The sequence below is a fragment of the Camellia sinensis genome, chromosome 4 (genome assembly GCF_055761805.1).
Source record: "Camellia sinensis isolate YWXY chromosome 4, ASM5576180v1, whole genome shotgun sequence".
In the NCBI taxonomy this organism is placed as follows: Eukaryota; Viridiplantae; Streptophyta; class Magnoliopsida; order Ericales; family Theaceae; genus Camellia; species Camellia sinensis.
Window position 1 is genome coordinate 140,533,121 of NC_138964.1, and position 55,679 is coordinate 140,588,799.

The 55,679-nt window shown below is 38.1% G+C and overlaps 3 protein-coding genes and 1 pseudogene across 3 annotated transcripts; 1 reads left to right on the forward strand and 3 right to left on the reverse strand.

Annotated features, from left to right (window-relative positions):
• Positions 1 to 16,539: 16,539 nt before the first annotated feature.
• LOC114312186 (E3 ubiquitin-protein ligase RGLG2) lies at positions 16,540 to 18,163 on the reverse strand. The gene is made up of 5 exons (XM_082923673.1): positions 18,008 to 18,163; positions 17,311 to 17,395; positions 17,093 to 17,233; positions 16,893 to 17,006; positions 16,540 to 16,803 (listed from the first exon to the last, which is right to left on the reverse strand). The coding sequence occupies exons 1-5, from the start codon at positions 18,161 to 18,163 to the stop codon at positions 16,673 to 16,675; spliced, it is 627 nt and encodes a 208-aa protein (XP_082779799.1). The 3' UTR covers positions 16,540 to 16,672.
• A 2,226-nt stretch (positions 18,164 to 20,389) lies between these two features.
• On the forward strand, positions 20,390 to 20,902 carry LOC145824082 (putative mitochondrial protein AtMg00300 pseudogene; annotated as a pseudogene).
• Positions 20,903 to 36,896: 15,994 nt separating this feature from the next.
• Positions 36,897 to 39,352, reverse strand: LOC145824083 (uncharacterized). Its single transcript, XM_082923674.1, has 4 exons — positions 38,758 to 39,352; positions 38,305 to 38,523; positions 38,047 to 38,241; positions 36,897 to 37,417 (listed from the first exon to the last, which is right to left on the reverse strand). Exons 1-4 carry the CDS (start codon positions 39,350 to 39,352, stop codon positions 36,897 to 36,899), a joined length of 1,530 nt encoding a protein of 509 aa, XP_082779800.1.
• On the reverse strand, positions 39,349 to 40,779 carry LOC145824084 (uncharacterized). The gene has a single exon (XM_082923675.1). The coding sequence runs from the start codon at positions 40,777 to 40,779 to the stop codon at positions 39,349 to 39,351; it is 1,431 nt and encodes a 476-aa protein (XP_082779801.1).
• Positions 40,780 to 55,679: the final 14,900 nt, after the last annotated feature.

The following is a 55,679-nucleotide window of genomic DNA, read 5'->3' on the forward strand; positions in this document are numbered from 1 at the left end:
AGGTTGTTTTCATGAAATCCATACATGCATGTTCATATTTTAGTTGTGGTCCATGAATTCACCATAATTTTGAGCTCAATCTTGCATTTGATCATGTTTTGGAGCATTGGAATTCATAAGAACTCATGCATGTTATGTTCTTGCATTGTTCTTCAAGTTTCTTTGAAATTGGTGTTCAATTGGCTTACCTCTGGGCTTGATTTTATAAAATAATCTTTGAAACATGTTGTATTATGGGTTTCTAAGTGTTTTTCAAAAAATTAGCCTAGAAAAATCAAATTTGAAGCTTTAGAGGTTGAGTTTTGTGTTTGAGGATCAATCTGAAAATTCTAGATTTTTGGTCCACGCTCGAGCGTACACTCTGAGTACATGCACTTCCACTCGAGTGTCGAGGATCACGCTCGAGCATGAAATGCATATGCCCAGAAGTTCATGTTTTTGGAGTCCGCTCAAGCAAGGTAATTTGTACTTGAGCGAGGGTCTGAGTCTCACGCTCAATCGTGGGTTGAGCGTCCATCGAGCGTGAAAAACGTGCAACCAGTACTTTTTCATGAGTTTGCAGTCCGCTCAAGCGGGGGAAGTCACGCTCGAGCGGAGCTTCTTTGTCTGCATGTCCGCTCGAGCGTAGAAATCCACGCTCGAGCGAGACCCCTGTTTTCAGCAAATTTTGAAAAGTGTTTTAAAGTGCATTTTTGCATCCTCATTCCATCATAGGCATTTCTAGGCCAAGTTTAAGGCATCTTAATGAGGTTAATGTTATAGAACCACACCAAGTCAAGATAGGGGCTAAGTTATTAATCCCAGTGTGTAACTTAGTGTGTGTTCATTCTGCAACTGTGTAGGGTTGGCACCCGAGGACGCTGACTAGCCCGTCTATAGCCCAGTAATCTGTGAGTAATGATGTCCTAAAGATACGTTCAATTATAATTATTTATGAACGATTGATTGTACTGCTTTTTGAAATGACATTGTTTATTGAATGAATGTTTGTCCTATTTGTAAACTGTACTCGTGGCACCCATAGCAACTTACTGTTACTGTACTACTACTGCTACTGTTACAGAGATCTCTATTAGTTCCAATGTTTGGAACTACAATTGTTTACTGTTTTGATGGCCATCAACTGACTGTTCGGTCCATTAAGACCTACTGTACTATTTTGCTATTGGACGTACCACGTATGACTGTTATGATTTCTAAATGACTGATATGGCATGAAATATAAGCTACTAATTGAATAACTGATCCACTGATGCAAACGACTGTTTAAATTAATGAAAGGACATTCATTCTTAACCCCTTTACGCATTTGTTATTCATTGGGCTTTAGCTCATTGTTTATATTTATATGTAGGTGTCCAGGCACCAGACCGAAGCTAGCAGCGTCAAGTTAAGCTCTTGTTTTGTCGAGCCAACCATTGTACCTCACCTTGAGGTTCTGAGTTCGTTCAAGTTAAGGCTGTTTTGGGGTGTTTCAAATTCCCCTTTTTGTCTCTGCTTTGTATTGACTGACTAAGACTTGACTGTACAGTTGTGGTGAAGGGATTATGTCCCTAACCCGGATGTTTTGTGTATCTGACGTATGTATATATATGTTTTGGTTATGAATGTAGCTTGTTCATAAAAGTCTTTTTGCATTCAGATTTTCACAACTCATTGGACATCTTTTTATTACTGTTTGGCTTCCGCCAGCCCCTTACTCTATATTACTGTCATTACTGTTAAGCAGGCCTGTGGTTATCACGGATTACTGGTCAGTTACGATGCTAAACCCATAGGGGCTGGTTTGGGTTGTGACAATAATAATGTCATAACTAATGTTGATACACTAGTTAATACACTAATTGGTGCATGTAACACCACTCGTTCTTTTTTTCTTATTTTTTTTCTTTTCTTTTCTTTTCTTCTCTTAATTTTTTTTTCTTTTTCTTCATTTTATTTTAGGAGAAGTTACCCATAAATCTTATATGTTGAACTTGTGTTCTATTTAGTCCCAAAAATTTTCTTGTGATCTATTTGGTCCTTTATATTGGAAAAAAACAAAAGTGCCACTGGTTTGTGTTGATTAGTGTGACAACTGTATGGATGTTTGTGGTTGGGTGTATTGGCGCATTTGGGGTCTGTGTCAAACACACGCTATGTTGTACATGATATTTAGCCTGCGTTTGATGAGAATGTGCAATGGTGTGTGCGTGTTTTTGTGACACACAGTGCAAAAGTACACTAAGGGTTTCTATTCTTTTATTATTGTTTTTGCTTTAGTGGGCTGATGAGTTGCGCGTGATACACAGAGCATTGGACCTCATATTATCTGAATCTGACTTGGAAACATGCGCAGAAAACGGGTTCGCGTATATGAGTCGTTCCCATTTTGAATGTGTGTTTGTTTTGTTTGTAACCCTATTTTGTTGGGATTTACATTATCGATTCCCCCGAAATTTGCAAATACCAAATTGAGCTTGGCTATCGTCATTGATTCAAGATTTGGATGTGAGTCAGTGACGGGAGGATTGTGTGAATGTGTTGATACGATGCCACATTTTGATTACGGCTTTCGGAGAAGGTGTTGCAAGGGGCAACACTGTATGAGGGATTTGTTACGTGTCGTTGTTAGTGGTCGTTGTTGGAACAATGAAGGCAGCAGGTACTATATCACCCATTGTTGTATATTGTTCATATGTTTTCGTATGTTAGGGTTAAGAATTTGGGGGTTTTTAAAGTTATGATGTGTGTGTATGTACGTCGTGACACATTTATTTGTTTTTCTATGTTTGGTTTGTCATTTGCGGTTTGTGTATTAGCTGTTATGCGTCATGTATGTTCGTCATGATTGGGGTTTGGCTGTTGCTTTCGTATGTGTGGTTGTGTGACAATCCTTTGTTGTCTTGCGTGGTAATCGTGGTTGTAAGCTATAATGTTGTAATTTGCTTTTGTTTTCTTGCGTTGGCATGCAGTAGTTGTCATTGTACTGTACATTGGGCAAAATGGAATTGTGGTCCTTGGTTTGGTGTGTGTATGTCGGTATGTGGTTTAGTGTGTGTCTATTGACCATATTGCTTTGTAATGAGTGTGAAGAACTATTGTGTGACACAGTAATTTTTTGTCTGTGTCTTTTTCTGGTTACGCGATTGTGACGGGTCGTGTAGTTGTTTGGGGTGGATGGTATGCGTAGGAACGTGGTTTGTTTTTGGTTGTGACACACGATGAGACGGGTGTTATGGTAAGGCATGAATGGGTAACGTTGTGGGATAATGTGTGTGTTTTGCGGTTTGGTGGCATGTGCTGTGTTATGTTGACTGGTTTTTTTTTTTTTTTTTTTTTTTGTATTGCAGGTAGTGGCATTCAGCGAAACCCGTGGACACGTTCATGTGAGCGAAAGCGAATTGATGGGGCAGGAGAAGCGAAGATGAACAACATGGGGGTCAACAAGATGCAGGGTTGCATATTGTTTAAGCACACGAAGGTCATTAATAATGCAGTCAGCGAAGGAAATTACAAAGCTGTAGTTGTTGTGTCACGCACTGCGCCAACATGGATTAATTTTCGTTCGAATATCGCGGGGATTGTGAAGATTGTCACAACGTCCCCGTTGAGGGCAGGTTATTTCGAATAATTGAGAAGAACCCCTTTTTGGATAATGATCGAGGCAATTCGTGTTAACAAGCTCAATCATAACGGTTTTAGAAAGTACGATGAGCTTATTTCGAAGATTATTCGGACATATGATGAACAGTGTAACACATTCAAGGTTGGTGGGAAGCATGTGAAAATCGGTAGAAGCGACATACGGATGTTATTCGGAATACAATGTGGGATTAGGCGCCTTGATCTGTCTCCTTGCCAAATGCTGGTATCAGATTTTGTATTTAAAACAGTCAATTGCATCAGTAGATCATTTGTTCGATCAATATCTCATATTTCATATCATATCTGTCATATAGTAATCATAACAGTCATATGTGGTACATCCAATAGCAGAACAATACAGTAGGTCTATCATATAGTAATCATATCATATCTGTCATATAGTAATCTTAGAAGACCGAACAGTCAATTGATGGCCATCAAACAGTAAACAGTAGTTCCAAAAATTGGAACTGACAGAGATCTTTGTAACAATAGCAGTAACAATAACAGTAACAGTAGCAGCAATAGTAACAGTCAATTGTTATGGATGCCATGAGTACAGCTCATAAATTTGGACAAACATTCATTTAGTAAACAATATCATTGCAGAAAGCAATATAGTTAATCATTCAGAAAATAATTATAATTGAACGTAGCTTTACAACATTGTTACTCATAGTGGGCTCTTTGAAACACGTGCTAAAATGCACAAAAGATGCAGCATCCGACCTAAACAAACAAATTCAAGCACAACAACTCAATACACAGTTCATTCAATCAATCGATTCTATTTGTTGTCCACTTGTTCGGTTCTAAGATTTTGTTCTTTATTTCATTCATGTTTATGAGATGTGAATTCAATGAAAAACATTTTAAAACCATGCAAACGGAGGCCCGGAAGGTAGAAAAATAGAGCAAAAACAAAACCGAGACCATCCTGAAAACCACACGTGCAGGGACACTGGCCGCACGTGTGGAACCACCACAGCACGTGCACCTCGCACGTGTAATTAAAGCAGAATGCACACTCAAATCTGTCCTATTTTTTGCACGTGCAGGACTCCAAGCCGCACGTGCAGTTCTGGGTTTGTTCAATCGGAAAATTTGCTTTGAATTGGAACTCAATCTTTTTCAAAAACCAACTCCATCCCCATGTATTTCAAGGCCCAAAATCCATAAAAACAACTTGATTTAAACATTTATGACTTTAAACAAAAACCATAACTTTAAATTGAAACTCAATTTCCATGCAAAAGGTCCAATCTTGAATTTAACACGTAAAATCATAAACCATACAATCTAGAGTTCCATAATCAAAATCCATGAGATTTTCTCCTCAAATTTGAGGAACCAAATAAGATTTCAATTGTATGAGCAAGAATGAAGCCATGCATGTAAAAACATTATGAACTCAATTTTGTCAATTAAAGGATCAAAACTTCAATTAAAATGGAAAATTATAAAACATGTATACTATGAATTCAAACTTTAATATCATGGAAGTTTTCTCTCCAATTTTCATGAATCATGTAAGAACTCTAATATATGAAGGAAATTTCCATGAAATATGCCATGTATGTTATGTTCTTAAACTAATTATTACACTTTCTTGCTTATCTTGTTTATACATATATTTTGCTTCAACTTACTCCATAAAGCCACCAATTAAACTTGAATTCTTCTTAATTAAACCTGGATTCCATGGGTTCATGAGTATAACAAGTCAAATTCATGAATTTAGAAGAGAATTCCTACCTTAAGTTGATCAATTTGTGGAGATCAAAGCTTTTTTTCTTCCATGTTCTTCTTCATGCTCTTCTTTTCTTTCTTTCTTGAGCTCTCTAGTTGTATATTCTCCAACAAAAACCACTAACTTCTTCTTTTCTACTTAAATTGATGAATAGGTTTAGGAAGCTTAATTAATCTCTAATTTCCTCTAAGCTCAAGCAATAAATTCCATTGAATTAAATTATAACAAATTCACTTTAATTAAATTAATTCTCAACATATTATGATCTCAATTACACTACATTTAATTCTACTAATGTGAATTAGGCTTTAACTATCCATCTCTAAACTCAATACAAGTAATGAGAGCCAAACATGACTTTACGAATCAGACAAACTCAATTTTAATTAAACTTCCCAGATGATTCTAAAAATTTCAATTAACATATCCATGTATGCCATTCTGTTTTCTGAACCCATTTTGGCCGTCAATTTCAGTTTCAAAGTCGTATTCTCAACAGATAATTCCCCAATTTGGATAGATATACGCAAATTAAATCATATAATCCGCAATTAACACATGGATAATCCTGATAATTATGATTTGCATTTTGGGGGTGTTATAGACATGAGTGTTTTTTCTTGATGAATTCATATTTTATTGGCAACAAGGTTAGTTGCTCCAGCTATTGTTGCAGGTTTAGGAGCCTTAGCACATACATTGAGCAACCTCGTCCCTGTGATAGGAGTAAGCGAGTTTGTTACAGCTGCAGCTGCAACTGCTGTAAGAACTGTTGTTAGTAGTTTTGCATAATCTTTAAATAGTTTTGGATATGTTTAGAAACCCATATATGCATAGTTTTTGGATGGTTTAAACTTTTTGGATAATTTAGAATTTAAGGATATAGTTTTTTAATGTTTGGAATGTATAGACAATTGTTGAACGTTCATAATTTATGAATGTAATTACTTTTTTATGCTTGAAACAATATTTTAGTGGTTGATTAATGTTTTGTGAAACTTGTTTGTAATGTTTGTTAGATTGTACAGAACAAGTCAATAGAACCTGCTGAATTTAAATATAAAAAAATACTGCATATTCTATAGCAGACATAATAGGTTATTGTATTATATATTTTACGATGAGCAATGAGAGTTCTGATTTGTCCCAAGAATTAACGGCGTGCAAAAGTAGTTGTAGAAAAATCAAACACGACGTACAAGATCCGTTATTACAAGGTTTTTATCGGTGTACTATGGCACGCCGTTGAAATGAATGACTTTCTATGACTGGTCATAACACGACTTTACATTGCACATCGTAGAATCATATCCACGGCATGTATTTGGTGTTGTAAAAACCTAAATTTGTTATAGTGATTGGAAAGATGTATCATTGGCTTACTATGCTTGAGGCAGGTAGAGCAGTGTTGGGTTTCTTATTATTATCTGGGTTCTATTTATGTGTATCATGCATAGTGATGATTATTTGTGGAGGATGTCAGTTGGCTTATATGGTTATGTAAAGAGCATTTTATATGTATTGCCATTGTGTTCATGTTGGGATGTTACTATTTGGAAATTGTAATTTGGAATTGGGTGTAAGTTTGGTAATTGGGGAAAAAGTAAATTGGATTTTATGGATTTGTTTTCAAATACCTGTTATTGTCGGGCAAGTTAAAACAAAAAGGTAATAAGAAAAAAGAAAAGCAAATGGTTTTGGTTGTTGGATAAATTGAATGATTTTGAGAAAAGTATCCACGTAAGTATATCTTCATGTATGGCACATATGTATATAATATGACTTAAAGCATTCATGATCATAATTATCTGTATGTTGTTATTGTTCAGGATCATGTTGGGATCCCTACTGGACTTTATGTTCATTCCATGTTACTAATCATTTTTTAGGTGAATGCTAAGAAGTAGTTCAAGATTGAAGATCTTCTTTATATGTTAGTCATAGGGCCTCTTATCTATTGGCAGAATACCGTTGTTATAAAAGGATTGAATCTTTCTCTTTTATGTAATGATGTAAGCTTGCGGACAACTTATTTAATTATTGCATGTTGCATTCATTACGTATGCGAATGTACTGGAACTTCATTTAATTATCTTTATTAATGTACTGGAACTTCTGTTCGTTACCTCTGAAATTGTAATATAATGTTGGGTTTAGAAATGTTATCCAAGTAACTAAAAGTAAGGCGTTACAATTTAATCTAACATCTCTCTTCAACTTTTGATAATAGGAGTCTACAATATATTTTGTTGTGGCATAAGGTCTCTCTCCTACTCATTTTCTCCATCATCAGCCTTCAATAAAACAATACAAATACAGATACAGATACAGATATATATATATATATATATATATATAGAAAGAGAGAGAGAGTGGGGGACCATGGAAGCGTTGTGATAGTGTCAGTAGAAGATCTGATTGCAGCATGGGGCGTGAAGTTTGCATCGTCTCCGATAATGCTCGCATCCATCAAACAAAAAGACCAAAATCAAATAATGAATCAAAAGTAGAAAGAAGATTTTATGTTTCAGTTTGAAGATTCTCCCGTTGAATTGATTCAAACCCTTGCAGAGATGTGGAGCAGAGACCATTCTTGATGAGGAATTGGGTTTTGAAGAGCTTGAAGGAACTGTGGCTTACATGTATGGATGTGACAAAAAGGGACACCCAGTTTGTTACAATGATTATGAAGTGTTCAGAGACATAGACATGTGTTGAGGTGTTTGGGGATGATGAGTGAAGCTTCAGAAGTTTCTTAGGTAGAGAGTTTAAGTGCTTGAATGGCTTGCATGGAGCTCGAGATGTCTTTGTTTTTTGTTTTTTTTTTTTTGTTTCTGTGTAGCTCAATTTTCTCTAGTTTGTTCAAAATACAGAAAAAAAAATTGTGGGCAAATAAAAAAAAAATTAGTCAAAATACAAAGAAAATTGTCAATAAATCAAAAAAATTTCAAACCAAAGAAATTTAAAAACACAAAGAAAATTAGAGAAATTGAACAAACCAGAAAATTTTAATTTCTCTGGATCGAAATTTCTTTGGATCAAAATTTCTTTGAAAAAATGTTGAGTGACCATGACTATTATGAAAATATTGCATATCCTTTATCCTATAAAATCTTAATACCAAGAACCTTAAAAAAAAATTTCCCTTTTCAAAACCTTGGTATCGCCACTAAAAAAACTAAATTACATTCATCTCTATTGAAATTTAAAAAAATACGACTTCCTTAATTTTACTATAATTACACTGACATTTTTTTTAAGAAAATTAAAGGCAAACTAATAATTAATACAAATAGTGTAAAGATACAAGAATAAATAATAAAAATATATAATTCAATATAAAATAAATAACAACATCAAATTTTCATTCATATAAATTATTGATGAAAAGGAATAAGTGTAGAGAAAATAGACGACATTTAAAAATAAAGGAAAGTTTTCCCAACCATGCTAATAAAAATAAAGCATAGCATACAAACTCTGTGCTCTTATGCCAAAAGGAATCACAAAAGTCGAGAAACCAAAAGGAATCACAAAAGTCGAATCATTCCAGAGATAATGAAAAGCTGCTATCAAAACTATAGTGCAGATAAAAAACATCGTTCAAACAGAATCAAAACAACACAAAGAAGTCGATGCAGCAATTTCAGCCAGTACAGAACTTAAGATCCTACAAACAAATTTATATAGCTCATAATAGAAAAGAGATATATAGTGCACAAACAAATGTCTCACATGACTGCACTCGAAAGTTGATTACAAATTTACACAGCTCATCAATACCAAAGATATAGTGCACAAACAAATATCTCACATGAATCTAAAAGTGAAAATATGTACATAGCACAAGATGTGATGAGCAATGGTTCCGCAGCATTAAATGACATTTCAATAAAGTTTTATCCGGGTTTGGATGGTGCTTTGACAGAAGGGGCATAACTGAAGATCTTTCCCACAATTGCCGCAAGTCTACAAATAAACAATAAGTCAAATCATCAATGTAGCTTCAACTGGGTCATTCTATTTACACACCATTTTCCCTCTCAAGGCAAACCAATTAATTTAGAGTGCTGCTATTAGCATCTACCAAAATTCTTTAGATCCCCCATTTTATAATTTTTTTTTATTACAATTATACCCTAAAGTAAAATTACATTAAAAAACATTATGAAATGGAACACCCATCTATCAATAATAACTAATACTCTATAATATTGGACACCCACCCACACCCCCACCCCTACCTCCAACTCCAACTATACGTATTCCATGTTTGTAAACCCTAAACCTATTACTTTTCATAACCAATTAACATAAACCCTAAATCGATTAATTTTCATAATCATCTTAAATCTTAAATGTGTCATCTTCATCACCATTATCAATGCTATTGAACTTGAAAGTTTTGCTTCAAGTATAACGTATACTTCATCACTTATTTCACTGTGTAGAGCAATGGAGGACGAAGACAACATTCTCGGTCGTTTATCTGTCTTGTATTAACATTGTCAGTCGTTTTCGATCGTTCTTGTTTCGTTCGAGTTGTTCGGTACTAGTTTGTTGACTGTTACAATTATGTTCGGTAACACAGTACTGAACATAATCCTTTCGTTCAATACATAAGTTCCGAACATTAATGCAGATAGTCAGTTATGTAATTTTCATTGTTAAACTAACTTAGAATGGAAAAGAGTGAATTGGAATGGATTTAAGTTATGTATTTTGAATGGATTTAATTCATGTTATTTTAAGTTGTGAATTAGAATGGATTCAAGTTACACAGTGATGAACAAATTTTGTTCGGACATACAGTGCTGACATGATCATTATTGTTCGACAAAACAGTTCTGAACAAAATACATTTTTTCGGCTACACAGTGGTGAACAAATTGGGTGGGTGTGCTTTTCATTGTGAAAATATGGAGATTAATTTTCTATTTTGAAAATATTATGGAAATATTATGGAGATTAGTTTTCCATATATATACATTGTTTTCTATTCCTACAATTCGCTTCAATCTTCACTTTCTCATCTGAATTTCCCAATCAATGGCAAATTCCAAAGAGACCCACGTCGTCGAAATCCTAATTGACGAAGAACACCAACCCCACAAGTAAATGCATTGTGTTTTCAGGAACCACTTTTAAGATGTGGTTAATGTTGGAGAGAGAAAAGAGAGAAAAAACTAGGGTTTTGAAGGGGTTTTGAGAGAGAGAGAGAGAAGAGAGAGAAGAGAGAGAAAAATCTTCACTTTCTCATATGAACAAAAGGGGTTTTGAGAGAGTGAGAGAAAAGAGAGAGAAGAGACATCACTGATGAGGAGAGAGAGAGAAGAGAGGGAATTGGAATGGATTCAGGTAGGTGTGCATTTCATTGTGAATATGGGTAGATTTGGTAATAAGTGGGGTGTCCAAAAAAATATTATTAAAATTTAGGGTTTAGGGTTGGGGTCCAAAGAAATGGAGGGTCCAAAGAATTTTGGTAGGTACTAATAGCGGCACTCTTAATTTATTTTTTATTACAATTTTAACCTTAAGTGAAATGACTATAAATGACAAGTTATGATACACCCCATTTGTGTATTTACAATAAAGGACAAGAATCAATATAATATAAATCATCAATTTCAAACTTGTTCCTTACATATCTTCTTTGTCAAGAATCCAAAAACCCTAAAACCAAAATAAAAAACCCTTCAACAAATAATCAAAAATATAGTATTATTGAAGATTTTGATTGGATTCAATGAAGAATGCATCTGACAATTCTCATTCGGAACAATGGAGCAATGAAAAAGTTTTTTTTTTTGTTGTTTTCTTCTTCGTTTTCGTTTATGAGTGGTAAATCGTTGTTCGATTAACCAGAGCTGAATGATATATCATTGTTCGACAAACTACAATCAAACAAATTACATCTGTTCAACAGACTACAATCGAACAACTTATATCTGTTCAACAGACTACAATCGAACAAATTACATCTGTTCAACAGACTACAATTGAACAACTTACATTTGTCCAACAGACTACAATCGAACAAGTATAATTTGTTCAGATTACTACGGTCGAACTTTTTCATTTAATTCAATTCTGTACTGCCGAACAGTTATATATATATATATATATATTTTTTTTTTTCAGAATTGTGTTGAGCAATACCACCGAGGGCGTCTTGATGAGTGTTTTCAACAATGATGTTAATCGGTGTGAATAGAGAATGGATGGGGAGATGAATATTATGGGTGTGGGGTGTGTGGCTGTGTGGGGGCAAAGATGGAACTTTGTGTGTATATTGTTGTGGGTGAGTGTGTGAGTAAGGGTAAATATATAAATTTGTGGTGTGTGATGAGAAAAATATTTATTTTTGCAAATTATTTTTGGTGTGTCTTTAGAAGTGGTTTGCCTTGAGAGAGAAAGTGGTGTGTCAATAGAGCCTCCCGCTTCAACTTTTTCCCGAAGAAGGGTTTGCAAAATGATTAACTGTTTTACCTGATGTCCGCAACCAAATGCCATATTCTTTGGATTAATGAAGCAGATTGAGCAAACCTATTGAGTAGGCAAAATAAAGAAGAAATAAGTTCCAACGCTCATTTCCGAAAAAAAAAACATTTTATTATGGGTCCAGCTTGTCTCCGGCTAGAGATCAAGACTAGACCATCCAATCCGGCCTGTGGGCTCACTTTTGAACCCCGTTTCTATGATCCGAACCGTTCATATTTTAGGGTTCGTCGAGTACATCATACCTGTAAAAAGCAAGTCGATCGGATAATGGTAACTATGTATTCGAATCAGTTTTTTATGGACCGTTTATTTTTTCACCTTCTATTTTTTTTTTATACAAAACTGATTCAAACTCATAGTTACCGTTATCCGATCATTTTAATTTTTTACAGGTGTAATGTACTCGACGAACCCTAAAATGTGTACTATTCAGATTATTGGAGCGCGGCCCAAAAGTGAACCCACGGGCCGAACTAGATGGTCCAGTCTTGATCTCCAACTGGAGACAAGCTGGACCATATTTGGTTGTATCCTTAAAACTAATATACTAATATTTGTATTAGTGATGGCGGTGGCAGTGGCAGTGGCGGTGGAGGTGGAGGTGGAGGTGGAGGTGGAGGTGAAGGTGGCAGGTGGGCATGAAGGTGGTGGTGGCATTGGTAAGTAAGATTCTTAGTTCGGAAAACCATTTTGAAAATGAAAAATATTTTCTGCCCAAATAGACTTGTTTTCCATACGTTTTCCATTGACTTTCATTTGTGTTATACCAAATGTCAAAAAATGGAAAAAATATTTTCTACCCAAATTTATGTTATACCATATTTTTTTGCCTTAACAAACAGAGTGTAAGATCATGCAAGAACCACAAACTATGTTTTATGATATTGCAATTCATTATTCCACAACTAATGGAGGCTGAAAACAAGAAAATAGGGAATTACAACCGAAAAAAAGAAGAAGTGCTCCTTTAGAAAAGTGATGAGAATGCACTTACATTGTCATCTGAAGTAGAACTTGCACGCTGACTTGTCTCAGCAGTCACATTATGTCCATCGAAATCAGGTTCACTTGGGCGGAAACTACTAGGCTGTGGATGCTCTGATGTGGGCGGAGGGGGTAGAGGAACCTTGTCTATAGCCCCCAATCTAGTTTTTTTTTTTTTTTTTTTGTTTTGATTAACAACAAAAAAGAGGAAATTTATTAAGGCACCAGGCCAAAAAGAAAAGAGAATGAGGCATCCTCTACAAGAAAAAAGAAAGAAGAAAACCAAAAAGAAAACAAACCAACATACAAAAAGACAACCAGCTACATGTAAACGACACAAACTGACACCCAATCTAAAGCAATCAAAAAAAGAGGAATCCCTCTAAACACTGGACTCGTCGAGGCCCAAAAAGACTCCAAGTATGTCACTCTATCCCATAAATAATCTATATCCCGAGTTGCTCCTTCGAAAACAAGCCCATTCCTTTCCAACCAAATGACCCAGAAAATTGCAAAGACCACACAACTCCACAACACTTGAGCCCTCTTCGACCTTCCAAAAACTTGAAAATCAAATAATAGCATTTAGGCAACGCTTTTTGGGGCCACCCACAGCACTTTGCCCAATCGAAACACCCACCCTGCCACCGAACAATGCAAAAATAGATGATCTTCGATCTAGAGATTCTCCTCTTTTACAACACATAATGCACCAGTGAGGATTAAGATACTGCCAAGGTCTTCTCTTTTGCAATGAATCATTTGTCAAAGTGCTCCCATAAACCAAGATCCACATGAACACTTTCACCTTAAGAGGAGCACATGCCTTCCAAAATTTTTTATAGAATAGAAACTGAGGTACATGCGAAGTATCAATTATTTGATCCAAGAGAGATTTACAAGTAAAAGAGCCCAACAAATGAATATTCCAAACCCACCTATCCTCCAAAATTGGAGACAAATAAACATTTTCAAACTTTGACAATAGAAATACCAATTCCGAAAAGTTTCGGAGGAAATTAAAATTCCAAGAAAAATGAGCCAACGAAGAACCAGCCACGGATGCAACAGAACAATTATGAGACTGAGAAACTCTATACAATTGTGGATATATAGGACACAGCAAAGGACAAAGAACCCACCCAAACATCCTCCCAAAATATGGCCATTTCCCCATTTCCCACCGTCACAGAAATGAATCGGGACCAAACTGGATAAATCTAAGAAATTGACTTCCACGGAGCACGCCCTTTATCTCTAGAGACCACTTGAGAATCCCTACCATTAACATGCATCCCATATTTACTTTTGATAACTGCATGCCGTAATGAACAGCACTCAATTGGGAATCTCCATAAATATTACCAACAGCCAAACCCCTCTTCTCCTTTGGTAAGGACACCGTTTCCCATTTCACCAAATGATCCTTCCTTTCTTCATCCTTCCCTTCCCAAAGAAAATCCCTCACCAGCTTTTCTATAGATTTAGCTACCTTGACCGGAATCTTGAACAAATGAAATAAATAGAAATTCCACTTAGCACTGTCTTGACCAAAGTGTACCGACCCCCATGGGAAAGTAAAGCCCTACTCCACCATTTTAGCCTCTTACCTATCTTTTCCACAACCGGGTTCCAAAACACTTCACCTCTTGGGTTACCTCCCAAAGGAAGACCCAAATATTTCATTGGAAATGTCTCTATACTGCACCCAATTAACTCAACCACTCTCTGAATTAGGCTTGAATCAGCATTAATACCAACTACCCTACTATTTTCTAAATTTACCCCAAGACCTAAGAGAACCCCAAAAAACTTTACCACCGAAAAAAGGTTAACCATTTGGCGCTCGTCCCCCTTAGAGAAGAACACAGTACCATCCGCAAATTGCAAATGCAACACACTAATCCTATCTCTACCAACCTATATGCCTTCAAACAGACCTACCTCTTTCGCCCTATCCACCATCCTACCTAACACATCAACTACCATAATGAATAGAAAAGGAGATAAAGGATCTCCCTGTCTCAACCCACGCGATGCCTTGAAACACTTCCCCTGTTTACCATTGACTATCACCGACATATTGCAAGACACCATACATCCCCTAATCCAGGATCTCCATCTCGCACCATACCCTTTCTTGTCCATCACAAAATCCAAAAAGTGCCAATCTACATGATCATACGCTTTCTCAAAATCTGCCTTAAACACAAGGCCTACCTTTCCTGACTTCCGACACTTTTCTACCACCTCATTTGCCTCTAGAACCACAACTAGAATCTGTCTACCTTGCACAAAAGCCCCCAACCTAGTGACGACTTCAGAACTACTTACGACGTTCACTTCAATCCTATATACAAGTTTTTACAAATTTTATAAGAAAAAAAAAATAAATAAACCAAACAATATCACTTAGCTTTAGTTTTAAATTTTCAAAAACAATTTTTGATTTTTTTTAATATTGTTGTCTTTAGTAAAAAAAATTCATATTTTAATAAATTTTTAACTTTTTAGATGCATCTAATTTAAATATACTTAAAAAGTAAAATATTTGTGAAAAAATCAATAAATACAAAAAATATGAAAATGTATTGAATTTTTGTATTTAATGATTTTTTAAAAGCTTTTTCACAATTATTTTACTTGTTAAGTATACATAGATTAAGTACATCTAAAAATTACAAAAAAATATTAAAAAAATCACTAAAGACAAAAAAATAAAAATAAAAAGTTCTAAAATTTTAACCAAACAGAATAATTTAAATTGCTCAAACGGTGAATTTCTAACGGATGCGTATCTTATTTGGTGGGATCCCTTAATTTTTTAATGAGATCAAACTATATTAAATAAAATATTAATAATATATAATATAAATAAATAAAATTAAGAATTTTTGATTAGTTGATGGGGCGATGGGACCTTATCACACTCGACATGGAGTCGCCCCTGCCCACTACGACAACTAATTGAACAATGTAACATAAATAAGTAAATTATACAAAATTTGGCCTTCGACATAAAAGCCAAATCCTCAACTCTAATGTAGAGAATTCTAATCGTTACCGCGGTTTAAGATTTAATGTTGATTTATATTGTGACGGAATTCCCCTCAAGGCCGCTATAGCAAATGCTGCTTCTTTCCTAGATATGTCCATATTCTTTGACATAATATCTGTAAAATTCACAAACTAAAAAGAAAAACATAGAATTAGAGCAAATAAGACAAACAGACAAGATGAACTTCAATTTTCTGCTATACTCGTACTAATACTTGCCTGGAATTTGAAAGAGTCGTGAACAGGAACGTCATTAAGAAAGTTCTCCATCATGTCCCACGGTCCATCTCCAACCCCAACTACAATTGACAATGGATATTCTCTACAAATAAACAAGCACATTTGAAAATGTTTTGGCATTTGAAGTGTTTTGGCAATAGAGCTATCACAAAGGAAACTTACAACCTGCAACTTACCTTGCTTTCACAATAGCGTCAATAGTTTTCTTTATCTGCGGGCTTTGGAACAAAAGGCTTGCATTTGCTGTCACCTATGACAACCAGCAATTAATAGGACCTTGAGAGTCTAAAGTTGAAATGTGATCAACAAAGCGAGATAGAGAACTTGATATTTGGAATATATACCTTGAATTTCGTTTACCTATTGCCACTAAATAAACTTTACTTACACACAATACCATTAGGCACATTATTAGGCAGAAGTGGCAGTTTTTGGCTTCATATGTGCCATTTTCAATGTAAGTTATGGCACATCAGCCAATTAGAACAAACCAACCTTACACAAAATATCATATTAAACTAAAAAATCCAGAACAAAAATAGATACCGGTCCATCTGCTATTATTACTAAAACATGGTATCGGCATTCACTTTGCTCAACAATAGTGATTGCCATTTCAATGATGGGAGCAAATGATGTTGGCCCTGCCACATAAAAGAAGCAAAAATATCAAAAGCTGCAAGATACAACTAGCATAAGAACAATAAAGGAAGTGCATGAAACAAATTTCAACCGCAAAGTTTTAGGTGAGGGACTAATTCTTTGTAACGTGTCAGCACTTCCTCAAATCTATTACAGAGTCTTTTATCTGGATAGAAACTAAAGATGTCTCGGTCAAGCGTTGAAGCTGCCAGCATTGAATAAACATATGATTACCATTATTTGGAAAATATACTAAATGCTAAATTAAAGGTTTTCTTCATTAGAAAATACCATCTCCAAATCCAAAACAAGGAATTAAGTTATTGTCGTGAAAGCCAGATAATGTTCTTCCAATAATTGATATTGCTTGTTCATAAGGGTTTTGTTCATCACCAATATGATGCAAGCTTCTCCCCTGAAATGACTTTACACCTAATACCAGGTATCAACACAACTTTAGCACGTAGCAGTGTTACTAAAAAAACTTACATACTAAGATGAGATCAAACCTGCCCACTTATTGGTCCCAGTGAAATCAATGCCAACAATAAGATTTCCAGTTTCTAGGCCACTATGTGCCAAGGCTCTCGTAACCTATTAGAAAAGAAGTAAATTTGGTTGGGTTATTATTTTTAAGATAATTTTTCACATGGGATCACCCATGTAGGTAAAAGCACCAACAATAAGTGAGAATTTATCTCAAATTTGTACCAATCACATATACACACATCACAACAATATGCAATATTTAATGAGTAATCAATTAATAAAATAAGGTAAAACCAAGTATTGTGCTTTGCAAACAAATTCAAGCATATGCACTACAGATAAATCCATTTGTTATGACATACATTTTGATACATAAATCAATATTGCAATATAGTATATACATACCTAATGTCAGTTCTCTGTGGCAATCATTGAAACACCTGGTACAATTAAATCTAAACTCCATTCATAAAAAGAGAAGCATTTACCAAGATAACATTACTAATAACAGGAGTTCCATAACCAATGCCTTCCAACCTCAATAATCATGAGATCAAACACAAAATTTAAAATCAATGAAAACACTGATATCTAGGTTCCATGCAGGATAAGGAGTAGCACATTGCAATAGAGTATACCTAATGTTCTGATTTCCACATTATTGGCAATCGTCTTGCCCTTTTATTATTACTCAAATAAGTAAAAATATTATGTTACCTCATCTATGTTGTTGAGATTGTTCTTAGACTTTCTTTCTGACTCTGAAGGTTGACCACCAGAGCTTTGAGTTGGACGTGAGGTAGAATAGACTACCTTTGGTTGAGCATTATAGCCATATGTCGTTCTTGCCCTTTTGGAACTTATGCAACCCATGGCCTTTATTAGTCACAACGGCTCTGCAGCATCCAACAAATGTGACTTCTTCTAGTTATACATAGATTAAATATTACAAAAATTAAAAAACGCATCCAAACGATTTTTTTTTTTTATCTTTTATTTATTTAAAAAAAAGACACACACACACATGTTGGTATCACCCCATGTGAAGGGGGTGATTCTCTCCAATGTGAAGTCGGTTGCGTATGTCCTCGGCTGCGGCTGCCAACCGACAAGCCGCCATGGTTGACGATCCACCTTTGTTGAATGACTAGCTGACCATGTGCAAGGCCAGCCAGCTCTCTCCCTTCTCGGTGTATAAATAGAGGTAGAGAAAGCAGAGGGAAATGTGGTGAGTGGTGAGCTTAAGAGTGATTACAGAAAGAGAATACAGAGTGTTGTAATTCTTTGTTCCATATAGTAAATCCGCTGCCCGTGGACGTAGGCGACTTGCCGAACCACATTAAATCTCTTGTGTTATTGCTTGTGTGTGTTTCCTGGTGTGCCCCCGATCCACAACAATTGGTATCAAAGCTCGGGTGGTGAAAAATCGAATTTTTTCCGAAAGTGCCCAAATTTCGAAGTGCTTGAAATCCACTTTTGAGCATACCAGGAGTAAGGTCTTAACGAGAGGAGTCTAGAACTGCAAAGCAGAGCTCGAGAAGAGCTCACACGCACCCACACGCGCCCCCCAAAGAAAGTGCGTAAACCACACGCGTAACACGCACCGAACAGTAGACGGCGCGTCAGTTCAGACGCACGCACGCGCCTCACGCGCAGCGTAAGGAAGAAGACGACTGCGTGGCACCACGTCAGCACCACTTCAGCGCCGCGTCAATGCCACGTCAGCGCCACGTGGCAAACAGACAGACACGTGGCAGACGCGTCATCAGGGTTTACCAAGCCGCTGACCGAGCCGATACTGAGCCGCGCCGTTGACCAGAGTCGCGGCGCTTCCAAGCCGCGTTGACCAGTGCGTTGACTGAGCCGTTGACTCATCCGAGCCAGGGAAATCATCCGGTGCTTCGCAGGCACACCAGATTCTGCAGATCTGAACCGTGTAAACTGCTTTGGCCTGATCTAAGTCATTGGAAGTCCGTTTTTGACGATCCAATAGTGCTTTCCAACTATTTGGAGTATTCCGGACATATCCGTATGGTCAGTTTTTTGAATCAGATTTAAAAAAAAAATAGTTTAATGGCAGAATCTACAGAGACCAGATCAACCAAGTCCAGATTAACCGAGTCCATAAGTAATCCAGCGACTACAAGCAACTCTAGGCATTGGACCTCGGTGTCCCATGCTAAGTTTGAGGAAGAAAAGTTTGATAGAAGCAGCAACTTCGGCACGTGGAGATGTGAAGTTAAAGATATGCTTGTCTAGATGAACCTGCACTTCACTCTGGGAGACAAACCAGATGACCTGGACGGGATAGAATGGGAGAAAATGAATCTCCTGGCCTGCAGTTCCATCCGAATTTGCCTTGCAAAAGAGGAGAAATATGCCTTCACAGAATATGATATTGCGAAGGAGCTTTGGAAGGCGCTGGAAGATAAGTTCATGACAAAGAGCATTGAGAACCGGCTCTACTTGAAGAAGAGGTTGTTTCGTTTCGACTACAAGAAAGGTATTTCGATGAACGAACACCTAAACAATTTCAACAAAATTCTCACCGATTTGAAGAACTTGGATGATCATATTGGTGATGAAGATAAAGCACTGTTATTGTTGAATTCCTTGCCTGACTCATATGATCATCTCACTACCACTTTACTGTACGGTAAAGAAAAGATCAAGTATGTTGATGTTGCAAACGTCTTGGTAAATAATGAGTTCAGAAGGAAAGATAAATATGCAAACAAGGACTCAACATCCGAGGCATTGACAGTCAGAGGCAGAACAAATAACAGGAGATATACAGGGCGAGGAAAGTCTCGCTCAAAATCCAGAGGGAAATCATCGGATAGAAGACGTCTTGCAAAAGACGAGTGTGCTGCTTGTTGCCAGAAGGGGCATTGGGCAAAAGATTGTCCCAATAAAGACAAGAAAGAAGAAAAGGTGGACGTTGCACGAGATGGAAGTAATGGTGAAGGATCAGCCTTCACAGTTTCATCATATGGCCAGTTTGATGAATGGATTATAGATTCCGGATGTTCCTACCACATGTGTCCGAACAAGCAGTGGTTCTCTAGCTTATGAGAGTTCGATGGAGGAGTTGTGCTGATGGGCAACGACCAAGCTTGCCAGACAAAGGAGATTGGAACAATTCGACTGAAGATACATGATGGAACAATCAGAATTCTTGAAGATGTTCGGTATGTACTAGCTTTGACAAAGAATCTCATCTCAGTGGGAGTTTTAGACTCCAAAGGTTACAGAGTAACTATGGAAAGTGGAATCCTCAAAGTTGTTCGAGGAGCATTTGTTGCAATGAAGGGTGGTCGACAGGGAAATTTATATTTCCTAGATGACTCTACAGTCACAGAGAGAGTGGCTGTCTCCACTAGCTCAGAAGATGATGTATCAGACACTTCCAGACTTTGGCACAGGCGCCTAGGGCATGTCGGTGAGAAGGCTTTACAAGGATTGGTAAAGCAAGGCCTGTTGAAAGGCGCCAAAACAGGGAAGCTTGAGTTTTGCGAGCATTGTGTACTGGGCAAGCAAACGAGAATCAAGTTTGGTACTGCTATTCATCGTACCAAAGGGATTCTAGACTACGTTCACACCGACATATGAGGTCCTTCCAAGAATGCTTCATTGGGAAGTAAACACTACTTTGTGTCGTTCATTGATGATTTCTCAAGAAGAGTTTGGATTTACACAATGAAGCACAAAGACGAAGTCTTAGACATCTTTCTTATGTAGAAGAAAATGATTGAGACCCAGACAGGAAGAAAGATCAAGAAGCTCAGATCTGACAGTAGTGGGGAATACACATCAGATCCCTTCTTAGAGGTTTGCCAAAATGCAGGGATAGTGAGACATTTCACAGTTCCTGGAACACCGTAGCAAAATGGAGTTGCAGAACGCATGAACCGCACTTTGGTGGAGAAAGTCCGGTGTATGCTGTCACATTCAGGATTGAGCAAGGCATTTTGGGGCGAGGCATTGAACTATGCTCGTCATCTTGTCAATAGACTACCTACTGCAGCACAAGATGGCAAGACTCCCATGGAGGTATGGTCAGGAGTGTCAGCTACTGATTATGATCAGTTACGTATCTTTAGATGTCCAACTTATTTTCATGTTACAGAATCTAAGTTGGATCTAAGAGCCAAGAAAGCCATCTTCTTGGGCTTCAGTGACGGTGTCAAGGGATACAGACTCTGGTGCCCTGAATCAAAAAAAGTTGTCACTAGAAGAGACGTTACCTTTGATGAGTCTACAATGCTGAAACAACCAAATCCTCAAGAAAATGATGAAGTATTGAAGAAGTCAGTGCAGGTGGAGTTTGAGACTCCAGCAAAGACTGTTCAGATAGACAACAACCCTGAAGAAGTTTCAGTTGACAGCTCTGAAGAAGACTCCGAAGAGAGTTCAAATGAAAATGAAGATCCAGAGACCCCACAATAGTCAGAACCCATTGCAATTAGAAAAGGAAAAAAGGGTTACTAAGCAACCCAGTTGGATGACCGATATGGTAGCCTATGCACTTCCAATCATTGAAGACAATGTTCCTTGCACTTTCAAAGAAGCCGTGCAGCATGCAGAAAGTGTCAATTGGAAGGAGGCCATGGATGAAGAGATCGGGTCACTTCACAAGAACCAGACTTGAGAGTTGGTGCAACTTCCAAAAGGCAAGAAAGCAATTGGGTGTAAGTGGGTATACACCAAGAAAGAAGGCATCCCAGGCAAAGACAACATCAGATTCAAAGCTAGATTGGTAGCTAAAGGCTATGCTCAGAAGGAAGGAATAGACTACAATGAGGTATTCTCACCTGTTGTGAAGCACACGTCTATTTGTATCTTATTAGCTTTGGTTGCACAGTTTGATCTCGAGCTCGCCCAACTCAATGTCAAAACTGTCTTTTTACATGGAGATCTTGAAGAGGAGATATATATGTCCCAGCCAGATGGTTTCAAAGTTGCTGCAAAAGAGAATTGGGCCTGTAAGCTGAACAAATCGTTGTGTGGATTGAAGCAATCCCCGAGACAGTGGTACAAAAGATTTGATCGGTTCATGATAGAGAAAGAATACATAAGAAGTCAATTTGATCATTGTGTATATTTTCGTAAGCTTCCAGATGGTTCCTTCATCTATTTGCTCTTATATGTGGATGATATGTTAATTGCATCTAAGAGCAAGGTGGAGACTGACAAACTTAAGGCACAGTTGGAAAGAGAGTTTGAAATGAAGGATTTGGGAGAAGCAAAGAAAATTCTTGGCATGGAGATCAAGAGAGACAGGAAAAAGGGCACGGTTTGTCTGACACAAATCCAGTATCTAAAAAAGGTGTTAGGCAGATTTGGCATAAATGGGAAAACAAAAGCTGTGAGTACACCATTGGCCCCTCATTTCAAGCTCAATGCTTTGATGTCTCCACGTATAGAAGAGGAACGAAAGCATATGGCACAGGTTCCATATGCAAATGTAGTTGGTGCATTAATGTATGCTATGGTTTGTACAAGGCCTGACATCTCGCATGCTGTGAGTATGGTAAGCAGGTATATGCATGATCCAGGAAAAGATCACTGGCAGGCAGTGAAATGGATCCTAAGGTACATACATGGCACGGTTAATCTGGGATTGAAGTTCGAGAGAGATAATCGACTCGAACAGAATCTGGTTAGATATGTGGACTCAGATTATGCTGGTGACTTGGACAAACGCCGATCAACAACAGGGTATGTATTTACGCTTGCTAAAGGGTCGGTGAGTTGGAGGTCAACGCTTCAGTATACGGTGGCTTTGTCTACTACAGAGGCAGAGTACATGGCAGTGATGGAAGCCTTTAAGGAAGCTATTTGGCTACACGGGTTGATTGAGGACTTGGGTATTGTTCAGAAGCACATTGAGGGTGTACTATGACAGTTAGAGTGCCATTTGTTTGGCAAAGAACCAGGTTCATCATTCCCGCACCAAGCACATTGATGTCTGTTTCCATTTTATCTGAGAAATTGTGAATGAAGGGGATATTCTGCTTCAAAAGATTAGTACTGCAGATAATCCGGCCGATATGCTCACAAAAATGGTTTCTGGGATCAAGTTCCAACATTGTTTGGACTTGGTCAACATCTCTCAGAACTAAGCACTTTTGGGTGCAAGGCAGTGTTGATCGATCACTATGGACAGAGGGCAAAGGCATGATAGTCAAGGGCATCCCAGTAGGGGGTGCAGGACATCCAATCAGGGGGTGTAGGATATCTTGGTTACGCAAGTTCAAGCATAGCAGGTGAAGACATCCGAGACAGGAAGCGTGGAAGAGATCTGTGGGAGCTAGGAGCAGAGGCTCTCTCCAAATCAGAGAGTGGTGTGAGTTGAGTTGAGGATGTAGTATTCCCTCCTCCTCTTGTATCTCTGGTGTATTATCTCTAGCTTCAGGGGATGCAGCGTCTCAGTGAGGAGATGCAGACTATGTTGAAATTTGGGCATGACAAGATTAGCAGCAGTGTGTGTAGTAGATCACCTCACATGGGTTGAGGGGGTGATTTATTGGTATCACCCCATGTGAAGGGGGTGATTCTCTCCAATGTGAAGTCGGTTGCGTATGTCCTCGATTGCGGCTGCCAACCGACAAGCCGCCATGGTTGACGATCCACCTTTGTTGAATGACTAGCTGGCCATATGCAAGGCCAGCCAGCTCTCTCCCTTCTCGGTGTATAAATAGAGGTAAAGAAAGCAGAGGGAAATGTGGTGAGTGGTGAGCTTAAGAGTGATTACAGAAAGAGAATATAGAGTGTTGTAATTCTTTGTTCCATATAGTAAATCCACTGCCCGTGGACGTAGGCGACTTGCCGAACCACGTTAAATCTCTTGTGTTATTGCTTGTGTGTGTTTCCTGGTGTGCCCCCGATCCACAACAACGCACACACACACACAACTATAAGAATACTAACAGACCAATTTTTAGCAATAATCAAACAATAACGTAATTGGAATATGCATTATCTAAAAAAGACAGTCCTAGTGTCCAAGGTCCAATGTTCTAAGATTAGAATCGTTGACCAAACTGGAAAAAGGGATCAGATTAAGAATAAATCAATTGGGTCAATCCAAATCGAACCATGATGTATTAATTACCTCATAAATATATTAAAAATTATAAGAAAAATAATAGTAGTTATTCAAATCTCTCTTGTTAGAATCGTATGATTCGCGATTCGAATCGTACAATTCGATTCGATACACATAGAAATCGATTCGAACAGGTAGATGGAATCGCAACTGGCATAGAATCACAGCTGAATCGATCGATTCACTATACGAATCGATGAATCGCATGATTCCTTACAGTCGCGGGTCAACCCAGTTTTGTCAGACCCAAATGAAAAAAAATTGATTTTTGGCCCAATTTTTTTGCTTTTTCATGGCAGAAGATGGGTCTCCTGGTCTTTTAAGACCAAACGACAGCCCAACCAAGGTAGCCCATGGTCTCTTTTTACTCCCAATAGACAAAACTATAGAAAGAGTCACCTCTCTATTCGACGCAGAGCTTCGTGGTCCTTCTCACTGTTTGGTGGCCCCTTGCTGTTGGAATCTGCTTCGTGGCCCTTCGTATAGTCTTTAAAGCTTTATTAAAGTTCATCCTCTTTTGGTCTTCAACATTTTGATGAGCTACTACCAGACAAACTTCATATAGGTAATATAAATGTTATATTGACTTTATACTCTTCCTCTTCCTTTTCCATTACTTTATTGTCCAGGAATGATAGACACCACTAAAAATGGTGCTCTAAACCACTATTACTGAGTTGGCATTTATTTAACAAAAAAAAAATTAAAAATGGTGCTCTAAACCACTATTAATGAGTTGGCATTTATTTAAAAAAAAAAAAAAAGGGCACAACAGCACTTTGAGAGTAGGTGAGGCCTACTGCCACATCATTAGTGGTAGCACTAATTAGTGCTCTCACTCATTTTCTCTTTATTGTCTATTGTGGACGGTTGAAGTATTGAAGATGTTGCTGTATGGGTGGCACATTAAAAAAATATTTTGCTTTCTTTAATGGATAAAAAAATATGAAAAGGCAAAAAAAAAAAAGTGGGAAACTGGGACCATTGTACTCGTGTTAAAGATGATAATAGAATGCATTTGAGATGTAATCATTGTGGAAGAGATTACTGGGGTGGGCTGATTCGAATGAAAAATCATTTAGCCGGAATTCATGATAATGTTGGTGCGTGTAGTCAAGTTTCTGAAGATATTATGAATATGTTTTCACAACTGTTAAGTGGAAAAAAACAAGACAATATTATAGATGTTGATTGTTTTGAAGAAAAAAATGTTGAGGGGAAAAGTAAAGGGGGAACTATGGATGCATATGTCACAAAGAGGGGGGCAAAGCAACAAAGTTTGAATCAAATGGTGAAGCAAAGGGAGCCCATAATTAGAGATATTTGTAGAGTCATTTATGGGCATGCATTAACTTTTAATTTAGTAAAAATCCCCTTGTTTAAAAAGATGTTGAAGTCGGTTGGTGAGTATGGTGTGGGATTAAAACCACCTAATTATCATGAAGTGAGAGTATCTTTTTTGAAAAAAAAGGTTGATCATGTGAATACAAGTTTAGAAGTGTATAGAAAGGAATGGAAGAAGACGGGTTGCACTATAATGTCCAATGGATGGACCGATGGAAAGTCTCACTCTCTTACTAATTTCCTTGTTAATAGTCCAAGTGGAATGGGGTTTATTAAATCAATAGACAACTCCGGTGCAATTAAAAATTCTAATTATTGTGAATGAAATTGGGGAAGAAAATGTGGTTCAAGTGATAACCGATAGTGCATCAGCCTATGTGGGTGCCGGTAGATTATTGGAAGAGAAGAGGACTAAATTGTTTTGGTCCTCATGTGCAACACATTGCCTTGACTTAATGTTAAGTGACATAGGTGAGTTGACGGTTTTCAAAGATACAATAATTAAAGCCAAGGAAATCGCTGTGTACATTTATAGGCATGCTTGGATGCTTGATTTGTTAAGAAAATTTACAAAGAATAGGGAGTTAACAAGACCTGCGGTTACTAGATTTGCCACCGCCTTCCTTATTTTAAAAAGTTTCCAAGATAGAAAGCTCCAACTTAGAGCTATGTTTGCATCGGAAGAGTGGGCTAGAAGCAGCTATTCTACATCTGTTAATGCAAAAAAGGCACAAGGAACAATCTTGGGAGATGCTAGATTTTGGAAAGCAATCAAGTATTGCTTGAAGTGTGTGCTCCCTTTGGTGAAAATTTTGAGGCTTGTGGATGATGATGCAAAGCCGGCAATTGGATTTATTTATGAAGCTATGGATAGAGCGAAGGAAGAAATTGCTTCAAACTTGAACCATTTGGGAAATTATTGATACTAGATGGGATTTACAACTCCATATGCCTTTTCATGCAGTGGCATATTACCTTAATCCGATGTAAGTTTTTTTACTCTTTTTGTCTAATTATTTATGTTGTGTTGTGTGACTTATATACAAAATTTGTAATGGAATTTATTTATGAAGTTATCTTTCTTTCTAGGTTTCATTATCAAGAAAACTTCATTGCAGATACGGAGGTGAAAATTGGTTTATTTAAAACCATTGAGAGGATGTATCCAGATATAGAGGATAGAGTGAAGGTTGATGAGCAATTAATTAGAAAAGTTCAAGAAGACTGAGGGTATGTTTGGTATGAGCATGGCCATCTTGACAAGGGAAAAGAAACAACCTGGTAAAAATTTTTATTATGAAATTGTATATTCACAATTTCATAACAATTATGTTGGCAATGGCATGCATTATTCTCTAACATCTCTTTATCATTTAATTACAACTCTATGGTGGGAAAGTTATGGAGAATAGTGCAAAGAGCTTCAAAAGCTAGCTATTAGAGTGCTAAGTCTTACTTGTAGTGCCACCGGGTGTGAGAGAAATTGGAGCACTTTTGATCATGTGCACTCGAAGAAAATAAACCGATTGGAGCAACAACAGTTGAATACTTTGGTTTTTGTGAAGTATAACATTCAACTTGAGTTGAGGCAAATTAAGAGACAAGAAAGGGGTGAGACTTATGATCCTATTTATTTATCGGATATGGAATCCGATGATGAATGGATTATCGAGAAAGAGGATCCATGTTTACTCGAAGATCATTCAAGGATGGACATCCAAGAGTGTTTCAAAGATGATGAAGGAACAACAACTAGCAAAAAAAGAAAAAGAGGTATAATTCTATATTTTAATTTTTAAATAAGTTAATTTCAAAGATTTAGTTTCTATATTTTCACATTTATTTGCTCATTCATAACCTTATTTAATTTTATTAATGTAGGACCAAGAAATTTAAATGCCACCGATAGAGGAGAAAGAAAGTATTTGAACATGATGATGAAATTGAATTGATTGAAGGTGCAGAAGAGGAAGAGGAAGAAGAGTTTGAATTGATTGAAGGTGCAAAATTCATCAACCAATATACTGGATAACTAATAACTAATATCCAGTTATAGGAAATAGTTCTCTAACAATTTGTGTGGAGTATCAACCAATATACTGGATATGATTACAAAATTCATCAACTAATAAACATTACCCAATGAATACAAGAGAATAAGAGACATACCAGAGTGTGGAGTGACATACCAGAGATCATGAGAAGAGAACAAGATGAAAAAAGAAGAGACAAACAAAAGAAGAGAAGAGAAGAGAAGAAGAGCAAAACAGATACAAATCACGGACTAAAATCACCGACAGACACAGATAGAAATCACACAGACACAGATATAAAATCAAAATCACAGACCTCTAGTTTTCGAACTCTTTGTAAGCTTCTTCTCTCTGTAAGCTTCTCTCTCTCTCTCTCTCTCTCTCTCTCTGTAGAACCCTTACACTCTAATCTCACCACCTCTTTGCTTTCAGAACTGTAACAAAATTAAAAAAAAAATAACAGATTGAAACTCAAATTCAAATTCACAGAATTTAGAGCTAATAGAATTAAGGGTCCAAAATCACAGAATTTAGGGCTAACAGATTGAACAGAATTTAGGACTGTAAACACAAATTTTAAAACATGAAGTGTTCCAACACATTTCAAAATTTTATGTTTCAAATGTCCACTGTTTAGTTTCTTGGACTAAACAGCGTTGATTATTTGAATAGCAGGTTCTTATTTCCAATCAGTGTTTCAGATCGTTAATTACACATTTTATACAATGAAACCTTCGATTAATGAAGAACAAAATAAACAACAAAAGACAATTTAAGAAAAATAAATATTTTATTGAAATTGTTATGGGTTTTGAACCCTCGAATACAAAATACAGTTTTTTGGGTTTGGAACCCTTTACCTATTCATCGCCATTAGCGTAGGTTCTTGAGTTCACTAGGTTTCTCTTCTTCTTTCTTGTAACGATTTCTTTAGTTCTCAATTTCTTTCTCTCTTTCTCTGATCTTTTCACTTCTGATTTCTTGATCCCATTCTTGTGTGATAGTCCTCATATTTATAGAGGGCCATCAGGTGATAGGAATGCATCATCTTCAATTTGAATTTCAAATTGAATGATAGCGCCATTTGAATTTTGAATAATAACGCTATCTGATTAATCGTATATCTGATTAACCGGATTGATCTTTGGGGTTTCATCCTGTGTGGTGTCCTTGCTGTAGGCTCTACAGGTGTCATCTTTCGTAGGCTCCACATGTCACTTGAGCATCTTGAATAACGTCGTTGAGATACAACGTCGTTTTATTTATGTACTTCAACGGATCATGTTGATATTTTTTTTTTAGGAAGTGATTACCTACAACCTTCCTATCATAGGCTCTATATGTGTCATAAATCTAATTGAAATTTATGTGCCAACAAATGCCCCTCGTGACTTGCACAAGTGAATTTTCTTAACTGTGCGAGTCACGACAATTTGGCACTTTTGTCTGGATGATCTTTAGGTCTTGGATGGGATTATTTCTTTGCTTTGGTCCCTGGCCTCTTTTTTTTTTTTTTTTTTTTTTTTGGGTTGACGGCTTTTTCATGAGCCCTTTAACTTTTGTGGCATGGGTCCTTTTTGTGGACTTGATGTTTTTTTAAAAAATAAAGGGCTAATTGCCCTTTATAATCCATGGGTCATTTACTTCTGTTGCATGGGTCCTTTTTGTAGACTTGATTTTTTTTTTTTTTTTTTTGAAGGGTCATGAGTAAGGTCCAAGATTTAATTGGACATTTCCTTTTGTGGGCCTCTAACTTGTCACCATTTCTTTTTAGAGCAGATTTTTTTTTTAGGCCATCATGGACCTTTCCTTTTCTAGGCCATCATTTTTTAATTGGGCCTTTTCTTTTGTAGGCCTCCAACTTGCCACCTTTTTCTTTACAACAGATTTTTTTTTCCTAGGCCATCATGAACCTTTCCTTTTCTAGGCCACCATTTTTTTAAATTGGGCCTTTTCTTTTGTGGGCCTCCAACTTGCCACTTTTTTTATTTTATTTTATTTTATTTTTATTTTTATTATTATTTTTAGAAGATTTATATATATATATATATATATATTAGGAGTTTGTCTATATGGAATAGGATGGGTTGGCATTGGTAAGATTTCTAATCCTACACAAACTCTTCTATGGAGTATTTCAAATCCTACATAAACTCTTGCTTCTTTGAAGTATTTTAGGAGACCACTACCTCTTTTCTTAAGCAAGACTTTTTGCTTATATAACACCAATTCATTTTTTTTTTTTCCCTGCAGCCCTTTTCTTTCCCTGCAGATTTTGTAGTGATATTAGGTCTTCATCCTTCTAGCACCTTTCCAGCAGAATTTATTCTTGGTGAACACAGAAGATTCCTTTCTAATCCCTTCATACTTCCAACAGAAATTGTTCTTCTTGTACTTTTAAGAAGACGTAAGGTCATATCAAGTATGCTTTCCTTTTTCTTTTTTTTTTTCTTTTATTCATGCAACCAGAATTTTTTGCAGCATGTATACAAACATCAAACTGCTCCTCACTTTTTTTTTTTTCAGCATTCATATATTTTTCCTGCAGCCCTTTTTTTCTTTCCTGTAGATTTTGTAGTGATATTAGGTCTTCATCCTTTTAGCACCTTTCCAACAGAATTTATTCTTGGTGAACACAAAAGGTTCCCTTCTAATCCCTTCGTACTTCCAGCAGAAACTGTTCTTCTTATACTTTTAAGAAGACATAAGGTCATATCAAGTATGCTTTCCCTCTTTCTTTTTTTTTTTTTTTTTTCATGCAACTAGAATTTTTTGCAGCATGTATACAAACATCAAACTGCTCCTCACTTCTTCTTTTTTTCCGTAGCAGTCCATTTTTCTTTTGAATTAGAAAAGAAGCAGTCTTCTTATGCCTTGCATTTATATTTGTCTTATTGTCCTTTACCAATTCAGAAAAAAGCACTCTTTTTAGTATAGGCCAACCTTTTTTTTTTTATATAGCAAACTAGTACTGCTACCAGCCTCTTTATTGGCTCTTGTATTTTTTTAAAGGACTCCTACAACAGCCTCATATAGATATGCAGCAAAAAGCTTCTTCTTCTTCTTCTTCTTCTTCTTCTTCTTCTTCTTCTTCTTCCTTTTTTTTTTTAGCAGCATGTATACAAACATCAAACTGCTCCTCACAATTATTTTTTTTTTTTCCAGAGCAGTCCATTTTTCTTTTGAATCAGAAAAGAAGCATCCTTCTTATATCGGGTATACACCATGCCTTGCATTTATATGTCTTATTGTCCTTTACCAATTCAGCAAAAAGCACTCTTTTTAGTATAGGCCAACTTTTTTTATATAGCAAACTAGTACTGCTACTAGCCTCTTTATTGGCTCTTGCATTTTCTAAAGGACTCCTGCAACAGCCTTATATAGATATGCAGCAAAATTTTTTTTTTTTTTTTTTTTTTTTGCTAACCATAAGCCCAAACAAAGACCTTTCTTGTTTAAAAAGAAAAAACCTGCTATACCCTTTTGTGTAACAACGCATATTTGTTTATTTAGCAGATTTTTTTTTTTTAAAGCCTGCTGCCTTTTATTTTATTTTGTATTAGTAGTTGGCCCAACTGAACAAAACTTCTTTTTTTTTTTTAATCTAATCTAATCAAAGCATGCCCTCTCGTGATTCGTGCAAGTGAATTTTAATTGTACGAATTATGATTTTTTTTTTTTGGCAATTATTTCAGGTCTTTTTCCCTCTTTTGCAGGCAACATGCAAGACGTCAGAGTTTGTTTGCAGGTATCATTGCCCTTTCCAACCTAATGGCAATGAGTGGCTTGAATCCTTGGTAGTGATTGTGTCCTTTCACCCCAATGGCTTGAATCCTTGGCAGTGATTGTACCGTCACCCCAATGGCTTAAATCCTTGGCAGTGATTGTGTCATTCACCCCAATGGCTTGAATCCTTGGCAGTGAATGTATCCTTCACCCCAACGGTTTGAATCCTTGGCAGTGATTGTGTCCGTCACCCCAACGGCTTGAATCCTTGGCAGTGATTGTGTCCTTCACCCCAACGGCTTGAATCTTTCGTAGTGATTGTGTCCTTCACCCCATCGGCTTGAATCCTTGGCAGTGATTGTGTCCGTCACCCCAACGGCTTGAATCCTTAGCAGTGATTGTGTCCTTCACCCCAATGGCTTGAATCCTTGGCAGTGATTGTGTCCATCACCCCAACGGCTTGAATCCTTAGCAGTGATTGTATTCGTCACCCCAACGGCTTGAATCCTTGGCAGTGAATGTGTCCTCACCCCAATGGCTTGAATCCTTGGCAGTGAATGTGTCCACACCCCAATGGCTTGAATCCTTGGCAGTGAATCTGTCCTTCACCCCAATGGCTTGAATTCTTGGCAGTGATTGTGTCCGTCACCCCAACGGCTTGAATCCTTGGTAGTGATTGTGTCCTTCACCCCAACGGCTTGAAACCTTGGCAGTGATTGTGTCCTCACCCTAACGGCTTAAGTCCTTGGCAGTGATTGTGTCCGTCACCCCAATGGCTTGAATCCTTGGCAGTGAATGTGTCCTTCACCCCAATGGCTTGAAACCTTGGCAGTGATTGTGTCCATCACCCCAATAGCTTGAGTCCTTGGTCAAGGGGCTTTTGTCAATTTCTTTATATTATGACATTTTGCCTTCACTAATCATTTTTTTATTTATTTTATTTATTTTTAGGAAGCATGGAAAAGACACTTGAATATCTTTGACGTGACGAGAGGGATGTACTAGATAAATCTGGTCCGAAAATAATTTGTTACAAACCTATCACTGTTTTATTGTCACCCACCGAGTTAGACCCCTACATCCCTTTACATACGGCTTCCGAAGACTTGGTCTATACATGAATTCGAAACTGCTGTGAGATTCTCGAGAAAGGGCACTCCAAATCAATTGGTTCATTCCCTGTCTCAATCCTTCGTCCATTTTTTGAAGACCATGACTGCTCTGAATTTAATACTCTTCTTAAGAGAATGAAGCATGAAAAACTGAAGTGGGATAATTCTTTTAACGTCCGCGACATTTCTACCCATTTGCAATCCCCCATATGGATTTTTTGGTTGAATGACGTTCTTTCCACATTTGTCCCTATTTTGAAGAAGTGTGGGATTTATGCTGCAATCTATGTATCCCAATTTGCTTATGCTAGGAATGTCTCTCTGCTCAAAGGATTCTTAGAGCGGTGGTCACCCGACACCAACACTTTACACACCATTTACGGCGAACTTGGGATCTCTTTATGGGACCTTCATCGCATTAGCGGGCTCCCCATTCGTGGCAAGTTTTATGAAGAGTTCACCCCCTCCAATGACATTTTATATTCGTCCCAGACATCCAAGGCATGCCGTGGGCTTTTCAGCATTTATGCCAGCTCTTTTCAATCTAAGAAGTTTAACCACTGGACTTTCAAATTCATTGACGAATCCCCAACTTTGATTAGTGGTTTTTAACAAAAAAATAGAATTCCTGATGATTTGTATCTTTCTGGTTTTTTGGCGAGCTAGCTTAGCGAATTTGTCTTCCCTCACTCTTCCGGGGAAATTCGTCCGACGACCTTTCATGTAGCCACCAAAATGGCAGGTGGAACCTTATTTAGCTTGGCCATCCCCGTCCTTGCATACCTATATCATTCTCTTGGTAAAATGGCATCATCATCTTCACCTGGGAAGGAAAATATTCAGGGTCCTTTACATTACCTTTTTGGATGGATTCCACTATATTTTGTCAAGACTTACTCTCATGGGAATCCTCAGTCGATTTGTCTGATTCCTGATATTCATTTCATGCCATATCTTGGGTTTATTGGAAACCAATCGGCTGCCCAGTTTTTTACTGATAAATTTCCATTTGTGGACTCTCTCCTAACTTATCGTACGGAGTGTCAGTTTAGGGCTCTTACCCATGAAAGTGAACTTTCAGGCATTCTGGTTGACTCTGAAAGGATATCACCTTTCCACCTTGGCTATCTTATATCTTTGAGGCAAGGGATTTTAACTTTTAAAATGAGATTTAATTTCATTTTTGAACCATACTCCCCTAACCGATACGGTCGTCAATTTGGGTTTGCTCAAGCATGCCCTACACCGCTTAATGTATCTTGTCGACAGCCCTCTGAGTGGTCTAAATTTTATTATAACTGGCGCCATATGCTACGTTGTGGTACAAAAGTCTCATTGGAGTTACCAAGCTCCGGATCTACTTCTCACGTAACCATGCCTTATGCCAATTGGTGGTTGGGAACTTCCTTTACCGTGCTCCAATATGTTACTCATACCCAGCCGAAATCTTCACGCAAGAGGAAATTAGATATGTCAATTAAAGACCGAAAGACAAAGAATCCTTCTTACTCTAGAGCTAGGTCATCATCTTCACCTATTGCTCTGGAAGCATCATCACCTCAGAGAATAGATAATAGTCGACCACCTATTGCTCCTTCTCGATCTAGTTACTCGGTTTCAGATCTCCTTCATCTTTTCGAGGATATGTGTAATTCTCAATTTAAAATGAGATTTAGCTTTGAGCAAGTAGATTTTGGTCCTCAATTTTCTAGTCTCGCAAAGTTTTTTCTAGAGACTATGTCTATCAGTGATTATACAGGAACTTCCCATCCCACTGTAGCGACCAAAACCCCAATAGATCAATTTCGCACATACTTGTACTATTTTCTTGAAGATAAAGATGAGAATATGATTCAAGAACTCTTTGAGGGAGATGGGTATGAATTAACTGCCTTGGGTCGTATTCGCATTAAGAGTGTTGAAATTCCTTCTCCTACCAAAGCTTTTGATTGTTCTCTCAATGGAAGTAGCGAGAGTGAAGTTGAGTTTTATGACTACACCCCTCTTTTAGATGGCACACCGACTAAGATGAGTAAATTGCCCCCAGCAAATGTAGGTTTTTCTTCTCCTTCTTCGAACAAGCCATCCAAGCTATTAGAGAAAGGTACAATTCTTTATTCTTCTTCATTTTTTTTTTTTTTTGTTTTAACACCTCTCATTTTCTTAGGCACTGCGCCTCGGACTTCCCCAGCTGCCTCGCATATGCCATTGGCTACCTTTAAGGGCATTCTTATTCATTCCTTGTATCTCATTTTATTTCATCATGTATACATACTCAAGGAACTCTTTTCTCTTTAGATCATGCCACATTGCAAAATCCGTGGTCCACTTGTGGGAATCACAACTTGTCTCCTCCTCCACCTAAGTCTCTTCAAGCTGTACACCAAGGTATACTTCATTCATATATATATATATATATATATATATTGTTTTTACCTTCTATGTTTTCATTGAGTATCTCCTTCTATTTTCACATAAATTACTTCTGGCACATTGGAAGAGACAGACGACATTACTTTTGATACCTCGGAAGAGGCCCAAATTCTTGCAGACTTACTTGAAGCAAATGGGGTTAACAAATTATTTGACAAACTTGAAGCACCCTTTGCTCTATCTAACCTTCTTTTAGGAACTTCCTCTAACGAAGCAGCCACCCATATTCAAAAAGGTCTTACTATTTCTCTCCAATCAATGACGGATGTTAATGGCATGATTGCTGTAGCAAACAACGTTTTCATGATTTTGAAGAGTTTGGGTGTAGACTTCACCTCCTTTTACGAGAAGGTAAAGATATTCCTTGGGTGCTTTGCTTTGAAAACCCAACTTGCAGATTCTTCAAACTTGTCTACTGCAGAATTAGAGGCCCAATACTATGAGAAGAAACTTCATTTTGACAAAGTTTCTGGCGAGCGTGAACAGTTGTTTGCTTTAATTATCAAGTCGGATGAGCACATTGCGGGTCTTAATCAAAGGATTATTCAAACCAAAGAGTTACTCAAACAACTTGAAGAGGAATTGTCATCCACCCAAGCCGAACATGCATTATTTATGTGTGATTTTGCACAAGCTTCCGAGAGTGTTTCTAAATTAGAAGAAGCCGTGCAAACTACTCTGAATGTTTTGAGCCAACACAAGAAGAAGAATGGACAACACAGTGTTGTGGAACGTGCCTTTGAAAGGGCTAAGGCTTCTCTTAATGAATGAATACACTTTTATTTTGTTATTCATCCGAACATAATGTATTTATGAAATTTTGTTCAGTGATAGATTTATTTGTTATATGAAATTTCTCAATACAATACATTGATTTGTCTTATTTTAGCCGTACACAATAGATTTATTTGTTATATGAAATTTCTCAATACAATACATTGATTTGTCTTATTTTGGCCGTTCACAGTTTATGCTCTTGCTAGCTAGGAGTATCCAATGTTTTATCACCTTAGATTTCGGTGAGGTATTTTAGCAGTTTAACCACATACAATACCGTTGGTGGTATTCGACTTTTGTTTGGCCATTCACAGTTTATACTCTTGCTAGCCAGGAGTATCCAATGTTTTATCACCTTAGATTTCGGTGAGGTATTTTAGCAGTTTAACCACATACAATACTGTTGGTGGTATTCGACTTTTGTTTAGCCGTACACAGTTTATACTCTTGCGGGCCAGGAGTATCCAATGTTTTACCACCTTAGATTTTGGTTGGATATTTTAGCAGTTTAACCACATACAATATCGTTGGTGGTTTTTGACTTTTGTTTGGCCGTACACAGTTTATACTCTTGAGCGCCAGAAGTATCCAATGTTTTACCACCTTAGATTTCGGTGGGATATTTTAGCAGTTTAACCACATACAATACCATTGGTGGTTTTTTTTTTTTTTTTTGACCCTAACTTTTGCCTGGGCCGCCCTTTCAGGTTTTCAACCTAGCAGGCTTTCTCAAAGGTAATATCTCTTCAAGAACCTTGCATTGGTTGGGGGAATGATTCTATCACCAACCATCATTATCAACAAATAGGCTCCATTAGAATAAACCTTCTCAATCACATAAGGTCCTTCCTATTTGGGCTCAAGCTTTCCTTTGGTTCTTCATGAGACTACTATAGGTGTTCTAACCATTAGTACCAAGTCTCCTTTTTTAAAGGAGCGGAGCCTCACTCTTTTATTGAATGCATTTGCCATCCTTTGTTGGTAGATCTCCAAGTTCTGTTGAGCATACAACCTTCTTTCATCCAGGGTCTCCAGCTCAGCCAACCTCACTCTTGCACTTTCATCTTCTGTTAAGGACTCTTGTATTGCCACTCGCAATTATGGTATTTGAACCTCAAGTGGTAACACTTCTTCTCCTCCAAAAACCAACGAATAAGGGATTGCTTAAGTAGAAGTTCTGTGCGTAGTCCGATAAGCCCACAAAGCTTCTTGTAACTTTTCGTGCCAAGATTTTTTGTTCTTATCCACCATCTTCTTGAGAATTTTGCACAATGTCTTGTTGAAAGCTTCTGCCAAACCATTGGCAGGTGCATGATATCTTGATAATGGTTGTTTTTGATTTTGTACTTGGCAAATAATTTGTTCAAAGCATTACTCCTGAATGGCTGTCTATTATCCATGATGATACTTTCTGGAATCCCGAACCTGTAAATGATATGGGTTCGGATGAACTCAGAGACAGTTGTGCTTTTTATATCCTTTAAAGCCACGACCTTTGCCCATTTTGAGAAATAGTCAGTTGTAGCTAGGATGGATCGATATCCTGCTGAAGATGGAGGTATAAAAGGACCAATAATGTCCATACCCCATGCTGCAAATGGCCAAGAACAAGTTGTTAAATGTAAAGGCTCTAGGGGTTGGTGGAGAAAGTTCTGATGGAATTGGCAAACTTGGCATCTTCGAGCATAATCTATGCAATCTGCAATCATAGTCGGCCAATAGTATCCCAACCGTTTTAGCTGCATATGTAATTTAGGACCACTTTGGTGTGCCCCACATACACCTGCATGTATTTCTACCATTACCTCTTGAATACGCTCCTTGGCTATACGTCGCATGTACATTCCATCCAAAGACCTTTTGTATAACCCATCCTTCCATGAGACGAATTTGGTAGCCTTGCGTCTCACTTCAATTCTTTTTACTTTATCTTTAGATAGCCTACCATGTTAGAGGTAAGCTATGAATGGTTCCCATCAATCCTCCTCGTTTTCTCCTTTGATGATGACGACCAAGATTGGGACCAAGTCAGAAACTTCTTTTAAAGGTTGTAACACCCTTCTTTCACCTACCGTGATAGTAATTGTTTTACTATCTGGTAGGGTGAGTGATGCAGCCAAACTTGCAAGTAAATCAGCTCAAGCATTTGTTCTTCTCTTCACATGGAAAATATGTGTTTTCCTGAATTGCGAAACCAATTGATCAACCCTTTCATGATACGGGATGAGACTTGTTTCTTAACAATGTATTCTCCACGAAGTTGCTTTACCCCCAGTTCCGAATCTCCATAAATTGAGAGTTCTTCAATAGGAATTTGTAATGCCAATTCTAATCTAGCAATTACAGCTTTATATTTTGCCTCATTATTGGAGCATCCTTCACTTAAGGCAAAAGAATAGGTGATTATAGCATTGTCTGGAGTCATAAACATAATTCAAATTCCAATTTTATTGTTTTTAGGATTTTCTTGCTTCTTACCATCTGGACTCCTTGAAGCTCCATCAAAATACATCTCCCATCCTTTCTGAATTTCTACTTCTATAACTTCCTTATCTAGTAAATCAGTTACTAGAGGTGAGTCATCAGGTATAGGATGTGCTGCCAAAAAATCTGCTAGAACCTGCCCTTTTACAGCTCTTTGGGGAACATATTCAATTGCGAATTGTTGGAGAATTACAGCCCACTTTGCAATTTTCCCTGAAAGTATGGGCCGTGAAAGTATATATTTCAAGAGGTCTACTCTTGATATCAACTTGACTTCGTGTTCCAAGACATAGTGCTTTAGTTTTTGCAAGGCGAACACCAAGGCAAGACATGTTTTTTCGATAAAAGACTAATTGACTTCTGCCCCAACCAGAGTACGACTCAAGTAATACAAGGCATTTTCTTTCCCATGCTCATTGTGTTGTGCCAACAGTGCCCCTAACGAACCATCCAAGGCTGTTATGTACAACAAGAGTGGTTTGCTTTTTATTGGGCTCATGAGTACTGGAGGCTTCAAAAGATACTCCTTAATACTATTAAAAACATTTTGACACTGATGATCCCATTCAAATGGAACGCCATTTTTCATCAATCTTGAGAATGCCAAGCATCGACCAGCCAAGTTAGAAATAAATCTTCTGATATAGGCCAATATCCCTTGTAGCCCTTTCAATTCCCTTAAATTTCGTGGAGGAGGCATTTCAGTAATGGCTTTAATCTTAGTAGGGTCAATTTCAATCCCTTTGTTTCGAACCACAAACCCTAGAAATTTTCCTGAGGAAACTCCAAATGCACATTTTAGTGGGTTCATCTTGAGTTTGTATCTCCTCAAACGTTCGAAGATTCTTCTCAAATCTTCCACATGGTTTTCTTTTTCCTTTGTCTTGACGACAAGATCATCAACATAGCATTCAATAGTGTCATGGAGCATATCACCGAAAATTACAGCCATTGCCCTTTGATACGTGGCCCCAGCATTTTTCAGGCCAAAAGGCATTACCTTATAGCAAAAGACTCCTCTCGGAGTCCTGAATGCAGTCATTTCTTCATCTTCAGGTGCCATTCGAATTTGATTGTATCCTGAGTATCCATCCATAAAAGACAAGGTTCATACACAGTAGTTGCATCTACAAGAAGTTCAATGATGGCCAAGGGAAAGTCATCTTTAGGACGAGCCTCATTGAGATCATGAAAATCAATGCAAACCCTGATTTGACCATTTTTTTTCTTGACCGGCACTATGTTTGCTAGCCAGGTTGGATATTTGACTTCCTTGATGAATCTTGCATTGATAAGCTTGTCGACTTCGGCTTCAATTTGCGCTGTAAGCTCTGGTCGAGTTCGCCTCTGAGGCTGTTTAACTTGCTGTTTCTCATGGTGAATTGCAAGCTTATGGACTGCAATCTTTGGATTAAGACCTGGCATCTCACTGTAGTTCCATGCGAATATGTCATGATACTCCCTTAAGAAGGAAATATATTGCCGAGCTTCTTCTTCTTTTAAATTTGCACTAATGAAGGTTGGTTTGTTTTCTCCTTCATCACCCAGATTTACTTCACGAAGGTCATCCAAGGTGGCTTGGCCTTCTGCTTCAAATTCTGTTGGTGCAGGTTGAGCTTCATCTTGGTCAACATCTTCCAACACATCTTGAGTGATAGTCATGTTTACTGGAAATTTTTCCTCATCACCCTGATAGCCTAACCCTTCTGTCCTAGCAGTGATAATGTCGCCTTGCTGGATAGCCTGCCTTTGCGAAGGTGTTAATACAAAGTCAAAGGGTGTCATTGTTCCTGGTATTTTTTCAGGATCTAAACCAACTTTTACCAACATCTGTGTAATTTCTGCACTGAAGGTAGGCTTCTCAAAACTCAAGATGTTTTCTTCTGGCCCTTGTTCAACTTTCACTTTCTGTTCAACATCTCCAAGTGAGTGGAATATTATGGGTTTCGACCCTTTTCCTTTAGGGGGGACGACAATCTTATTATATTTCTCGACATAGGTGCATTCTGTCCTCCTTAATGGCAATGTGAACTCACCCTTGAGATCCAAAATTGGATTTATTGGGGCTAGAGCCTTTGCCTCCAGTTTCCTTTCGGACTTTGGCACATATTGAAAAGTTCTTTTTGTTGAAACTGGAGTAGCCTCTAGAGCGTCTTTGACATTCGGAGTATCTTCAGACTTTTTCACATCTTTTCCCTTTCTTTGTGCAGTCTTTGTATAGAAGCGAGCATCAGCATAATAGGCCTCTACTTCTCCAAATGGATCATTGTCAGCCACAATTGTCCACTCTTTTTTGGGTGAAGGCAACGGGTACTTGATACATTGGTGATAAGTTGATGGCACTGCATGATGATTATGCATCCATGGTCTCCCAAGCAAAGCATTGTAAGAGGTGTCTATATCAATGACCAAGAACTCAGTGCTTTCTTCAATATCTCCAAACTTGGTTCGCAATTCAATCTTCCCCATTGGGCGTTGTTCATTCTGATTAAATCCTTGAATGACCAAACGACTTGGGCGAAGTTATGAAATTCGAACCCCTAACAAGTTTAAGGTACTCTGAGGCAGGAGGTTTACCGCAGATCCTCCATCAACCAGAATTCGAGAAATTTTCACATCATAGATAAGCCCAGTGATAAACAAAGGCCGATTATGGTCTGTCATTTCAGCACACATGTCTTTGTCACCAAAGGTTAGTATGGCCATGCATGTAGTTGCCTTCTCTTGATTTCTACCCTCGATTTCTTTGTGGAAATCCTCTGGCTTAGACAGGGCATATATTAAAGACTTTCGAAGCTCTGGAGACATTTTCAGTGCATCATATATGCTCAAAAATGCTGGAACTTTCTTTAGATGAGCTAGTACATCATATTTCACTTGCTCTTCCTCCAGCAAAACCTGTGGAACTTCTGATGTTTAAAGGTCCTGAGGATTTCGTAATTTCCTCCAGTAGGTCAAGTAAGTCTGGCATACTTCAGCAACCACCTTTTCGTTGACCTCAACTTCTTTTATTCCCTCACTTATTTGGACCATGTTAACTGGTCCAGATGCAGGGTGATCATCATCATCAGTCACTTCTTCATCTTCCTGGAGCTGCATTCTTCTCCCATTTCTTAGGTACTGGGAGTCACGCCTATAAAAGCATTGAGATTTTTCAAAACCATTCTTCATGGCCTCCCAACTAGGCACCACAACTCCATCGAGGGAGCAATACCAGTCAAAGGCGATCCCCTCCAAAGAAAGAGGGAATTGTTTTAGGCAAAGTGCTTGATTTTGAGCTGTTTCCTCACACTGTTTCAAAAAACGACTAATATGTTTTTGAGGATCCCCATACCCCTCATATAGGACAAAATTTGGAAGTTCGTATCCTTCAGGAAATGGTGTTTGCTCTACCCATAAAGGAAACAAATCCCTTGGGCGATAAATGCCCATCTCTCGAAGATCAAGGGCAGTTTCAATCTTCTTCTCAATTGTACCTTCTATGAAATCATATGTTTGAGAAAATGTACCTTCGTCATCCAAATGTTCTGACATCTCAATTTCTATTGGTCATGGTTTATAAAATGTCCTATAGAATTGATCAGCTATGGTGTCCCAATCTGGGATTGAATTAGGTGGCAGGCTGAAGTACCAGTCTGCTGCCCATCCTTCCAAAGAAAGAACGAACTGCCGTAAAAGTAACGCCTAACTTTTTACTGTGTTTCCACATTGTGCAAGGAAACGAACCAAATGGCGCCTTGGACAACCTGTCCCATTATATAAAGGAAAACGAGGTATTGCATATCCTCATGGGAACTAAACCCATTCGACCCAATTAGGGAAAGGGTGTCCAGAAATTTGATTTCTTTCAATAATCAAATTTTAATGGGCTTCAAAACCCTCATCTTTCAAAGTGACTGTTACTTTTGCCTGATGTTCCGCTTCCCTTCTAACTTTAATTTTTGTTTTCTCATCATCACTTGGATTGCGAATGATATGTATTTCTCGCTCTTTAAAAGTTACATCCATAGTGATGACATTACAAGGAAAGTCAAAGTGGTCACTTGATACACTTTCTCCATCGTATGTCCTAGCTGGGGATGTGTATGGTGAACCATCAGGCGAAAAGTCAAGTTCCCAATCTTCATTAGGATCCTTAACTTGAGATGACTTTGCTTGTTTACTTGAATGCTTCCATACTTCATCATCCGACTTACACCTGCCATTCACCTCATCATCCTTGAAGTGTAGTCATTTTTCACCTTTTTCACAAGCTCAGAGTCTGACCTACACCCAGTGTCTCCTTGTTCTGCTTCTCTTACATATTCTGGAGTGCTTTGATAGTACATTGGTGGTACTGGCGAATATTTTGGAGAAAAGGCTTCTGTTGTGTACTCCGAAGAAGCTGGTGTATACTCTGGTGAGGCTGGTGTGTATTCTGGAGAAGTTGGTGTATACTCTGGTGAGTCAGGTATGCAAATAGGAGATGTAATGCAATCTCCTTCCCTAACTTTTGAACCAACTTCACGCTCATCTTCTTCGTCATCACTCAAAACAATGATGGTTAGGCAAGGGGCCAAAGTAAACTTTTCCTCCATTCTTTTATCAAAGTATGTCTGCAACTCCACAGATTGAAATTTTGAAGGTAGAAATTCCTCCAATATGACTGGGACAAGAGGACCTTGCTCTAACTACTCATCAGGGACCAATTTCTCCCATGTTTCCTTCTTTGGGTTCTTCTTTCCTTTTCTCTTACTTACTTTGGCTTTTTTCAATTTCCTAGAAACTTTTGGTTTTTGCTTTTTGGAAACTTTTGGCCCTTGTGTTGTTGAATCAACCACATTTTTAGCTTTCACTGTGGCATTTTGTTTTTTCTTCATGCTTTTTGACTGATAAACAACCCATTCACCTTCATTATCATTGTCGATAGTGATTGGGTTAGCAGATGCTTTCTCTTGAGGAGGGAGCTCGATAATCTTAGAGTCCAAAAGTTCCTGAATTTTATATTTCAGAACAAAGCACCCTTTTATCGAATGGCTAATCAAACGATGGTAGGGGGCAATACTTTGGATCGTTGGTCTTTCCTACCTCATGTGGTCTTTTCACCTCAGAGAGAGCAATCAACTTTTGCTCCAATAGATCTTCAAATAGGTCTTCGACCAGATCATCCATGAAAGAATATTTCTTCTCCAACCTCTCTTTCATAGTCACCTTTTTAAATTCCTTGGGCTTTTTAGCCCTACTACAACGGGACCTTTCTTTCTGGTTTCGATTGTAGCTGCAATCGAGGACTCAACCCTTTCAACGGCCCTAGGCCTCCTTTGTTTAGCTAGATGCAGCTCCATATCATGAGCTTTAGTACATAGATCATTGAATCCTTCAAAATTTTGAGCCATAAGAGCCGTAGAGAGCTCATGTCGAAAGTTGTTAAGGCACATCCGAATTAACTCTAATTGTGTAAACTTTTGAGGACAAGCAAATTTCAAAGCGCGTCATCTTGCAATGAAATCTGTAGCAAACTCATTGTCACGTTGCTTGGTCTCAATCAGTTCTCCTTTGTGTGTTGCAGAACTGTTTAAGAAACTCCTTCACCGTGGAATCCCAATTTAGGATTGATCCCTCAGGAAGGTTAGCATACCAAGTAAATGCAGAACTTTCAAGTGATTGAACAAATAGTTGCAGGCACAGGGCCTCATTCTGGGCTATTAGCCCATACCTTGAAAGAAAATGAGCCACATGTTGTCTTGGTTCTCCTGTTCCATCAAACATTTTGAAATCTGGTTGGGAAAAACCAGAAGGGAATGGAACAGCATCTATCCATGTTGGGTAAGGTTTTGTAATTATTCGAAAGTTCTCATCATCTTTTTCTTTGACTTTCTTTACTTGTCTCCTCACCATATCATCAATCATGGCCATGAGCATTGGGTTCATACCACCACTGGTTAGATCAGAGTAACAGGGACCATTGCCCCTGGGGCTAGTGTACTTTGTATGCCTACAGATGTCCCCACAACAGGTTGTGTCATTTGTTTGAGTGCACTTCCTGGTCCTGTCATTTGGGCCTGCAACTGTTGCATTTGCTCCAACATAGCAGCCATTTCTCGTTCTCTTCTCTCGAGTTGTTCTTGTAGGGCCACCACTTTTTCCTTGAGACCTTGCTCTTGTTGGACCTGCAAATTTTCACCTTCTTTCTCAACCTCAGTCATCATAACTGCGACTTTGTTGATATCTCTCAATTCATTGTTTCCAATATTCGTTGAAACAAACGAGATAGAATCATCTTGTTCGTACAAAGGATTATCAACCCCCACAACATTACTCATATTTGAAGCATCTGACTGCGATGCTTTGTTTTGAGCCTGACGGGTTATGGACCTTGTTATAGGCCCTTGTCTTATTCCCTCCATAGATAGTTCAACCAAAGTAAAAATATTTCCCAAGGGTTGCTTACCCTCCTCCACCTTGGATTTTCCAATAAAGACAGAACTTTCAATTTATTTTTGGGGTTCATCTTTCGACAGAGCCCTTTCAATAGCTCCTACAGCATTTGTTACCACTGTTCATAGTTCCAGTTTTTTTAAGGCCTTATTTCTTCTTCGCCTTTGTCTTTTCGAAACTGGACCGGATGACATATCAAGTCGAGCCCCTAGGGGCATAAAAGGAACCGCAAATTCCTCATGAATTTTCAAAACAATCCCTACATTTTTAGAGCGGACCAATTGATGTTGATTCAAATCCCATTGGGCCAATAGGTGTTCCTTATTCGAACCTTATCGGGCCAACGGGTGTTCCTTATTCGAATCCTATCGAGCCAACGGGTGTTCCTTATTTGAACCTTGTCGAGCCAACGAGTGTTCCTTTTTGACTGAGATTTGTTTTGATCGATTTTGTGCCCTGAATAGAACTATCAATTCGTAGGCCGAAACTATTTTTTCAACAACAAGGGCCTTTTTTCCATCAACAGGAGTTTGGGTCATTACCCTCCTCTCGATGGCCATAATGATGGCCATGTTTTCAGCAGAGGCTTTCTTCTAAGCAGACTCCACCATTTTAATGAAGTCTTCTACCTTTTTGAGTGGTTGGGCCACAACATTTTTGTTGCCTCCGTTAAAGTTGCAACAAAAGTCGTAGTTGCAAACTTATTAGCCTCCTTTGCCTGAATTAGAAAGCTCTTCATTCGGGCTGTGGCCCTCATGGTTGCGTACTGCTTTGACACTTTTCACATAATATTCAGTAATCTTTCTCAAACTTTCAGCTTTCTGGAGAAGTGTGACTTTCTTCGTCACAACAGTTACCTTCGGGACAGCCAAGAGCTTTCACTCCAGAGCCCCTTAGGTGATAGGGGTAAGAAGTACATCTTTTAAAGATTTCGCTGGTTCTACCTTTGGGACAGCCAAGAGCATTCGCTCCGGAGCCCCTTGGGTGATAGGTGCTATCTCCAGCCTTGGTGATTTCAGAACCACTAGAGTGTAGGTTTGTCTTTTGACAATTGCTTCAGCATTCCTATAACAAAAGAATACGTCAGTAAGTTTCAACTATATATATATATATATTTTTTTTTTTTTTCAAAAGATGGAAGGAGAAATAAGTCCCACTGGGCATGCCAGAATTTGTAGACACAAATTTTAAAACATGAAGTGTTTCAACACATTTCAAAATTTTATGTTACAAATGTCCACTGTTTAGTTTTTGGACTAAACAGCGTTGATTATTTGAATAGCAGGTTCTTATTTCTAATCTGTGTTTCAGATCGTTAATTACACATTTTATACAATGAAACCTCCGATTAATGAAGAACAAAATAAACAACAAAAGACAATTTAAGAAAAATAAATATTTTATTGAAATTGTTTTGGGTTTTGAACCTTCGAATATAAAATACAGTTTTTGGGTTTGGAACCCTTTACCTATTCATCGCCATTAGCACAGGCTCTTGAATTCACTAGGCTTCTCTTCTTCTTTCTTGTAACGATTTCTTTAGCTCTCAATTTCTTTCTCTCTCTCTCTGATATTTTCACTTCTGATTTCTTAATCCCCATCTTGTGTGATGGTCCTCATATTTATAGAAGGTCATCAGGTGATAAGAATGCCTCATCTTCAATTTGAATTTCAAATTGAATGATAGTGCCATTTGAATTTTGAATAATAGCACTATCTGATTAATCGTATATCTGATTAACCGGATTGATTTTTGGGGTTTCATCCTATGTGGTGTCCTTGCTGTAGGCTCTACAGGTGTCATCTTTCGTAGGCTCCACGTGTCACTTGAGCATCTTGAATAACGTCGTAGAGATACAACATCGTTTATTTATGTACTTCAACAGATCATGTTGATCTTTTTTTTTTAGGAAGTGATTACCTACAACCTTCCTATCATAGGCTCTATACGTGTCATAAATCTAATTGAAATTTATGTGCCAACAAGGGCTGAACATAATGTAAACACTAAACATTTCATTTGCAACAAACAGGTACTTTCAAAATCCATTGTAGAGAAGAAGCAAAAGAAACCAAACCTCTTTGGTTTTCGAACTACTGTAAGCTTCTTCTCTCTGGTTTTCGAACTGTCTGTCTATAAGCTTCTTCACTCTGACTCTCACTACCTCTTTGCCTTCAAAAACTACAACAACAACAACAACAACAACAACAACAACAAAAAAAAAAAAAAAAAAAAAAAAAAAAAAAAAAAAACATAGATTAGAGATTGAGAAGAAGAAGAGAAAAAAAGAAAACAAAACAAAACAAAAAAAAAATACAAAACAGATCTCACTAATAGTGAGTCACCACCACTACGATTGGCGGCAATCCTCTTTCAGTTAAAGAAAAGGATCTGAGATTCTCAGAAAAGTCAGTAAAAAAAAAAACAACAGAACAGATCGTCGATCGCCTTTCAGTCGCTGTTGGTTGGTCAGATGATGGAGAAGCTCACCGTCGCCGTCGGTAGATGGGTAGGGTTTTGGGAAGAGAGAGAGAGGGGAGAGAGAGGAGAAAGTTGTCTATTGAAGAAGATAATGGGGGGGTTAGGTTAGGTTTACTGAGTGAGATGAGATCAGAAAAAGTGGCGTACAAAAAAAAAAAAAAAATTGGAGACAAAACGGGCAGATCGGGTTACATGGGTGAAACAGCTGATCAATCGCCACCCAACCCGAATCCGCGAAAATGCAGGAACTGGATCAGCACCCGTTCGCTAACTGTCACGCATCCATCCATTTGATGTCGGGTCGAGTCAGGTCGTGACAGGACGGGTACGTCAGTGGATCCGTTGACCAGCCCTAAGTGGAAGCATACCCACAAAATATATGTACACACAAAATAATCACACAATATTTAACGTGGTTCAGTCCAAATGCCTACATCCACGAGAGAGGTAAATTCACTATAAACATAAAATAGAGAGTACACATACGATGACCAAAATACCCAAAACTCTTGCCACTACTTGAACCCATGTCAAGTTAGTTGAGCCCTTACTCACCCGAGTTTAGATCTGTTAATGTTGAAGATCTCAACTTCACAGGTGAGGTTAGATGCATTATAAAACTAATCCGTACCCGTATCAATAATCTAAACCGTTCATCTCATATAACAAGTTAAGAAGAACATACATGAAAAAAAAATTAAGTTGATCAGATATAAATAATCACATGATCAAATCACACATATATCGGTGGTACTACAGGTACCAATTAGTGTACTAACTAATGTATCAACACTAGTTATGACATTATTATTGACCCCACTTATTAATCACATTACAAATATAAAAAATCTCTTAAATTATGCCACATCATCAATTGGTGCACTAATTATTATATAAATTGGTGCGTATAACATTATTCCACATATATATATAACATATAGATAGTCTATTATTAAAAACATGTAGGCCATATAAATAAAAATAATCTAATAATATGACAATCGATATTGAATCAACTTAACTTTTTTTTTATGGATAATTTTCTTAGTGAGTTGCATAAGATGAGGCGAGTCTAAGTTAGTTTGATAATGAACCAACTTGGTTGTGAAATTGAGATTTTCAATTTTAGCAAATCCAAAATCTAAAAACACCTATAGTTTTCTTATATTTATCATTTCTATGCAAAAATAGTTTTCAAAATTGACAATTTTTTTAGTATTTCCTAAAAAAGTGGATTATTTATAACTTCCGAAAATAATTTGTCAAATAATTTTTTGGTTTAAAACACACACACACACAACTAAACAAGCCCAACTTAACCTAAATTGATTCAAATCAAAGTACATAAATAAATGTAAATATATAGGAACATAAAACACAATATATAAAATCATTTTTACCTCTGGTGAAGATAGAAAACCTTTGAGTTGCCTTTGAGATCGTTAAGAGGGCACCAACGAAGAAGACTAAAACTAAGGCTTTTTATATTTGTGAAGTTGAATTATTGAGATTCCTCTTTCCTTAGAGATAAGGGTGTAATTTTGGCCCGGCCCATTCAGGCTCAGGCCGGGTCGGGCCGGACCACGGGCCAGCAAACTAGGCCCAGGCCCAAGCCCAGGCCCAGGGGTATTTGGGCTTTGGGCGGGCCAATGGGCCAGGCCTCGGGGCGAGCCCCTGGGCTTGGGCCTAGGCCTGGGCTCGGGCTTTGGGCGGGCTTGGGCCGGCCTAAATAATTTTTTTAATTTTTTTCACCAAAATTTTATTATTTTTCATTAAAAATAACACTAGATCTTGGGCGGGCCGGGCCTTTAGCGGGCCGATGGGCCGGGCCACAGGTCGGGCCGAGCTGGCCAGGCTTCAAAACGATAGCCCTAGCCCTGGGCCAAGGCCTCGGGCTGGGCTTAGGCTCGAGCCTAAACGGGTCGGGCCCACCTCGGGCCGCGGGCGGGCTTCAGGCCGCCCACAGGTCGCGGGCCAAAATTACACCCCTACTTAGAGATAAGAGTGACAAAAGTGTTGGACGTGATACTTATAGGAGGGGCAATGCTATGAGCTAGCTAGGTAGGTAGACACACCCTCATCTTTTCAAAATAGACTTCAAAGGTGTTATTGAGCTTGATAGACCTATTTTTGACTTATTTTAATGATCCAATTATCGTGACGGGCTCATTAAAAAAATCAATCATTAAATTTTTTAAAATTCATTAGATTTCAGATCATATTTTTACAATATATGAATGGAGATAGGCTTGTAAATTAAGGGGTTGTTTGGGATTCTAAATAAGTGTACTTTTTAAATTTTTATGAAATATGAGTTGTGTTTGAAGTAATATGGTAGAGAAGTGATATGACTTAAATACGATGATGTAACTTAAATAAGATAGTGACTTTTTAATTTTTTAACTTTTTTTTGAAGATGCCAAACTTAACCTAAACATAATTGCCTAGTCTTTATTTGAATTATTAAAAATTAATTTATGATTGATTTATTATACAAATAATATATATTTGAATATATTTTAAAATTTATTAAATTTTACCTTGAATAAAAAATGCAAAAAATAATGCACATTAAAAAATGAAAAAGGTTTGGTTTTTAGTGCGGGGATATTACTGACATGTACGATAAAGAACACTTTTTTCAAAGCAGAACACTTAAAAAAAATAATAATAATAATAAAAAAAAAAAGCTTGTTTGGTATATACCTTTATCGGAGCAGCTAGTTCCAGGAAAATTCCAGGAATGGAATTGGGAAATTTTTTTCTTAACCTCCAAGAAATCTCACTAGACGTCATATATTTTTGGAAGAAATTCTAGCATACACGTCTTTTGAAATGAGTGTCCGTATGAATCTTAATCATATTATTTTTTTTAGTTAACATTAATTTTTTTTTAATTATGATATTATTTTAATTATAATTAATGAGATTTTTAGTTATATCCCATGTAATATTTAGGGTTCATTTGAAAAGTGAGTTAGCTTTTTAACTTTTTGATTATTTTTGTTTGGAATTAAAAAATCTCGTCTGCGATGAGTTTTTTTACTTTTGTGAGAGAAAAAATATAATAATTATGGATTGAATGTGATATTGTTATATTAGACTAAAAAGCCTATTTTATTTTTTTGTAACTAAAATAGCTAAAAAGCCCCGCACTACAACTTTCCAAATGAAGGCTTAGTTATATTTTTTTTTTTAAGTCATGAGTCATAAAGTATGGAGATATATCATTTTTTTTTTTTAGTTATAAGGAGTATATAGTGTTTCCTTTTGTTTGGATATAAATTTTTAAACAATAAGTAAAACAAAATTAAAAAGTAAACAAAGTTAAAATTTTCTTCTTTCAGACTCATAAACAAAATTAAATTATTCTGATCAATTCTGTATAGACGAATCTAAAAAGTAAAAAATTAAAATTAAAATTTCTATAAAAAAAATTAAAAAGCCAAAAAAAACGTACTATTTTTTTGCTTATTTTTGTTGTTTCTAGACTTTTTTTTTTTGAAAAAAAAAATTAATTTTCTGTTCATTTTATTGAACTTAATCTAAAATCCTAAAATTTTTTGAATTTTTTTAAAAAGTTCAATAAAAATAAAAACAAATGACATAAAAAAAATCACAAAATAGGTAAAATCCCAAACAATAAACTTTTTTCTTAGGAGAATTTTTGTAAAGATTCTTAATATTAAGATTTTATAAAATAAATAATATATAATATGTTCACAATAGTTAAGCTTTCCCAATATTTTTACAAAAATTTCGTTCGACTTTGAGAAATTTAATGGACCTTAACTAATAAAAAAATATTTTAAATCTCTCTTATTACATAAAATTAGAGGGAGATATTTTACTAAATTTTTCTTTTTTTATTATAATTTTATCATATAATAAAATTATCATAATACTGTCATCACCGTGTAAGTTTGTGTTTCACCGTGTAAGTTCGTGTTTCAATTTAAAATTTCATGAAACTTGCTCTTGCATACATGACATTAGGAAAATGCCCCAAACCCCTTTTTCTCTCCCATCATCACCACTCCTCCCATTTGGGTGTTGGTAATTGAAAAAATAAAATAAAATAAATTGGTCAATGAAATGCCAGTGAGGCCCACATAGCCGATGACATTATTTGCTAGCAAAAGGGTGATCAATTCACTTAGATTGATTGGATTTTGACAAGACAGTTAAAAATTAATTTTTTAATTTTTTATTTAATTATATCACCTCTACTTTCACGTTTTTTTAATAAAAAAAAAATTTAAAAACTAACTAGAAATAGGTTTTAAGAATGTATAATAATCTGATTTACTAGACTTTATTAGGGCAAATTACATATACACCCCTCGAGGTTTGGTTAAATTACAGATACCCCCTGAGGTTTCGGAAATTACATCCCGCTCCCTGAGGTTTGTATTTTCATAACAATTTACCCCCTGAGGTTTATATTTCATAACAAATTACCCCCTAATTTCTTATGCAAATATAGCATTCAGGGGGGAATTCGTAATTTCTCAAACCTCAGGGGGGTATTTGTAATTTAGCCAAACCTCGAGGGGTGTATATGTAATTTGCCCAATTTATTAAGTGATAATCAATTAAATATGTTTAATAATTACAATTGATAAAATTTAAAAGGGAGTTTTTTTGATAAATCTATTTTCTAAGAGCTCTATCCCATCCAACCCATATTCTTTTTGACTATTCCATTAGGTCCAATTTGAGATAAGAAGACCAAAATACCCTTTTCATCTACTTATATTCCATTTAGTTCACATTATTTTCTTATATTTCAATAAGTCCTATGGGTGACATAATTACCAAAATACCCTTAATGTGAATGTTCACAACGTCAACGTAAATGTTCATATCGTCAACGTGTAGGGGCCCGGCCCATGTCGATCCTCGTGGGTGCCCGGAAAAATTCGAGTCGGGCCGGACCGGCCCACAGGCCAAAAAAATAGGCCCAGCTCGGCCTGTTGATAATATGAATATTCACATTGACAAGTTAACATTCACATTGATAGGAGTGTAAAATTGGCCTGCGGCCCGTGGACGGCCCGAAACCAGCCCGCCGCCCGGGGCGGGCCCGGACCGGCCCGTTCACAATGTGAATATTCACATTGACATATTAACATTAACAATAACATTGACAAGAGTGTAAAATTGGCCCATGACCGGTGGCCAGCCCGAAGCCCGGGCCCGGGTCGGGGCGGGCCCGACCCGGCCCGGCACGGCCCGTTGACAATGTGAATATTCACATTGATATGTTAACATTCACATTGATAGGAGCGTAAAATTAGCCCGCGGCCTGTGGTCGGCCCGAAACCCGCCCGCGACTCGTGGGCTGCCCTGGGTGGGCCCGGCCCGACCCGTTGATAATGTGAATATTCACATTGACATGTTAACATTCACATTGATAAGAATATAAAATTAGCCCGCGTCCCGTAGCTGCTCGAAACTAGCCCACGGCCCGTGGGCGGCCCGGGGTGGGCCCGGCCCGGCCTGTTGACAATGTGAATATTCACATTGACATGTTAACATTCACATTGATAAGAGTGTAAAATTGACTCGCGTCCCATGGGCGGCACGAAGCCCGTGGGCGGCGCGGGGCGAGCCCGGTCCGACCCGTTGACAATGTGAATATTCACATTGACATATTAACATTCACATTGATAGGAGTGTAAAATTGGCCCGTGGGCAGCCCGAAACCCGCCCGCTACCCAGGGCGGGCCCGGCCCGGCTCGTTGACAATGTGAATATTCACATTGACATATTAACATTAACATTGATAAGAGTGTAAAATTGGCCCGTGACCCGTGAGCAGCCCAAAGCCCGGCCCCGGGCCGGGGCGGGCCCGGCCTGTTGACAACGTGAATATTCACATTGACATATTAACATTCACATTGATAAGAGTGTAACATTAGCCCGTGCCCCGTGGCTGTTCGAAATACGCCCACGGCCCGCGGGCGGCCCGAGGCGGGCCCGGCCCGGCCTGTTGACAATGTGAATATTCACATTGACATGTTAACATTCACATTGATAAGAGTGTAAAATTGACTCGCGTCCCACGGGTGGCCTGAAGCCCGTGGGCGGCCCGGGTTTGGGTCCGGGCCTACCCCGGGCCGCGAGCAAGCTGCGGGCAGCGGACAAATTTTACACTCCTATCAATGTTAATGTTAACATGTCAATGTGAATATTCACATTGTCACGGGTCGGACCAAGCCCGCCTCGGGCTGCGATCAGGCTTCGAGCCGCCCACGGGCTGCGAGCCAATTTTACACTCCTGTCAATGTGAATGTTAACATGTCAATGTGAATATTCACATTGCCAACGAGCCGGGCCCGCTCTCGCCTGAGGTCAGGCTTCGGGCTGCACACGGGTCACGGGCCAATTGTACACACTTATCAATGTGAATGTTAACATGTTAATGTGAATATTCACATTGTCAACAGGCCGGGCCGGGCCCGCCCCGGGCCACCCACGGGCCGTGGGCGGGTTTCGGGCAGCCACGGGGCGTGGGCTAATTTTACATTCCTATCAATGTGCATGTTAACATGTCAATATCAATATTCACATTGTCACGAGTCGGGCCAAGCCAGCCTCGGGCTGCGGTCAGGATTCGGGCCGCCCACGGGCTGCGGGCCAATTTTACACTCTTATCAATGTGAATGTTAACATGTCAATGTGAATATTCATATTGTCAACAGGCCGGGCCGGACCGGGCCCGCTCCGGGCAGCGGGCGGGCTTTTGGCCGTCCATGAGCCGCAGGCCAATTTTATACTCTTATCAATGTGAATGTTAACATGTCAATGTGAATATTCACATTGTCAACAGGCCGGACCGGGCCCGTCCCGGGCTGCCCATGGGCCGCGGGCGGGTTTCGCGCCACCACGGGACGGGGGCTAATTTTACACTCCTATTAATGTGAATGTTAACATGTCAATGTGAATATTCACATTGTCAACGGGCCGGGCCGGGTCGGTCCGCCCTGGACTGCTGTCCAGTTTTATACTCTTATCAATGTGAATGTTAACATGTCAATGTGAGCATTCACATTGTCAACAGGCAGGGCCGGGCCCGCCCACGGCCCGTGGGCGGGTTTTGGGCAACCATGAGGTGCGGGCTAATTTTACACTCCTATCAATGTGAATGTTAACATGTCAATGTGAATATTCACATTGCCAACGGGCCGGGCCGGGCCCGCCTCGGGCCGTGGCCCAATTTATATTCTTATCAATGTGAATGTTAACGTGTCAATGTGAATATTCACATTGTCAATGAGCCGGACCGGGCCCGCCCCGGGCCGCCCATGGCCGCGGGCGAGTTTCGCGCCGTCACGGGACGGGGGCCAATTTTACACTCCTATTAATGTGAATGTTAACATGTCAATGTGAATATTCACATTGTCAACGGGCCGGGCCGGGTCGGGTCGGGCCCGCCCTGGGCTGCTGTCCAGTTTTATACTCTTATCAATGTAAATGTTAACATGTCAATGTGAACATTCAAATTGTCAACAGGCCGGGCCGGGCCCGTCCACGGGCCGTGGGCGGGTTTTGGGCAGCCACGAGGCGCGGGCTAATTTTATACTCCTATCAATGTGAATGTTAACATGTCAATGTGAATATTCACATTGTCAACGGGCCGGGCCGCGGGCGTGCTTTTGGCCGCCCATGGGCCGCGGCCCAATTTTATGCTCTTATCAATGTGAATGTTAACATTGTCGACGGGCCGGACCGGGACCGCCCCGGGCCGGCCATGGGTGGCGGGCGGGTTTCGCGTCGCCACAGGACGGAGGTCAATTTTACACTTCTTTTAATGTGAATGTTAATATGTTAATGTGAATATTCACATTGTCAACGGGTCGGGCCCACCCCGGCTCTCGGCCGGGTTTCGGGCCTCCCACGGGCCAATTTTACATTCCTACCAATGTGAATTTTAAAATATGAATGTTCACATCATTAAATTGCTAATCGTTCAAAAAATATTTATAAGGGTATCAAAATTAAATATAAGGGCATAAGTGTCCAAGAAAATAGTGTAAATCAAGAAAATGGACTTTATGGAATAAAACTATACATACATGGGACTAAATGGGTTAAAAAATTCCTTCATGGACTTCTTGGGTTAAAACACTTCTAAATTGGACTTATCAATAAAAATCCCAATTTAAAATTTTAAATACTTTTTAAAATATAAAGTAAAACTTAAAAAAAATTTAAGTCACATAAAACTTACTTAATTCTGACTGAATTTATAAATATTAAATATAAATATTGATATATATTATTATAAACTCACCAACATCACCATTGCGCTACATATTACGCATGACTGGCCTCATATTACCAAAAAAATGAAAAAAATGAAAAATGCAAAAAAATATGTAATACATAAAAAGGAAAATTTTCCTAACCATGCTCATAAAAATAAAGCATAGCATACAAACTTTATGCTCTTATGTGAAGAGCT

Excerpts from the sequence above, each read along its gene's own strand:
- LOC114312186 (XM_082923673.1), bottom strand. The coding sequence starts at position 18,163 with ATGGGTTGCATAAGTTCCAAAAGGGCAAGAACGACATATGGCTATAAT. Across the intron at positions 17,234-17,310 it reads TGGGACCAATAAGTGGGCAG|GTGTAAAGTCATTTCAGGGG; the intron begins GTTTGATCTCAT and ends ACCTGGTATTAG. Across the intron at positions 17,007-17,092 it reads TTGTTTTGGATTTGGAGATG|CTTCAACGCTTGACCGAGAC; the intron begins GTATTTTCTAAT and ends CAATGCTGGCAG.
- LOC145824083 (XM_082923674.1), bottom strand. The coding sequence starts at position 39,352 with ATGACTGCATTCAGGACTCCGAGAGGAGTCTTTTGCTATAAGGTAATG. Across the intron at positions 38,524-38,757 it reads GTACATAACAGCCTTGGATG|GGAAAATTGCAAAGTGGGCT; the intron begins GTTCGTTAGGGG and ends CCATACTTTCAG. Across the intron at positions 37,418-38,046 it reads TAAGAAACAAGTCTCATCCC|CATGGGGTATGGACATTATT; the intron begins GTATCATGAAAG and ends GGCCATTTGCAG.
- LOC145824084 (XM_082923675.1), bottom strand. The coding sequence starts at position 40,779 with ATGGGGAAGATTGAATTGCGAACCAAGTTTGGAGATATTGAAGAAAGC.